This window comes from Mercenaria mercenaria, chromosome 8, assembly GCF_021730395.1.
Source record: "Mercenaria mercenaria strain notata chromosome 8, MADL_Memer_1, whole genome shotgun sequence".
In the NCBI taxonomy this organism is placed as follows: Eukaryota; Metazoa; Mollusca; class Bivalvia; order Venerida; family Veneridae; genus Mercenaria; species Mercenaria mercenaria.
Window position 1 is genome coordinate 21906643 of NC_069368.1, and position 60425 is coordinate 21967067.

Below are 60425 nucleotides of genomic sequence, written 5' to 3' on the forward strand. Positions count from 1 at the left end.
TCCTCTTACGTAGACATACGAAGACGCACTCTACAGTCAGGAAATCGGACGCACCATGCCTTTATAGGCGGTCCGTAGTATGTAGGTGGAGCGATGATATTGTGATCAAATTGTCTGCGTGGTGGCAACCAATGGCTAGAAACGAATAAGACGTTTAAATCATTAAGTGCATTGAAAGTACTCATCGATGATACTTAGATTGAAAATAATGTTGATTTAAAGGCACATACGAACCCGGGCGATAAATTAATCACCGTAATACCGTGGAGATACCTGTTTTCGGACCTCTAAGAAATATGCGAGGTTTATCTGCATTTAAATATTTTGTCAACATAATAAGGTTTAACAAACATGTAAAGTACTCATTCTCACATTTATTCCTGCTCCAGAAAAAAAAGTCTGCATAACAGCATGCAGAGTGCGAGGAGGTTTGCCTTCTCATGATAGTGCGGGGGACAACACGTGCTTTACCCCCACGACCGAAACTTTAGAGCAAAAAGAAAAAAAAAAGAAAACAAAAACACCCATATGATTTTCTCAGTAGATAAAGGTGGAAAAACCCATTTTATAGATCATTTAGATATACTGCTAAGGATTTAATGAAAATAAGCGGAAGAAGATTGTTTTTGTTTTTCTGTTGTTTCTTTTTATTATTTTTAGCTCACCAGAGCACAAAGTGCTCAAGGTGAGCTATTGTGACCGGTCATTGTCCGACGTCCGTCGACGTGCGTCGTCCGTCGTGCGTCGTCCGTCAACATTTGCCTTGTGAACACTCTAGAGACCACATTTGTGACCCAATCTTTATGAAACTTAATCAGAATGTTTGTCTTGATGATCTCTAGGTCAAGTTTGAATCTGTGTTATGTTGGGTCAAAAATTAGGTCAATAGGTCAGATCAGTGGAAAAGCTTGTTAACACTCTAGAGGCCACAGTTGTGACCAAATATTTATAAAACTTAGTCAGAAAGTGTGACTTAATGATTTCTAGGTCAAGTTTTAATCTGGACCATGTGGGGTCAAAAACTATGTCACCTGGTCAAATCAAAGGAAAAGCTTGTGAACACTTTAGAGGCCACATTTTGACTCAATCTTTAGGAAACTGGGTCAGAATGTTTGTCTTAATCATTGCTAGGTCAAGTATGAATCTGGGTCATGTGGGATTAAAAACTAGGTCACTAGGCCAGATCAAAGGAAATTCTTTTCAACACACGAGAGACCACAATTTAAGTTTGAAACTCATGAGAATTAGTCAGAATGTTTGTTTTGATAATCTATAGGTCAAGTTCGAATCTGGGTCATGTGGGGTCAAAAACTAGGTCACCGTTCAAATCAAAGAAAAATTTTGAACACTCTAGAGGCCACAGTTGTAAATTAATCTTTATGAAATTTAGTCAGAATGTTTGTCTTGATGGTCTTTAGGTCAAGTTCAACTCTTGGTCGTGTAGGGTCAAAAACTAGGTCAGTAGACCAGATCAACTCTGGTGAGCAATGTATAGGGCCATCATGGCCCTCTTGTTTTCATATTGCTCTTTATTTGAGGGGGAGGGTGTCAACAAAAGTGATGGACACATTTAATTGAATAAGCCTGCTCTAAAGGTGGTTCTGAAAAGCGTCTTTAATTTCCATTTCTTACCCTGAGGTGCGTCCTCAACTTCCATAAGATATGCTTAATGTGTCACCTTTCTCCGATGTGCGTACTCAATTTCTATAGTATATGTAAATAATGAAAGTTGAGGACGCTCCTCAGGGTCAGGTTGAACATTAAGTCAAGAAAATATAGTATAGAAATCGAGGAAACACCCCAGAGTCTGCCTGTATTAGACCCTACTACTGGAAAAGCTGTGGACGCTCTTCAGAGTTAGGTAATACATTAAACTTCTATTGAAAGGCTTGGAAAAGAATTTATATAACCTACTAGCTTGTTTTCAAATCGATGTATTTAAACTGTAAATTTTGTTGTTCATGTTATTTGTATGTTTCAAAATAAATGTCGTTTAAACTAAACGGACTATATATTATAAACGTTGAGGAAGCATCTCAGAGTAAGGCTTATCATAAAGTTTTTCTTACGAGGAACATACAATATAAAAGTTGTGGACGCACGTCAGAGTAATGTTACAATTGTAGCCCGAACTAAAGATAAATATAATATTACAGTCATGTACTACAGAAATTGAGAACGTACCTTGGAGAAAGGTTATACATTATGTCACTACTAAAGAGGACCATATGCTCTGAAACTTAAGGACGCTCTTCAGAGTCAGGCTATATATGAAGACTCTATTAAAGAGGACTATATACTTTAAAAATTAAGGACGCATCTTAGAGTAAGATTATTATATGTAAAATCACTTTCAAAGAGAATTTAGACTACAACAGTTGTGTATGCACCTCAGGGTAAGGTTATACATTACGCCTAAGTTAAAGAGGAATTTTTAATATACACCATACAACCTCAAAAAATGATTATACATTATGTCAAAATTAAGTTCCTCAGAGTAATGTAGAAAATTAATCTTGTATTAGAAATTGAGGATGCGCTTGAACAGAGTAAGGTTATATGAGGGTTAACACTATGAAAATTGAAGAAATCGTAGTAAGATTATACATAACGCCCCTATAAAATATAACGTAAAACGTATACCATGCAAATTGAAGATGCATGTCCGAGTAAACTATACATAAAGTCATTTTTCAAGAGGACTTTATACGTTAAAGCTTTGGGCGACCGTCAGATTGTTTTTATATTACTTTTGATATGAGTTTCTGGTAAAATTTTGCAGACAGTTTCTACACTTCCTTAGTTGGGAGATTTTTGATGAGCATCATGTATGTACACTTCAATATTAAAGGGTGTTTGTCTAGTATCATGCTTGTAAATCGTTTATATTATTCATTATAGATATTAAATGAACTGACAACACACTGGTGGTGTAATGTTTCCTATAAGATACAGAAAAAATTAATTAAATCACATCTATACAGCATACTCATACTTTCTGACAGACTTTAATAAAAAAAATTTCAGTTCAACTTTTATCCAATGTATTCCTCTTTAATAATGACTTAAAATGTATCACCTTACTCTGAGGTGTATTCTCGATTTATATAATGTACGTTTCTCATTAATACCGCCTTTTAAACTATTTAACCTTACTCTGAAAGGCGCCCACAGCTGTTATAGCATAATGCCCTCTTAAATAATGCCTCAGTTTATTACCTGCCTCAAGCACCATTAGCACTCTGCAGTCTTCTTAGATAGAGGCTAAATATGTAAACTGACTCTGAGGTGCGTCCTCAACTTTAACAGTATGCACTTCTCTCAAATAAATCTAGTGACTCTGAGATGCGTCCACGATTTCTATTCTATATAGGCTGACTACAAGATGCGTATATATGCAACTTTTATAATATGTATAGTGTGTTCTTAAATAGAGGCGAAATGCATAAACCGACTCTAAGACATGTCTTCGATTTCTTACTATACTTAATATTCCTCTTAATACAGGCTTAATGTATGATCTGACTCTAAGGTGCGTCCGCAGCTTTTATAGTATAAAGTCTTTTTTAACAAGAGGCAAAATGTATAAACAGACTCAGAGATGAATCCATAGATTTTATAGTATGAATTCATTTTAAAAAAGACGTCAAATGTATCAACTGTGCCTCTTTTTTTAAAAGAGGCCTAATTTATATACTAACACTGATTCTATACTGTATGTTCCTCTTATAATTAATATATGCTTAATATATAAGCTGTCTCTAACATGCATCCGAAGATTTTACATTAGTAGTATGTAAAGTCTTCTTCAATAGAGGCAAAAAATATAAACTGACTCTGATCTGCACTTATAGATTTTATAGAATGTAGCCCTTTAAAAAGTGGCAAAATGTATCACCTGACACTGAGGTGTGTTCTCAATTACCATAGTATGCAATCCTGTCTTATAGATGCCTAATATATATACCGGTATATATATTAGCTCCGAGATATCTAGTCGATTTCTACACGGAATATTCCTCTTAAAACAAGCTTAATGTGCCAACTGACTCTCAAATATGTCCGCAGCTTTTATTAAAATACAAGATTATAAACTGCCTCTGACGTGCGTCCGCAGCTTTCATAATATGCACTCTTCGATAAGGTCTAACTATCAAATCGCTCTGAGGTGCGTCCTCAACTTTCATAGTATGCACACCTCGTCGATGAAGCTAAATATATATACTGGATCTGAGATGCGTCCTCGATCTCTATACAGTATATTTCTTTTTAATATATGTATAATGTATAAACTGACTTTGAGGTACGTCCGCTGCTTTTTTAGTATGCAGTAGGTGCTCCTATAGCTTTTATAGTATGTACTTTCTTTAATAATGGTCAAAAATATATAAGCTGACTCTGTGATGCGTCATGAACTTCAGGACAAAGTATTCCTCTTCAGTGGATGCCTAATGTATAAACTAAGTCAGAGATGCGTCTTCAATTTCTATACTGTATAGTCTTCTTCAATAAAGGCTTAATATATAAACTGATTGTGAGGTGCGTCCGCAGCTGTTACAGTGTGCAGTCCTCTTCAATGGAGGCTTAATGTATCAAATGACTCTGAGATGCGTCCTAAATTTCTAAACTAAATACTTTTCTTTTATACTAGAGATTTTCAGCTTACTTTGACGCGTACTGCGGACCATGGACTTCGAACTTACTATAGGGTTTTTCTCAAACTGTGTATACGTTTTTTATGCAAAACTGAACAGCGGCATATTAAGCATGTAATACTATCCGAGAAAAGACTGTAATAAGATTTATTAATATCCTTTGTATTGTATATATGAATTACCGATATACATGTATTTTGTCTTACAAGCATTCTTAACAGCGTGGGCGCATTTAAAAAATATCCTTTTATCTTTTATATCTTTTTTATTAATTTATCTACTCAATTCTTTCGACTACCGTATTTAAAAACAAAACATCGCAAACTTATTCTTTTTATGCCCCCTTCGAAGAAGGAGGGGTATATTGTTTTGCAGATGTCGGTCGGTCGGTCTTAATGTAGACCCATCCGTTTCCGAGTGATAACTTAAGAACGCTTTGGCCAAGGATCATGAAAGTTTATAGAAAGGTTGGTCATCACCAGCAGGTGACCCCTATTAATTAATTTTGAGATTTGTATGTCAAAGGCCATGGTCACAGTGACCCTGAACAATTAAACGGTTTTCGGATGATGACTCAAGAACGCTTGGCCCTAGGATCATGAACGTTGATAGGGAGATTGGTCATAACCAGGATATGACCCCTATTAATTTTGCGGTCAGTATGTCAAAGACAGTGACCTGGAACAGTTAAACGGTTTCCGGATGATAACTCAAGATTGCTTGGCCCTAGGATCTTTAAAGTTGATATGGAGGTTGTTCATCACGAGCAAATGACCCCTATTGAATTTGAGATCAGTAGGTCAAAGGTCAAGGTCACAGTGACCATAAACAGTAAAACGAATTCCGGGTAATAACTCAAGAATGCTTGGGCCTAGGATCAGGAAAATTGAAAAGGAGATTGGTCATGACCAGCAGATGACCCTATTGATTTTGAGGTCATTAGATCAAAGATCAAGGTCACATTGGCCAGGAAAAGTTAAAGGGTTTCTTGATGATAACTTGAGAACGCTTGGGCCAAGGGTCATGAAAGATGATACAGAGGTTTATCTTGACCAGCAGATGACCCCTATTGATTTTGAGGTCAGTAGGTCAAAGGTCAAGGTTACAGAGACTCGGAACATTTAAACCATTTCCAGACAATTACTTGAGAACCCTTTGGCCTATGATTTTGAAACTTGATGGGGAGGTTGGTCATGACTAGTAGATGACTCATATAGATTTTGAATTCAGTAGGCCAAAGGTCAAGGTCTCATTGACCGAAACAGTTAAACTCTTTCTTGATGATACCTTGAGAAGTATTAGGCCTAGGATCACGAAATTTCATAGGGAGGTTGATTATGACCAGCTGATGATCCTTGCTGATATTGAGATCAATAGGTCAAAGGTCAAGGTCACATTGAACCACAACAGTAGAACTTTTGTTAACAGTTAGCAAATAATTGCTGTTCCTTATGCAATTACTGAATGCATTAAGGGGACATTAAGTGTTCGACGAGCTCTTGTTTATCTGAAGTGTAGCAACGTATTTATATGTTTGTAGTCAATTTCGTGAGGTTCTAGCCAGTATTCGCTAGCAGTAAAAACGGCTGTTAATTCAACGATCAACATACATTTTAATCAAAGATTTGAACCAATGACCACCTGGTAAGGAGACAGACACTTTTCCCCTGTGCCGCAAAAGGTTCGCAGTTTTTTAAATCAGGGAATCAAAAGAACATATGTTACAAGTTAGTTGAATATTTGGTATCAAAGAATGTATATAGTGCTTTTGGAAACATAGTTTCATACTATTGCACTCGGGTCGCTGAAATGCTATTGTACGACGCACAATTTTGAATATGCACGATACGATGAGCGACAGTTTAATGCACCGCGGTAAAAACTGTCTTACTTGGTATTATACATGTATTTTCTGAGCGATTTCAAACCCTACAAATTCATTTTAATACGCTACTGAATTCAGTTTTCCCGGCCACGTTATCAGGATATAAAAGATGGCTACATTATAAATTTTTAAACCAATATATTCCGTGAGTTTTCATGAGTTTAAATCTTTGTCCAAATTCCCCAAAGCCGAGTATCTACACATACAATATGTATGCATGTGTTCGAAAAGGTACCCGACTAAAAAGGCTTTGTCAATTATGATAAAGGCTAGTCTCGACTACTAAGCTGGTTGTATCAAATGACAACACAGAATTGCTCAAATGGTAATTTCATTGACAATTCTATGCATGCACTGGCCATAAAACATTTTTAAATATGATCTGAATTTGACCTTGGACACGTCCCATGCCTAATATTCACAAAACAATTTTCGGTCTCCGCTAGGTTTTAGATCGACATTTTGACAGCCAGTTTTAATAGTACTTAAAGATTAAATTCCTGTTGAAACTGATAATCCATACTGAGTAGTCACTTTAAGATAGTAAATTTAAAACAACTTTTAACTTGCAACTCTGATATCAGATTATAAAAATACAAAGTGGCTATTTCCTTTGTTTATTTCCAAATATGCTGAGACACGACTAATTCAGCATGTTTTCGCTAAAATATGGTAAATTATTGGATCTCGTTTCGACGGGGTTGAAAGATACATGTATGAGAACTTCCTGTATGTTTAGACAAAGTGTTGAACTAAATCATTCAAGATATTTCAGTAAAACTTCTATTTTATCGAACATTAGATACAATCATCAAAATTAATGAAAAACAATAACCTTTTTCGTACAGAAATCTACGGGAACAAGGTATTTATACTGTGCAACAAAAATTAGACGGACTTTCATTTCATTCAGAATGCTTTATTATTATTTGTTTTTCACAATAATATTTTGTACCGCATTTTTTCTTATTTTGTTGCTAGGAAAAACTAGTCTAGGAATTGTATGGACGGACACATATTAAAACCAGGAATCGCCGTTATCTTCAAATTCATGTTTCAAGTAATATCATTGATGCATGAACATATTAAGCTAAGGTATTATAGTACAGTGGGTTCGAACTTCACATGTCATGTCGCTCGATTCGCGCGGAGGTTAAGTAACGGCAGAAATGTTTCAAAATATAAAAACAAAATGTGAAAGCATACGGATAATTGAAGACCCTGCTTAACGCAAGTAAAATGCGACGTAGTATTTAGATGACATCTGAATATTGCAGTTAGATGTTTTAAATGTAGCCTGTTCACTATCCATATATTGTCAAACGTAGGTATTGCATAATAGCAGATAATCATATCACAATACACTAATTTGTACAGTGAAGGCAAAAGTTACTACACATATAGGTAAAAGAAACATATATACCCTAAGTATGTTTTCTTTCTTGCGAACCTTTAAATATTTTGAGAAAACCCCTACTATAAGTACGCAGTCCGCTGTCCGCAGTCCGCGTCAAAGTAAGTTGAAAATCTCTAATATGTACTTCCTTTATTGGAGGCCAAAAATGTCAAGCTGACCCGGGAATGCGTCATTTAACATCAAGACTATATATTCCTCTTCAGTGGAGACCTAATGTATCAAGATTCTAAGAGGCCTCTTCGATTTCTATTCTGTATATTCCTTTTCAATATAGGCTTAATATATAAACTGACTGTGAGGTGTGGCCGCAGGTGTTATGGTATGCAGTCTAATTAAATGGAGGCCTTGTGTATAAATTGACTCCAGGATGCGTCCAACATTTCCAAATATTCCTCTTTAATATATGCTTAATGTATATGCTGTCAAAGGGGTACGTCAGCAGCTGTTATAGTATGTAGCCTTCTTAAATGAATGCTTTATGTATTAACTAACTCAGGGATGCGTCTTTCGTTTCTTAAAGCAAAATTCCTCTTTACTACATGTTTAATGTGAAAGCTGATTCTTCGGTGCGTCCGCAGCTTTTATAGTATGCAGTCTTTTACAATGGAGGCTTTATGTATTAACTGAGATGCATCATCAATTTCTACACTGAATATTCGTCTTTAATATAGACTTAAGGTATTAGCTGACTTTGAGGTGCGTCCGTCGCTTTTAAAGTAGTATGAGGCATAATGCCTCACGACCTTGTTTCATGCAATTGTTTTGTATTGCTTTTATGGCCTATCAGTAGTTTTTCATATTTTTTTATTTCAAAATTGTTAGGCTACTTTTTAATCACAGTTCATTGTTCTCTAACATTTCCAGGCATTGATTGATAACCATTCGCATTGTTAAATTGTTGTTTACTAAATTACATTTCAAAATGTTAGAACTATACTTATGTCATGCGGTTGTGTCAGTTTAATACTAACTGAGTTAGTGAAACTGTAATTCTAGCTTTCGCAGGGATTCTTTATAAAAGTACGCAATGTCAGCCTGAGTTATTCAACAGTTCAGTCAACAATTACCCACTGTATTAAATTAAATCGATGTTTTCATGTAATGTCATGTATAAGATGGTTGCGGCCTATGTGGATTACGTGACTTTTTCGTAAACCAGCTTTCGATTGGTCACTTTTTGTAAGCCTGTTTTCGATTGGACACTTCTCGTAAAGGAAACGCTATTTTGTTTTCTTGGTTGCTGGCTTGCATTTATAGGCATACAGACACTAAATATAAAAATGGCGCGAAAAAAAAATGGTAGTCGCATAATGGCGGACACAAATAGTCCTCAGTTTTTTTTGCTCTGTAGAACTATTTTCCTTATTTTCTTTGCAATTTTTTGCTAAAATCACATGACCACTCTATGCTTGACAGCTTGTAGGTAGCATTTTCATAATGAAATAACAACATGACAAAATTTTTCATGGAAACTTAGATCATACACCACCAGTATAATTTGAGGTCTCATTTTTTAGCTGATTTTGCTGTTTGTGTGTTTGACTGAAATTATTTTTCTTGCATCAAACATGACCCCCCACTTTTCTTTTGATTTTTAGTTAGCACTGACAATATTCTTCAAGAAAATGTAAGTTACAGAAATTTAAAATGGGTCCTGATGTGTGCTGCGGTCATTGGAAATAGGTCAATTTTATATAGAATAAAGAACAACAACTATTTAGTGTGTTATAACCTGTAATGAAAGTAAAAAGCTGAGAGCCAGGTTTAGGAGATGTTCTGCCTTTTAGGTAGATTTAATAGTAAAATCCTATCGTCATACTGGCTCGTCGAGACGAGCCAGCATTAGATCCTCATTTGCATACCATGCATACCAAAATGGTTAATTATCTTGGCTCCCAAAATTCGCTTGCAGCTCTTGACAAGCTCATGCTATTGCTTCTCACATGAGTTGCCGCCTCCTCTAACAGAGTCAGATCATATTGCAAATGTTTAAAATGAGCCAACCTGAATGAAAGCAAGTTGAACTCGTTTTACAAAGTAGTAGATCTACATGTTTGTTTATTTATTTATTTATTTATTTATTTATTTATTTATTCATTCATTCATTCATCTAGCTGTAGTTATTTGCTTCATATATAGCATAACTCTATACTTTAATTTGGATAAACTTTTCCTCATATATTGATTGTTTGGAATTAGCCACATATTAATTGACACGTGTGTCTAATTCCGAACGGCCTTTTTTTTTAATCTTTCAATGTTTTCCATTATGAGAAATGCAGTTAACTCCCTTCCCACGGGACACTCGTGACGTTAGATTTCCATCTAAACATTGTCAGCGAAAAAAAAACAATACTTTTAGATCTTTACGTATTACTTACATGGAAATACCAAAAACGACGTACATGCAAGCTGTCGTATAAACTCTAGTCTGTGTTTTAGTTATTTTTTTTTTTACCATTCAATATGAATGAATACTTTACAATGCTACGTATCCATTGCCTTTTTTAGATTCATTCAAATATTTTTTTCTCTTCATTTTTAGAATTCTTCTTTTTTTTTACATTTTCTGCAATCATGATGTATTAATAGCTTGACGGCAATATAAAAATCTTCCGTGTCTTGTTCCTTATGTCTGAGTGTAGGGAAGGGCCGTCCGCTAATGCTGGTATAACTTGTGGTCCAACCTGTTTGCTTTTGATATCCATTTTATTACTACATGTGTTTATTCTTCCTTTTGTTTGTTGATTTATTTGCATGTATAGTATAGCATTGTATTGCCGTATTTCTTAAGCAATAAAATATTATTAAACTGTTATTTTGAAAACATGCGCCACAAAACTTCGCATTCATAGCACTCCCTCGTGTTCTATAAATAGAACACACAGTTGTTATACCATAATGCAATGCGCGAATTGCGGACAAGGACAATCTCAGTATAGGTCAGACACTGCTATTAATTTTTCCATAGGCTTACATTGTAAGAAATGACTCTGTAGGACCACCTCAAGACTTTTATTGACACATGAGGTGCCATTTACCCTGTCATATAGCCTTCCAGACACAAAAAAAATAACATTTTTACATGGGCAGACAATATCCTTTTTTTTCTATTTCCATTCAAAGACAACCACCCTAACCTGTGCATGGAATTTAGTGGTGAATTCCAACAAGTACTTACTTCACTAACTTGCTAATTTCAAAGTTAAATATATAGCCAGGCAGCTATAAAATACTTCAACATGCACAGAAAACATTATATTTCCAGATTTTAAGGATATTTTCATGATTCAAAGCAACACATTTTTAACCAATCAGCTGAAGTCTCATTGAATGCTACGGGTTTCCCTACACATTTTTCAAACAATCCGAAGCCGGCAAATAATAACAACATTAGACCTAAAGAGAATATAAAATTTCTGTATACATGCATTTCAGCTATTATTATTTTAAAGTAAACACTTACCAAAGTAACAAATGTGTTATTTTTACTCTCATCCAAAATCCATGCCTCTTGTCCCCTTTTATCTATAGTGTGTCACAGTGCCTTAAATCAGCTATATTGAAAATATGGAGTAAAACTGCATTTTCTTATTTAAATGATCACCATGGAGTCAATACTGAGGCAATATACATGAAACTCCTCCTGTATTGAATGAATATAGTCCACTTCAACCAAATACTACTTACATATACTTTCAAGCATAAATGCTACTACAAAGAGTTGTTTTCATACCCCACCTATACAAAAACGGTGTTTTTCTGCATTATCAACACATTTCTCATCCTAGGGGATTACTGAAAGTGACTTAAGCATTCAAAATACAATAAATAAACACTAGCTGATTACACACTATTGGCACTGTCATTAGAGCATTTTGCACCTTACATGTCTTTCAAACAGACCTCTGCTGCATATTCTTTTCATCAGTTTTTGGCCACTATGCCATAGATATAAGCATTTTTCCCATTGAAAGACAACAAATTATATAAAAATGATGCAAATGTAAGCAAAAGGAGGCATAATCTTGCCAGGTATGTCAATTTTGCTGTTGAAAATTGCTGTACTCTCAAATAAATGACAGTCAGCCACCTCTGAAGTGCCATTTTAAGGTTATTTTCACCTGCAATTGAGAATGCCTGACAAACTACTCTTGCATGAAAATAATTATTGTAAAGCCCAAAATACTTCACTGAAACAGTTAAAAGCAGAAATATAAGAATTACAAACAATTAAAGGGAGATAATTCACTTAAAATATGTATTACTTTTTCATTTCTGATAACTCCTTGGCTCAATTTGGCATTTTTCTGACAACCTGACTAACAACAAGACTAAAAATGAGTTATAAAAGCTGTACATCATGCTGGAAAGCAAATAAAGTATGTATCAACTTACCACCAAAGAAATATGTTCAAAATATGACAAATACCTCTCCTGCTCTATCCAACAAGACAGCACACAACAGACTACTGTTTGATCCTTAGAATGCCTATATAATGTAACTGAAGACTGGCCACTTAAACAATACAAGTAAAATAACTAATTTTTGTAATATAACTTCCAGCTGAACCCCACAAACAACACATTTTACTGAATAAGTGATTCTAGAGCAATGTCTATCTAGCTGAGTCTTTAATTGCTTCAAGGAAAAGAGATAAAAATTATATATACAATTTTGAAGGTTGTAGGGGCAAAACTTAAATTAAGTATGCCTATAACTATGTATTTTTAGTGTCATACCTCTACATTTATTTATCAGTAAGCATTCTGGCACTGTCAGTACATGGTTTTCCTACAATCTTGTTCAAAAATCTTCATGGAACCACAGCCAGTTCAGTATGTGCTGAGACCTAAATAAAAGATTTACAAGAAAATAACAATGCATTCGTCCAACACTCTACCCCTCCTTAATATCCTGCTCAATGAGAAAACTCTGAATACATGCAGACACCAAAAACTTGAAATATCACTTGGATCACATGAAAACACATATTTGAAATACTGATAATAGAAAGTTTGGTCTTGATATTGGCTAAAAGTATCTACCTACTTGTTTAAATTCCTGCAATTATAGTACTGAACAACCTTGAAAGCTTTGATTCTGCTAAAAACACCAGCAGAAGCATGTTAAAAAGCAAAATCTATTTTCTGTACCTGTTACTACAGTTAAGTCACAGTTGAAATGAAACCTTCTTTATGTCAGACACTGCTATTAATTTTTCCATAGGCTTACATTGTAAGAAATGACTCTGTGGGACCACCTCAAAACATTTGTTGACACATGATGTGCCATTTACCCTGTCAAATAGCCTTCCAGACACAAAAAAATAACATTTTTACATGGGCATGCAGGATCCATTTTTTTCTATTTCCATTCAAAGACAACCACCCTCAACTGTGCATGGAATTTAGTGGTGAATTCCAACAAGTACTTACTTCACTAAATTGCTAATTTCAAAGTTAAATATATAGTCAGGCAGCTATAAAATACTTCAACATGCACAGAAAACATTATATTTCCAGATTTTAAGGATATTTTCATGATTCAAAGCAACACATTTTTAACCAATCAGCTGAAGTCTCATTGAATGCTACGGGTTTCCCTACACATTTTTCAAACAATCCGAAGCCGGCAAATAATAACAACATTTTACCTATAGTAAACTTCGAAGGGTATTAAAATGTAACATGCCACCTGTATTGTCTCACCTGTTAACAGAATGGATAAAAGAAACAATAACTAATTAAGGAAACATATTGGAACGAATGAAGGAAATATACAAAATGACGTACCTTTTTAACGAGACGGTTCAAAACAGGGTAAGCAAATAAAGAGCACTGTTAAAAAGTATGTTGCATGCACATTACCCAATATTCTGCAATAAATACTATTAAAATCTTGCATCAGAAGAACAGTTTAAACTCTTAATAACAAATTACAATATTTTTGAGTTTCGAAACGCCGAAAGAAACATTTATGGTTAAAAAACTGATTCACAAAACACAAGACGTAAACTTGATGATGATCCCCAATGAGGTGGTTAAGATGTCAGCTGTGGTCGGTGTCCGTCAAACATTTCCTTAGTGAAAATACATATTTATGCATGATTTGATAGGGAAAAAATGGTGCTGCATTAGATTAGCAACATGTTTTATCAGATAACATCTAAATATTACCTCCGAAAGTCAAATATCTATATATCATACCAAGGGGTCATTTGTAATGAAACAGAACATATGTATATCACAGAGGTGTTAACGAAGAACTGAATATGTGGCCGAATATGAAATGTGTATGACAGTTTACTTTAGAATATATATGTTGTTCATCACATTTTGAAATTTTAGTAAACTCAATTATGCGATAAGAAGATTGTTTTTTACATTCTCATGTATTAAAATTATAAACACTAACGGATGAAACAAATTACAACAAGAGCTGTCACTAATGGTGACAATTGCCCCCGCAGCACCTTGACCTTTGACCTGGTGACCCCAAAGTCAGTAGGGGTGGTGTACTCAATAAGTACTATCAGCATGTGAAGTTTGAAGGTACTGGGTAATGTGGTTCGCATGTAAAGTGCCTTCATGCAAAAAGTTAACGTTGGCCCCTGTGACCTTTGACCTGGTGACCCCAAAGTCAGTAGGGTTGGTGTACTCATAAAGTACTATCAGCATATAAAGTTTGAAGGTCCTGGGTGAAGTGGTTCGCGAGTAAAGTGCCTTCATGCAAAAAGTTAATGTTGACCCCTGTGACCTTGACCTTTGACCTGGTGACCCCAAAGTCAGTAGGAGTGGTGTATAAGTACTATCAGTATGTGAAGTTTGAAGGTCCTGGGTGAAGTGGTTCGCGAGTAAAGTTCCTTCATGCAAAAAGTTTACGTTGGCCCGTGTGACCTTGACCTTTGACCTGGTGATCCCAAAGTCTGTAGGGGTGGTGTACTCAGTAAGTATTATCAGCATGTGAAATTTGAAGGTCCTGGGTGGAGTGCTTCGCGAGTAAAATGACTTCATGCAAAAAGTTTACGTTGGCCCCTGTGACTTTGACCTGGTGACCCTAAAGTCAGTAGGGGTGGTGTACTCAATAAGTACTATCAGCATGTGAAGGTTGAAGTTCCTGGGTGCAGTGGTTCGCGAGTAAAGTGCCTTCGTGCAAAAATTAACGTTGGCCCCTGTGACCTTGACCTTTAACCTGGTGACCCCAAAGTCAGTACGGGTGGTATACTCAATAAGTACTATCAGCATGTGAAGATTGAAGGTCCTGGGTGCAGTGGTTCGCAAGTAAAGTGCCTTCATGCAAAAAGTTAACGTTGTGACGAACGAACGAACGAACGGACGGACAGTTGAAAACTAATATGCCTCCCTTCGGGGGCATAAAAATATGGTGTTGATATATGACGGTAACTAGGAAGAACAATTGGGATTTTTTTCTGTTCTCTCTAAACATTTTTGTTAATATTTTTTGCGAGTGGGCATCTTTTTGTTTTCCTAAATATATCTGAAAACTGGATGTGTCACAAAATGAACAGAATAATATAATAACATTATCCATTCATATATTGATGAAAAATCGGTATGTTAAAAAAATAAAGACACTTTGTTTCTCGGTCTAGTTTATTGAAATTAAAAAGTGAAGAACAAAAACATTTGTTTGCGATGTGCAGGCTAGAAATTTGAACAAAAATAACGAATTAAATGCCAAATTTAAGGTTTACTTATGCTATTGCACAGTGAATGCAATGAATACTTTTAGATAGCAGACGTTATCGGTGACGTCACAGATCCTTAAATACGAGAGAGTGCTATTGCAATATGGTACAAAATATGTGTTGATATCACTTATGTGACTCCGTGGATTAGACTTGTGCCTTTCAAGAATATAAAAATGTCGTTGGAAAATTGTGTTCGTAATTATCCCTCTGTTCGGGATTACCCACATCCGCTCTAGAAAATACTTATAGCTCGTTGCTTATACAAAAAAAAGTATAATAAAATTATAGCTCTTTGCTTATACTAGGTAATTTACAAACTCGACTAAAATATAAATGATATTTATGTAATGGAATGTTTGAAGGGTTCTATCCAGGTATATTTATGGAGAATGGGTCATAGTGTTTTATTTGTATACTTCTAATGTTATATTATATCTATGCTATATTCAGATGTTGGTCTAAACTAAAATATAAAATTTGATTAATTGTCTTTAATTTCAAAAAGAAGGAAATGTAACGATTGGTAAATTTCTATTTCAAAATTTAACCTGTGAACCTTGACCTTAAGTTATCAGAATATTTCCATGAATGCATCACTGACCAGCTCTGCAATATATACATATAATTCCCGCCATAAAAGCAGTTCTTAGATAAAACTTGAATAGCTCACATCAGTGTCTTTCTTGTTTATTATCTCACGTTAGTGAAATCCCGGAATTAAAATAATACAAAAAACATTACAGTGCTACCTATGGAACCTATGTCGTAAACTTCCATCTTCAAAAAGGATCTGTTTCAGTGCCGTATTTATACTGAGAAAGCTCCGGTCCTATTCTGGTCGTTCAATATGTGACAAATGTGATTCGTTGGTTGAAAATGTAATCATTCACAAGATTCAATATTGTACATCAAATGAAACTCTGCGGAGACAACTTTTGGTGAAGTTGCTTATGTCGACGAATGTTGATTATTATAAAAGGTTCATGTCACATAGTCATATAGATCAAATATTTGAATTACTGGCTGGTTGTGTTTCATTTGAAAATAATACTCTGGACAAAGATGATATAGTCCTGTACTGTGCAAAAGTGTTTCGCTGCATGATCAAGGCTTGACATGTGAAATGTTAGGAAGGTACTTTTAAAATGCATGTACTATGTATTTCCGTTTTACTAGTAAGTTAGAAATAGTCTGTTCAAGTAAAAGTATCTGTTGTTTACTTGTTTACATTGAACACTATACTTATTTTATGTGCTGCTGAAATATTAACCGTAGAAGATCTCTCTTATGTTTCCATGTTTACAATTTCACATGTGCATATTATAACTAGTCTTCATGCCTTATTTAAATCTTGAATTTCGTTTCGTCAAGGTTTAGTGTTGGCCGCACAAGCGGCATGTTGTATATAAATGTGAAATTTTGTCTATGATTCATAGAGATTTCTTCATTACAGTGAAATTTCCATATACGCCTCGAATGTTTAAATGTTTCGTATTGCAAATACTGCTAATATTGCAAATACTGTTTTATTGTTAAACTGTTGTGTATTGTTCATTTCCAATTTGTGCTTTGTCTGCAATGTTCATGTTTTATATGTTTGTGTGCTCATCATTATATGGTGGTAATAAAGATATCTATCTATCTTGCTCTGTGTCTTCTTTAATCCTTGGTTAGAGTTTGAAACATTTTATTAATTAAACATGGGCAGTTTATACACAGGGCCGAAAGCAAAATCAATGCATGCAATTATTCTACAGTCTAGACGCAGGTTTATACGATAGACTCTTCCACGTGTTTAATTGTTCTTTCTGTTGAGAAGGAATATCTTAATTCGGTAAGTCACACTTGACTGAGCTACTGATATCGGAAGCTGTTGTAATTACAAGCTGGCCAATTAAAGTCCGTGACCTTAGAAATAACCTCTGACGTTAAGCTATTCTTTCTCAATTGAGGCGACTCTCTGACTGAACGCGTTCCATGGACTACATGATACTAAACCCGAGGATGATTGATTGATTCTTTTATTTTCCCCATTCGTGAAGAACATAACATATGTACATTCAGTCGACCAGATAGACATATATCAGCAAATTTAAATGTAAACAACCAAATATTATCGTTACCTTCAAATGCATGGTTAATATGTGAAAACAAACCCAATTGCGACCCTCTAATTATGCGCAACAAATTCACACATCGAATCATAATGGATTGACCGGGTCAGTGTCTTAATTTTTGCCGTATTTACTCTACTAAAAGTGGTAACAGATTTAATTTGTTGTTGGATTTAACAATTTATGTCAAATAACTAGCGTAAATACTTACCCGACATTTTTTGCAGTATAAAACAGACATTGCAACCAAAATTTTACAGATGATCATTTTATATTTATATAGGTGTGCCCTAGAAGGAACTTTTGCTATTGTACAACATATTAATTCGCTAAGACAGATCTGTGTAAAACAAATTGTACGGTATGATACGGGGAAACGTGGCTAGCGTTGGATAGAGGGCGCGTTACCGGAAGTAAATATTTATCAAGACCAAAGGGAAAAAAAACCTGAAACATGCATGGTTTTGATAGAAATGAAGCTGGGTATGCCAATATGGCAGCCGCCATTATTTTCATATACTCGTTAATTTTACTTCAGTATGAAAATCTTAAACATATCCTGCAGAGTAAAACTAGCTCATGAATTTTGAGCGTTGCGGGTAGTGGGTGGGGTAAGCGAAAATTGGGCTAGACTGCACAGGTACCTTGCAGCTGGAAATACAGCTGTTTTGACTAGCCGATTTGATGTTATTTCTCATGTTTGAAATTCTACACAGTCACCAAATAACCAACAACATTTGATTTATATGGTTAAGCAGGCTGGTAACATTGCCCGATCGGGCTTTCGACATAAAAACTAGGTAGTGGCTACGATTACGGTACTGTAATCCTAGCCTCCGGTTCTAGGATTACGGAAGTTTTGTATTCCTAGACAACCCTATTAGAATAGGCTAAGATTATGGAAGTATTTAAGAGGCATCAAATTTATGTTAGGACATGCATAAATGACATTGTAAACTTACTCATTTCACTAATATTCGTATATATCTGCATTTTTTTTTCATCATGTCTACACAGTGATTTTTTTCCCCTTTTGGGAAAAGGTCCGGTACCGGATAAATTGGGAAAATTAGCAGGATTCAGCATGCCCATTCACGCACTGCAGTACGTGAATCACGCACAAAATAACAAATGCACGCATAAAAATCACTTGTTGGGGGTACATGCACGCAGAGATTCGGAACTCCTGTTCAGCTGGCAAATCGCTGTTTATTTCATCATGCACTTGCCAATTGTTTGGTACAGTCTTAAACGCAGATCCGGTCCAGGGACGTGATAATTTCGTTTCCATCACCGAATTCTCGGCGTAATTGTCAGCCGCATAGAGGGGTTTCGTAAGTGTTTTAGTCAGACGTCACATGGGTCGTGTGCAAAAAAAGTATGGATACAAAATGCAAAAAGGCATTTTAGCTTTTATAAACTCAACAAAAGGTTAACAGTATTTTATTTTTGGATATTTAACTGCAATTTTGATACACATTGCATATCTGTAATAGTTTGGGCATTTATTATTGATTGGCGATTTTTATCAGTCTTCAGTTGACTGTACGTTATTTCGGACAAATCATGTTCCGTCCACGAAATCGGGAATACATGAACCGTGCTGAAAACTTATTTATATTTAGTATAATATTGGGAGGGGTCCTATGATTCAAAATTTCCTATCTTAACTTTGGAAAAAACATTTTAAATTTTCTAAAATCTCATCTGTTATACCCCACCCACGAGAGTTCTGCATGAAAAAAAAGCATGTATATACAAATTTCAGTAGTTAAATAGAAAAATTTCAGATCTACCATGTAGTGTACCCCCAGATTTTGAAGTGTACCCCTATTTTGCAAAAGCAGGGGGTACATGTACCCTTAACTTTAAAAATGAGTGGGCATGCTGAGGATTTTTACTCAGATTGGGAATTTTTATAGTTAATTAAAAACATCATTTAGAATACTTCTTCATTTAATTCCATGTAAATATCATCAAAGAAACTGTTTGAAAGGTTAAATCATGGTGAACGTCAATGTAACTAAGTTTTCCTTCTGCAATCATCAAAATGCAAACTTAATTTAATCATTTGGGGAATTTTTGGATGATAATTGGGAAAAAAGGTTGCATTTTTCAATTGGGAAAAGGTCCTTTTAGGGGTACCTTATATAGACAGTCAGGGGTGTAACTGTTTTAAGTTATGTAACCTATTTCAGTCACTTTTTCAAGCATTTTATAACCTGTATTAGTTATAAAATATAGTTAACTCAGGTAAGTTATTTAAAACAAAGAGCTATAAAATAAACAGATCGGCAACTTGAAAGGCATACAGAACAAATCTCGCCAACATCCCGTGACAACTGAATGAGATCTCGTTGTAAGCGTCTGTTGATCATGATTGATCAAGTCAGCAAACGCTTTGAAATAAGGTTACTTTCGGATCATTTGTTTATCATGATAATGGTGCATTTTTAATGTTATTAGTATTTTCTACACAGGGAAGGAATGAATTTATGATTGAAAGTCTGAGAAATCAACAGCTTTCGTTTGAAAAAGGACTCAAATTGGTTTATTACGTGCCGGACGTACCACCAGTTTTATACTTCAGTAAGCGTCTGTTGATCTGATCATGATTGATCAAGTCGGCAAACGCTTTGAAATAAGATAACACGCTAACACGAGATGACGCGGGATTATCCCAAGTTGCCATTCTGTGTATTTTATAGTTCTTTGTTTAAAAGAAGTCTTTTTGCTGTTCTCACAAAGTGACCTTTAAAGTGAAATTAGTAGCAAACTGAGGTTAATCAAATTCTCTTTTAGTCTGAGCATGACCTGATGAGCATAATGGGATAATAATGAGATATTAAGAGTTTTATAGCTTTAAAGCTTTTGCGTAAAACTTAATCAGCCTTGCGTAAAAAATTTTACTGCATAGCTGGAAAGATAAAAGGTCAAGGATTCAGGAAATAATTGCATTAGTCTCTTTCAAAATGAGGAATTGGCACAGGAGGGCTTTGAAATATTTTATGATAACTGAAACAAGTTATAGAAGTTTAACCAATAACTCAGATGGGTTATAAATTGCGATAACTTGAAACAGTTACACCCCTGACTGATAGAAGAAAAAAAATCCCTGCAACACAAATGGTTTTTAATAACATACATTATGGTTATAAATCATAAAATTCAAAGTATAGAATTTTTTTTTTTTTTAAATCTAACTGTGACACTCATATTTCTAATATATTTCCACGCGCCGCCATTAAGATTATACTAACCCAAAACGGCCGGTATGACTGAATAGCGAAATCAAGTAGATTTTGTGAAATCTAATCAAATTAGCGAAATCTAGACATGAAATATAAACTAATTAATCTTTTTTAAAAATCCTTTTAAGCTGTAATTAAAAATATAAATCTACGTGTGCATGTCAATTTTCAAGAAAAAATATTTATATTTAGGGTGGTTTTGAAGGGAAAAACCTATACTGGTCTAGATTTCGCCCAATTCTACATGCGCGGAAATCTCAAACTTGTGAAAGGTAAAATCAAGACATATAAGGAATGGCCATAGCGGACACATCAGGTCTTTGGGGTAAGGTAATACATAATCTACTATTGGGATAGCAACCAGATCATGATGAATCTTACAGAAGAGTGATAACCTAGAATCTATACGCCTTAAATCCAATATTAGCAATAACACACAATTTCTTTTCTTTTAAATAAATGGCACACATATACTGTTAGAAAGGTCTATTTTTATGCCCCTGAAGGGAGGCATATTAGTTTTCAACTGTCCGTCCGTTAGTTCGTTCGTTAGTCACAACGTTAACTTTTTGCATGAAGGCACTTTACTCGCGAACCACTGCACCCAGGACCTTCAATCTTCACATGCTGATAGTACTTATTGAGTACACCACCCCTACTGACTTTGGGGTCACCAGGTCAAAGGTCAAGGTCACAGGGGCCAACGTTAACTTTTTCCATGAAGGCACTTTACTCGCGAACTACTGCACCCAGGACCTTCAAACTTCACATGCTGATAGTACTTATTGAGTACACCAGCCCTACTGACTTTAGGGTCAGCAGGTCAAGGTCACAGGGGCCAACGTTAACTTTTTGCATGAAGGCACTTTACTCGCGAACCACTGCACCCAGGACCTTCAAACTTCACATGCTGATAGTACTTATTGAGTACACCACTCCTACTGACTTTGGGGTCACCAGGTCAAAGGTCAAGGTCACAGGGGCCAACGTTAACTTTTTGCATGAAGGCACTTTACTCGCGAACCACTGCACCCAGGACCTTCAAACTTCACATGCTGATAGTACTTATTGAGAACACCACCCCTACTGACTTTGGGGTCACCAGGTCAAAGGTCAAGGTGCTGCGGGGGCATTTGGCACCATTAGGGACAGCTCTTGTTAAGAGAAACAATGGTGAAAACCATTTTTTAATAGCTTTATCTGTTAAAAAGTTATATCGAGTTAAACCTGGTGACTGTCAGAAATTCATATATGAAAACTAGGGCAAATCCATAATGGAAAATTGAAGGGTATTTGTCAAGGGAAGTAATTTGTTTATAAGTTTATAACTAGAGCGCACCTGCTGAGGTGGGTATTTGGAAACGATGGCACAAAAAAGAGCAAGGTTAAACATATATTTTTATGTTATCAACTTTTTCTTTAATGATTAAATTCGATAAAAAGAATGGGTCCTGTGAGGTCCGGTCAATAGACAATGCCACAATTTGTCACCAAAAAAGACCTATTTTCAGTAAAAAAAAATTTTAATATTGCTTTAAATTTTCGAAAATAAAAAAATTCACCCCCTTCGGAGGCCGCTTATGAATAGAAATTAGCCTTGTTTGATAATTTTATATATAGTATGATGCTTGTACATCTATTTTTGTTTCCCATATGACACTATTCGAAACAAAAATGGCAGCCGAATTCCTTGTAAACTAGAAATTTACTGCTGAAACAAGATAAAACTACATAATCTCAGATTAAACAATAGATATTTTTACATATTTGAAAAGATAAATCTTTCCTTTATTTAATGAAACTAAACAATTGTAATTTGATTAATGAATAATGAAACTACAGCCGATTGAAGCAGGTAAGGTTTATAATGGTGATAGATAGAGCAGCGCTCAAGCGGCCGATACGTTGTTATTCCTAATGATATTCAAGAAATGACATGTAAGCTCTCAGGCCATCTTTTCAACCAACGGAAGTAAATGAGTCTTGAAAGTGAAAACACATGTCTGAGCACCCCATCTCGCTCTTCCTCATGGATTTAGCTGTTCTCATTGCTAAGCCGGTTCAATCCACTTCCGTTGGTTGAAAAAATTGCATCAAGACTATAATAATATTTTAAAGAAGCACTTAATTCGAAAGCTGTGGGTTATTTGGTGACTATTAATGTAAAGAATTTCAAATGGGAGAAATAATGGTCAAGTCACTGTGGGTAGTCAACACAACAGGGCTCTTTATTTCCAGCTGCAGAGTACCTGTGCTAGACTGTAGTACTAATACATTTATAAGATTTTTACATTTAGAGGTTGACAAGCTATTTCATTTCTTATTACTAACAAGTTGTTAGACCATTCTTCAGATCGACATGATGGGATATATCCCATTGTCTGGTCTAAGCCACCAGTAAATACCCATTTCTGGTTTTACGGTGAGGGGGGTATCGGCCATTATGCTATATAGCGGTAGTGTTTAGTATTTATTGCAAATACTTAGGTAAACATAAGCCCCTATATGCAGTGCTCCTGCTTTATCATATTCAAGCTGTTATTAGTTTTATGAATCTGAGAAAGTAGATCCAGAAGTGGCAGCTGGTACCTGGTTTGTTGTATTTAAATTAGTGGATTTCATTGAGATGGTCATTAATAATAAATTAGTTACTGTCAAAATAATAACTTTTTTGTATCTTTTGGCAGAAAACTGTTTGTTGGAGGCCTTAGCTGGGATACAACTAAAGGTATGTATAAACTTACAGATTATCTGATAGAGGAGAGTTTGGTTGGGGACAGAGACTTTAATATAAAAACCAGTTTTTTTCATATGTATGAAATGCTTTTTTTCTATCATATAGTCACAGTTTCACTTTCAAATTTTGCTTTTTCTCTGGCAAGTGCAGGAAAATAAAATTTGGAAAACTGGTGCAAGATACTTAATGTAAAATCCATAGTTCCATATTGATAAATGAGACAAAAATCGTAATCACTGATCCGAAATCAGACAATTCTGGATATATAATATTATTATACAAATGTATTTATTCATTGCCAAACAAAATGTCAACAAATCTGTGCTTTCACCCAGGCCCTACCCCAAGAAATTAAAAATGGGCAAGGGTTACTGTCATTTACCACTTAACCCATTTTGTATATTTAGGAAGAGCAAGTGCTAGTCAGATTGCCACTTTGTCTTGATATGAACTGATGATGATACATGTGATGTATGCCATAACTTGATAAGCGACATACTGCGCAAACTTTTGTGAATTTTGATTTTGATCAAATGCAATTTGAAAGAATTTCTTAGATGCTTTTATTTACATGTATAAACAAATGCTTGTCAACAAGCTCAGCTTTAAAGCAGGTGATATTTCCATTTTCAGACAGTTTGCTGGAGTATTTCACTCAATATGGAGAAGTGATTGACTGTGTTGTCATGAAGAATCCTGAGACAGGAAAATCTCGTGGATTTGGTTTTGTCACATACAGGGACACTTCCTGCGTAGATACTGTGCTATCAGTGCCAGCACATATTGTTGATGGGAGACAGGTGCGTAAAAATTAATGTATTACGAATAAGTTTCAAATGTTACTGTGTTAGAAATAAGGATATATGCACTTACCTCGGAATGTCAAGTGAGTGCTCAGTAGGTTGCCCTTTCATGTGTCAACCTGTTGATTGAAGCTGCTAATCAATGGTACAATACACAGAACATTGTCAAGGTAAATACACAAGGCTGATAAAAGGGCACATGGCTTAAACAGGCAGTTTGAAGGCCAAGTATGGCGGCCGTTCAAAATGGGCATGGCGCTGCACCACATTAAAGCGTCCTACAGGAAACTAGCTTGCTACTGTCAAATTCTGACATTTAGTTTCTCTGATTAAGGGTAAAATTTTACAAAGATTGCATAAGTTTATAATTTTTGAACATTTTTTGTTACATATATCTATTTTCTGTGTCAAGACTTTCAGTGATTAAGTTTTACATAATAAAAGGGTGCCACAGAGAAGTTTGTGAAATGGTAAAGTCACAAAACTTGATGCAAGTCTGTTTAATTATTAATTCCAGACAAATATAACTTATTGATAAAGGTGAGTACAAGTCCAAATATATTGCTTTCTCAATAGACCGCTACATTTACTCAAACAAATTTTTCCAAATTGCTGTGTAATTATAATGTTTTATTTCAGGTTGACCCGAAAGCTTGTAACCCAAAGGGTTCCAATCGTGGAGGAGGTGGTCCAATGGGTGGTGATCACAACAGAATGAATAGGGTATGATAAATGGATATCTTGTTTTATCTTTAAATGAAATAGAACTAATGTATGAAACTTGAGGATGGAGAACATTAACAAATTCCTTACGGCGATATATTGATACGTTCTCAATTAGGCTACATGCTGAAGCTCTGTTGGACACAAAACATGGTTGAAATATAGTTCTGACTAGTCCTGGCTTCCAAAACTCTAAATGCCGCTTTATCATATTTTGTTTTTAGCTCACCTGTCACAAAGTGACAAGGTGAGCTTTTGTGATCGCGCGGTGTCCGTCGTCCGTCCGTGCGTCCGTCCGTCCGTAAACTTTTGCTTGTGACCACTCTAGAGGTCACATTTTTTATGGGATCTTTATGAAAGTTGGTCAGAATGTTCATCTTGATGATATCTAGGTCAAGTTCGAAACTGGGTCACGTGCCGTCAAAAACTAGGTCAGTAGGTCTAAAAATAGAAAAACCTTGTGACCTCTGTAGAGGCCATAATTTTCAATGGATCTTCATGAAAATTGGTCAGAATGTTCATCTTGATGATATCTAGGTCAAGTTCGAAACTGGGTCACGTGCGGTCAAAAACTAGGTCAGTAGGTCTAAAAATAGAAAAACCTTGTGACCTCTCTAGAGGCCATATATTTCACAAGATCTTCATGAAAGTTGGTCAGAACGTTTACCTTGATGATATCTAGGTCAAGTTCGAAACTGGGTCACGTGCCTTCAAAAACTAGGTCTGTAGGTCAAATAATAGAAAAACCTTGTGACCTCTCTAAAGGCTATATTTTTCATGGGATCTGTATGAAAGTTGGTCTGAATGTTCATCTTGATGATTTCTAGGTCAAGTTCGAAACTGGGTCACGTGCCATCAAAAACTAGGTCAGTAGGTCTAAAAATAGAAAAACCTTGTGACCTTTCTAGAGGCCATATATTTCACAAGATCTTCATGAAAATTGGTCAGAACGTTCACCTTGATGATATCTAGGTCTAGTTTGAAACTGGGTTACGTGCCATCAAAAACTAGGTCAGTAGGTCAAATAATAGAAAAACCTTGTGACCTTTCTAAAGGCCATATTTTTCATGGGATCTGTGTGAAAGTTGGTCTGAATGGTCATCTTGATGATATCTAGGTCAAGTTTGAAACTGGGTCAGGTGCGGTCAAAAACTAGGTCAGTAGGTCTAAAAATAGAAAAAACCTTGTGACCTCTCTAGAGGCCATATATTTCATGAAATCTTCATGAAAATTTGTCAGAATGTTCACCTTGATGATATCTAAGTCAAGTTCGAAAGTGGGTCACGTGCCATCAAAAACTAGGTCAGTAGGTCAAATAATAGAGAAACCTTGTGACCTAACTAGAGGCCATATTTTCCATGGGATCTGTATGAAAGTTGGTCTGAATGTTCATCTTGATGATATCTAGGTCAAATTTGAAAGTGGGTCACGTGCCGTCAAAAACTAGGTCAGTAGGTCAAATAATAGAAAAACCTTGTGACCTCTCTAAAGGCCATATTTTTCAATGGATCTTCATGAAAGTTGGTCTGAGTGTTCATCTTGATGATATCTAGGTCAAATTCGAAACAGGGTCATGTGCGGTCAAAAACTAGGTCAGTAGGTCTAAAAATAGAAAAACCTTGTGACCTCTCTAGAGGCCATACTTGTGAATGGATATTCATAAAAATTGGTCAGAATGTTCACCTTGATGATATCTAAGTCAAGTTCGAAAGTGGGTCACGTGCCTTCAAAAAGTAGGTCAGTAGGTCAAATAATGAAAAAACGTTGTGACCTCTCTAAAGGCCATATTTTTCATGGGATCTGTATGAAAGTTGGTCTGAATGTTTATCTTGATGATATCTAGGTCAAGTTTGAAACTGGGTCAACTGCGATCAAAAACTAGGTCAGTAGGTCTTGAAATAGAAAAACCTTGTGACCTCTCTAGAGGCCATACCCTTGAATGGATCTTCATGAAAATTGGTCAGAATGTTCACCTTGATGATATCTAGGTCAAGTTTGAAACTGGGTCACGTGCCTTAAAAAACTAGGTCAATAGGTGAAATAATAGAAAAACCTTGTGACCTCTCTAGAGACCACATTTTTCAATGGATCTTCATGAAAATTGGTCAGAATTTTTATCTTTATAATATCTAGGTCAAGTTCAAAACTGGGTCACATGAGCTCAAAAACTAGGTCACTATGTCAAATAATAGAAAAAACGACGTCATACTCAAAACTGGATCATGTGGGAAGAGGTGAGCGATTCAGGACCATCATGGTCCTCTTGTTTCATAGATGCGGCTTTATTGATCTCAATTGCTAATTAAAATCTTATATAGAATTACAGTAAAACACCAACCATGTGAACTTGAAGTGTGTGTCTGTCTGTCTGTCTGTCTGTCTGTCACAAAGCTTGTCCGCACTCTTAAGTCGAACATTTCTCATCCAATTTTCACCAAACTTAAAATGTGTATGACAATAAGACCTCGGCCAAGTTTGATAACTAGCCAAATCGGTCAAGGCATTTTGAAGTTACAGCCCTTGAATTACCAGAATTGGCGTTTTTACTCTTGTCCGCACTCTTAAGTCGAACATTTCTCATCTGATCTTCACCAAACTTGAACAAAATGTGTTTACCATGAGACCTCGGCCAAATTGGATAACTTGCCAAATTGGTCCAGGCATTTTGGAGTTACGGCCCTTGAATTAAAGAAAAATCAGTCTTTTTACTCTTGTCCGCTATCTAAGTCAAACATTTCTCATCCGATCTTCACTAAACTTGAACAAAATGTGTTTGACGATAAGAACTCAGCCAAGTTCGATAACGAGCCAAATCCGCCCAGGCACTTCTGAATTATGGCCCTTGAATTACTGATTGGATCCACTTGTCCAGACCATCTAATTGGATCCACTCGTCTAAACCATCTAAAGAAACAAGACATTTTTCATAGGGACAGTTATGGGAGACATGCGCTTTTCACAAAAGCATCTCCAGTTTCCACTCACAAAATAGTTGGAAATGGCAATTCACTAACTTTTTGGCCCACAAATGTATCCGCTTATATAAGGAAAACAGCATAGGGACAACATGAATCACTCAACACAGCAATGGCATTTTCATTGTTTGATTTTAGGGGCCAAGAGGAGGTGGAGGACCACAAGGAGACAGGAAGATATTTCTTGGTGGTTTACCAAATGGAGTTGATGAAGAGGCCATCAGAAACTTCTTTGGTCAGTATGGAAAGGTGAGTGAAAATATGCCGAAAAATTAATAGAATGTGGTTGGATAGCCATAAACCTGAGAATGTTTGGTTTGCTTCTTCAACAATTATTTACTTATTTAGGTACTGACTTTTAATTCCGAAAATGATTTGATGTTAGTTATATGAAGAAATTTTAAGTGTGGTAGTTTTTTAGCAGAAATGAAAACAAAGGTTGTATGGTCAGATCTTGACAGAAATACAAATATCACTTTGCAGTCCAGTCAGCAGTCTTTAAGTACAGTAATGATAGACGATAATGACATTGAAATTTCTGGGTGATTACATAATCTTGGAATTCTCCTTTGGTATTCTTTGGCCATTATTGTAGCCCAAACAAATTCACTGCTTCCCATAACAGCAAGGAAATGCAGAAGTATCATATGGACAATATGTTGTAAGATGTTAATTAGTGATTACGATTTTGGGTTGACTACCTTGAATTAAAATATAGGAAGTATTTTTGCATTTTATCTATAATGAATATATATCTGAATTGAAGTAGAGAGATAAACATTTCTGTTTGGTTTTGTTGACAGGTTTTAGATGTGACAGTAATGTACGATGCCCAGAAACAGAGATCTAGAGGTAGGCTTTTGGCATTGCTGTTGTCTCATCATAAATTATTTCCATTTTATATGTAATACTGAAAACTTTGTCTGACAGATGAGTATATTGCAGATAGAAAGTTGAATCATCTAAATATTTCGCTAATATGGCATGATTGACATCGTTTATATCTGTGAGGGACTAATTTTTGTTGATTTCATAGTTTGGTTTTTTCATGATATTAAATCCCTACAAATGATTAAAATTGATTTCATTCTTGTCATCTTCAGAAGTTGAAATCTACAAATTTATATCACCACTAAATAACTAATAAGATATTTAAGGTATTTGAATGCTGTTTCTCATTTCTTTCGCTTGTCCTCTGTAACATGATATATAGTACTTTTTCATGGCAAGCCCGCCTACTTAGCTCAATAGGTAGAGTGCAGATCTACAGATCACGGGGCCGCGAGTTCAATACCTGGGTAGGGCAAATATTCTTTAAGGCGATTTGATAAAAGACATTGCGACTGACATTCATGACGGCAAGTTGGCAGTTACTTGTGAAGAATAGGTTTGTACTGGTACAGAATCCAGGAACACTGTGACTTTTTAGTCAGGTTAACAGCTGGCTGTTATATAACTGAAATATTGTTGAAAAAATGGTGCTAAACCCAAAACAAACAAAATTTTATTGCAAATCTTATTTATATAGATATCATAAATTTGCACATATGAGCCGCGCCATGAGAAAACCAACATAGTGGCTTTGCGACCAGCATGGATCCAGACCAGCCTGCCCATCAGCACAGTCTGGTCATGCTGTTCGCTTTCAAAGCCTATTGCAATTAGAGAAACTGTAAGCGAACAGTATGGATCCTGACCAGACTGCGCGTATGCGCAGGCTGGTCTGGATCCATGCTGGTCGCAAAGCCATTATGTTGGTTTTCCCATGGTGTGGCTCAATTATAATTTCTATGTCTGGACTAGATGTCTTCTTTCACTTCTGGAGAAGCTTCTCTATCAAACAAAAGTTTTCGTCAAGTGATAATTTAGTGAATTGAATATTTGAAATATTTAAGACAATGGAGCAGTTTAGCTACCCTTTTCTATGGGCATGGGTCCATACATCTTCCATTTTTCACTAGTTTTACAGTTCTTCCTAAAAAGTCTAGCATACTGTCACACTGTTTGAATGTTTACATTGATAGGGACTACATATTGGGATATCAGAATAGAACGAAAAAAAAGGTGTCATTGATTGAATAATGTTTAGTCTACATCAAGGACTGAGTGCAAAACTATTACATTTTGTTCCATATCTATATACAGTTACAATAGATTCAGGGTCAGCTCTTGACATGTAAATTTTTAAAGAAGATGGTATTTGTATTCTCTGTGGGCAAGGAAAATTTGTATTTAACGTGTGAACAATAGGCCAAAAAAAAAATTGGATAAAATCAGCGTCTTAAAATGAAAAAAAAAAAACAACCAAAACAAGTTTGACAGATATTGTACCACATCCATAGTAACTGTTGTCCCTATATGACTAAATTTAGCTTAGAAAAGATTATATGCTAAAAAACTATCACAAAAATGTCCCAAAGTATGGCTATTTTGGCAAAACCTTGCATAAAACAGTTCTAAAAGAATTTTTTGTCACTTTTACAAAAAAAAAAACTTTTGAAGGAGAGTTTTACATTGTTAGCTCATCTGATTTTTTGAAAAAAAATGATGAGTTATTGTCATCACTTGAGCGGTTGTCGGCGTCGGCGTCTGCGTCGGCGTTGCCTGGTTAAGTTTTATGTTTAGGTCAGCTTTTCTCCTAAACTATCAAAGCTATTGCTTTGAAACTTGGAATACTTGTTCACCATCATAAGCTGACCCTGTATAGCAAGAAACATAACTCCATCTTGCTTTTTGCAAGATTTATGGCCCCTTTTGTACTTAGAAAATATCAGATTTCTTGGTTAAGTTTTATGTTTAGGTCAACTTTTCTCCTAAACTATCAAAGCTATTGCTTTGAAACTTGGAATACTTGTTCACCATCATAAGCTGACCCTGTACATCAAGAAACATAACTCCATCTTGCTTTTTGCAAGATTTATTGCCCCTTTTGGACTTAGAAAATCAGTTTTCTTGGTTAAGTTTTATGTTTAGGTCAGCTTTAATCATAAACTATCAAAGCTATTGCTTTAAAACTTGCAACACTTGTTCACCATCATAAGTTGACCCTCTACAGCAAGAAACATAACTCCGTCCTGCTTTTTGCAAGATTTATGGCCCCTTTTGGACTTAGAAAATATCAGATTTCTTGGTTAAGTTTTATGTTTAGGTCAACTTTTTCTCTTAAACTATCAAAGCTATTGCTTTGAAACTTGCAACACTTGTTCCCCATCATAAGCTGACCCTGTTCAGCAAGCAACATAACTCCATCCTGCTTTTTGCAATAATTATTGCCCCTTTTGGACTTAGAAAATCATTTTCTTGGTTGAGTATTATGTTTAAGTCAACTTTTCTCATAAACTATCAAAGCTATTGCTTTAAAACTTGCAACAGTTTTTCACCATCATAAGTGGACACTGTACATCAAGAAACATAACTCTATCCTGCTTTTTGCAAGAATGATGGCCCTTTTTAGACTTAGAAAATCATGGGTAGGACAATATTTCTATTACACTAAAAAAAATCAGATGAGCGTCAGCACCCGCAAGGCGGTGCTCTTGTTTTATATTTCATAGCCGTTCTTTTTTGTCAAAAAAATTAAACATTGGGTATTTCTCAGATATTTTTTGTCAGATGAAGAGGTATACATATAAAACAAGGAGGGTTTTTGCTATGTTTTAACTGTTGAAGAATTTAATGAACTTCCTCTAACCATTTTTCCCTTTTCTAGGATTTACCTTTTGAGGATCATTTTGGTCAAAGTCACATATTCGTCAGTATTCCGTTTGTTTCCATTTGTTTGTAAATATATTTTATCAGCATTGTTACAATAACTCTATGTTTTGTATCATTATTAAGAAACCAGATTGGCAATCATTGGCAGTTTACTAAGATTGGGATTGTTGACGTTCGTCCTTTTGGAAAATTATAAATCGAACGACTCAGATCAGGGTTGCGGATGGCAAATTGCATAAAAAGGAATTCTTGAAAAATGAAATTAATGGAATTTTAAGGGGCCGTTAAGATAAATTATTAAGTTGCATACAGAATTTGAAAAAAAAAAAATCATTTACAAAATCTGTCATATCATTTTGTGTTAGGTAAAATTTGTTTTATTTATTAACGGAATATATTGTCGTGTGTACATCAGAAAAACAAATCTGTTGTCACATTCTAGTTTGTCTGCAGTGAGCTGTTAAACAGAATGTCAGTGTTATTAAGCAGACTTTTAATTTAAAAAAAGCAACAAGAATACTAAAATGTTTTGGGATTTTTTGTAAGATTACTTTGTCCATATCTGAATGTAAGGTCACATGATGAGCTTATATTGTTTAAAAAATATCTCAGAATCATTTATCTCAAAATACCGACTATCTTAAGATGAAATTTTGTCTTAAAAGCTTATCAGTAATATTATAAAAAGTGTAATTTTTTCTGCGTTGACAAAACATGATTGGTCACGAAGTATGTTAAATTGAAGGGTGTACATGGTCAAGTGTTTAACCTTATCATGCTGGACTCAATTGATTCTGCCTTTGCAACCAGTGTAGAACATGATCAACCTGCACATCCATGCAGTCTGGTCATGATCTGCATTGTTTGCCATTCAGTAAGTGTCTTTTTAGTAGGCGTCCCTTTAAACAGTTAATGGTACTGCCCAAGTTGAATGTTGATTATAGAAATTTAGCAGTGTAAGAGTTAAGAATTCTGGCTTCAAATGGTGTAGGTTTGAAACTTCACTTGGGATGTAGAGTATTTTCTTATTGCCTTTATGAAGGTCCATTGTTGTACCCAGGTGCCCACCACATGCCTAAAATATTATCTGGAGGGGCACCTGGGGTTCCTTTCCATCATGAAAGTTTGGAATGTGGCCGTATGACCTGTCATTGTGTAAGTGTGATGTTAAACACAACAGAATATATATGAGCCGTGCCATGGGAAAACCAACATAGTGGGTGTGCGACCAGCATGGATCCAGACCAGCCTGCGCATCCGCGCAGTCTGGTCAGGCTCCATGCTGTTCGCTTTTAAAGCCTATTGGAATTGGAGAAACTTTTAGCGAACAGCATGGATTCTGACCAGACTGCGCGGATGCGCAGGCTGGTCTGGATCCATGCTGGTCGCACACCCACTATGTTGGTTTTCCCATGGCACGGCTCATATATTACATAATATTAATAATGATAATAATAATAATAGTGGTGCAGTAATTGTAAAAAGAATTTAGAATGTGAATTTTTCTTAAGACCTTAGGTATCTATAGCTTATTTATGAATATTTGTCTTACAGGTTAATCTTTTATCTGTTTCAAGTATTTTACATAGATGTGAAAGAACTTTATATCATTTCTATATTATTTTTTGTATCTGAGCTGAAGTTACATATTTGCTTTTGAATTATTTATTAAATAAAAGATAAACTTACTGAAAAAGAAGTATTTCTGTGAAATATGGGTGAATTATGAAAGACTGTGTATCTTACATAGAAGTAGTTGAGAGGTTGATGTTTGAAATATGGTGTATTTACATTAATTAGTTACAGTGTGGTGACTATATGAGTTGATTCTTACATATTTTTATAAAAAAATTATGTGTTGAATAAATAGTTAAAACAAAACTGCTGGTTATAGTTCTTTAAGTACAATAAGTTTGGTTGACAGATTATTTTATAATAAACATACAGACTGATATAAAAATGACTGTGACAGGTGGCGCTGACATCTTTACCACAGGTTTAGTAGGCTTTCATGGTAGAATGGTTAAAGTCAATTACTTTGAATCATTTTCCTTTCAACACTAGATTCAAAACCTCCTATTAATTGTATAATTCTTTCATGCAAAAAAGCCTTCCAACTGGCTTATGGGTGGTTGATGGTTCCACTTCAGTGCTCGCTAATATGCCTAATGGATTTAATACTTTGATTTTAGTTTAAAGTTTGAGGAAGTTACCTAGGGAATCTATGATAAAGTACGAGTACAATGTTACCATTACCCGAGTGAAATTAGTATTATTTTGCAATGTTTCGGACATGTTAAAATTATGTATTGGTGTGAAGTTAAACAAAACAGTATCACCTGAAAATATAATTTTGTTTATTGTGTTTAAACACAACATGTGCATGTAGAATTTAAGGGAAGATTTTGAAATAACCTGAAACAATTTTCTGATTATTTATTTATTATGTGTGTAATGTCTGTGAAAATTGTTAGCAGACTGATTCCTTTATACTTAAAATTATAGTCCCATTTGTTGCAAGCTTTTAAATTACCCCTTCTTTGGTTGAGGGAATTTCTTTTTGTTTATTTCTTTTTGTTTTGATTATCAGTGTTAGATATATTTTGGTTATCTTTGCTTTGCTTTAAAAATTCTGCTCACAAACTAATATGCTAATGAATTCTTAGTGTAAAAAAATTCCTATTTTTCTCATGTTAAATTATGTTATAACAAGACTCCATATATAACTCGCCAGTCCATTGTTGTTACAATTGACTGGTCTGCAATTTAACATTAAATTTGGCAAGGGTAAAGTCTAAAGTTGACAAAGAAAGTTTATTTCTGATGTTATGTAATTTAGTAAAAGTCATCCAGTAAGTGTAGAATACAGTTTTACTAACCCTTATCATGCTAGACACGATTGATTCTGCTTTTGCGACCAGTGTAGATCATGATCAACCTGCACATCCATGCAGTCTGATCATGATTACACTGTTCGCTATTCAGTCTGTATCTTTTAGGTAAGCACCCCTTTAAACAGCTAATGGTACTGTCCAAATTGAAAGGTGGACAAGTCCATTAAAGAAATGTAGCTGAATAAGGGTTAAACTAGCCGAAGTTTACATGAGAGGAAGCTACATGCATAAAAAATATCAAACACATCGTAATTTTTAGTTTTCACTCAGTGTGATTTTCATCAGATTTTTATGGTTCCCATTTTTAACATTGGTTGTATTTTTCAATTTTGAACACAGTTTATTTCAGCTCTGATAGTTTGTTTCAGCTTTTATAGTTTGTTTTGGCTCTGATGAGCATGTTGTGCTCATCATGAACCTTTAGGATCATTGGATGTCTGTCATTGACAATTTCTTCAAGGAACATCCAAGCAAGTTACAACAAAATGCACATTAAATGTTCTTAGTGTGATCCCCTGCCAGATTCCTTCAGATCTAGATCAGTCATGCAAAATTCTGGTTGACATGGCAGCCAAAGGAAAAACTTAGGAAATCTTCTTGAAAATATCTGACCTAGTTTGAAAATCATTTCACAGAAATATTCCTATGATGACCGTACCTCAGATTCCTTTAAGTTATCTTGATTCATGTATAAAATGGCTGCTTGGGTGTGGGGCTTGTTTTGTCCCTATTTGACTAGATGAAAAAGACAGAAAATCTTTGTGAAACCTTCGGCGATATATGACCATTTTGTGTTGATCCGCCATAAAACCCAGCTCACTCACTCACTCCGGCTTGACTTGCAGATTATTGCTCTGAATTTTCCAGTTGATGGCTGTACAAGAATTCTACAAGAAATGTTGATTTGTTTAAGCAGACATCATGGCCGTCACGGGAAAGGGCTAATTTTCTGTATAAATTATTGCTAAATAGAACATTATTATGCGCACCTTCACACCTTGCCATAAAGTTTTCACCATATGTATAATGTAAACTTTTAGTCTTCATTTATATTACAGTTACATTACAGACTTCAGATATTCCTTATGAGGACCCTCTACCGAGATACCAAGTGTCTGTAAATTATTTAATATGTACGTAATTTTTAGCCCGACTATTCGAAGAATAGAGGAGCTATCCTACTCGCTCCGGCGTCGGCGTGTGTATACCACCCCAAATATTTTCAAAGTCCATTGAGATATTGCTTTGATATTTTGCATACATATTAACCATCATGACTCCAGTCTGTAAAAAGGAGGAGGCAACTGTATCAAGCATTTTGACTGAATTATGGCCCCTTTTCGACTTAGAATATGCTTATTGTAATGTTAAAGTTTGTGTACCACCCCAAATATTTTCAAAGTCCATTGAAATACTGCTTTGATAATTTGCATACTTGTTTACTATCATGACCCCAGTCTGTAAAAAGGAGGAGGCAACTCTATCAAGCATTATGACTGAATTAATGCCCCTTTTTGACTTAGAATATGCTTAATGTAATGTTAAAGTTTTACTCATAGCTTATATTATACTATCAAGCACTGAGAATAGTTGAGCACACTGTCCACTGACAGCTCTTGTTATTATTATATTGGCTGCTGTTTGTATATCGGTGGAATATTTAGAAATCTTAAGGTCAGAAACCGCTGCCCAAATTTCAGAATAATTCAATACATATTTTCACTGTGTGAATCTCTATCACTTAGTATCAGAATTGTTTTAGAAACTCAGGTGAACGATCTAGTGCCATCATAGCCCTTTTGTTTTAGGTAAGTATGTGGCATACAAGATATTTGTTTGGAAATTCCATTCAATTTTAAATGGACATAAAACTTTGTTGCCAAAAGGTCTGCATGTTCTATTTACCCCCAGATATTTATATAGATGCTGGTAGTGTTAGATATATTTTATGTGGCTGTTTTGAAACCCTCGTATACCTTCTATGGCTAGTTCTTGAATATAGAATAAACTTTACTATAGAAAGTCAGGCATTTACACACAATGTCACTTAGTTTTTCCAGCTGTTATTATCACCCTCATTTCATGTAGTTATGCATGTTTGGTAAACCAGAAGTCTTGAGGTGATATCATTTATTTGGATAGAATAATACTTGATCCAACCTGTGTAAACGTTAGTCATTCCACAAATAAATTGCAATCAGTTTGTTGATTTATAAAACAGGCAACATTATTTTCTGGCTTCAGAAATTACGTCACTAGGCCTACTTGATTAATACTCTGGTAGCAACTTTTTCAAATAATTTAGCAAAAATTCACTATAACTAGACAACGTGACACATCTCTACCTCAAATGCTGTGAAAAGCAGTCACTGTGGTTCTTTGATGTGAGATTTAGGGATGTCGTGGCCCTCTTGTTTCTTTCTTTATTACTTTTTTCAATGTACAGTAAGCTACAATATTGTATCTATATTTCAGTGCCTCTGGTGAAAGTATATACTGTGAAGTCATTAAAGCCCTGCTTCACGGCTATTCAAATTCTTTTGTGTGTATGCAACCCATGATTACAATAGGTAACAGTTAACGACCACGTGCAACACTTTAGCACGCAAAACCACAGGTATTTCATATGGAATTTTATATGAAAGAGACTCTATTTTGACAGGCGTCACTGTTCATAGTCAGGATTTCCATGCTTTTTCAGTGACAATTCAAGGTTAAAAGGTAGGACGAGAGCAGGGCTTTAATATTCGTGGGGGACTAATTTTCGTGGATTTCATGGTTGAGTCAACCCACGAAATTTAATCCCAACGAACAAGTAAAATTCTCATTCAGTTCATGTTCAAAAGTTGGAATCCACGAATTCATATCCCCACGAAGTTGCCGTTTTGACCCAAACCACGAAATTTCATGCCCACAAAATTAAATGATTCTACAGTATTAAGATTGTGATTTACAATCAGAAATGTAGCTACCTATTAGGCCCACAGGCCTAGGCCTGCACAATGTCATGATTTTAGCATAATATATGATGTTAATGATTGCAGTTATTAACATAATATCCATCAAAATGCTCAAAAATTTTCTAAGATTGAAATTTTTTAGAGGGCGCATGACTAGATCTTTCCCTCCCCCTTCTGGCCCCTACACCAGGCTGTGTGTCTTTCCACATCCTAGCTATGCCACTAAGGTGACCTAAAATTTGAATGAGTAGAAATAACATATTCTGTACAATAATTGGATTACTAACTTTAAAATATATATAAATGCTTGCAAGTGTATCAAAAGCTTTGCTATATAATGATTAGTTCAATTAGTTTTTGTCTCTGTAAGCTATATTAGAACAAAATTATAATGGTGTTAAACATTTTAATAATCGTGTTCTCACTGGGTAGAATAATAACATCTTAGCATATTTACACAGTGTTCATTCTTGAGTATTTATTTGCATGTGGTTATATAATATTTAGTGTTAGTTAAAACTACTATATGTGTGGACCTGCAAGGGTAAAAAATAATATCTATAGAGTTTCTTTGACATCCATGCTTTCGTGTCCCCTAACCTTAAAACATTTTGCGAGAGCAAACTGCCTGGGATAAATTATTACAAAATGAAGGTTGTACCCCATTTTCGCAGAAATACCAGTATACAAAGTTACTATGTAATTTACTTGAAACAGATTGTTTATACCTAATATGATGGTTTTAACCTAGTTTTAGGTTAAGCTCATATAAGCTTAAAAAAGTACTACAGTATGATATTTTTCGTTGTTTTGTTTAGATGTTGAATAAATCATAGTACTTTTGAACTCTTACTTGTTGGTGTAATTGTCTTTTAAATATATATAATGATGTTCACATTCTTTTTTAGCAGGAAATAAAGAACTGGAGACAGCCTTAATGAAGAAGTGGTCTGAAAACTTCCCAACATGTTTAACAGCAAAAAAACAAAACAACATGAAAGTTACTCAAAATGATTTTTCTCTATGTATTTTGTCTAATGGAAAAGAAAACGCGTAGAGATTTTTTTCTTTTCAGAGGACTTAAGAGTTGCAAATCGCTTCATAGCTTTTTTTTCTCCTTTTGTTTAATGGAGGGAATCCCATGAGCAGCTATTTTCTGGTTATTTTTAGCTACTACTTGCTATTTTTAGCTACTGTTCATGTTGGAAAGTGTTCAGACCATTGGAGCATGATTTGTGTGTCACAGTTAGATATCGTATAACAATGCTATATAGTCTATACATTGTACCTTACTATAGGCTTTGGATTCCTCACTTTCGAATCAGACGACGCTGTCAATCAAGTTTGCCGAGAACATTTTGTAAACTTCAACGGCAAAAAGGTTATATATATTACCCAACATACTTTTACAGCCAGCCTGTTCACCTAAAACATCATGTTTATGTGTATATTTGGTATAAAATTTAGATGTTAGTTGTTAAATATTTATGTGTTTTAAGAAATCATGTGATATCTCAGGGCCCACACTGGGCTGAAAAAAGTTGGAGCCACCTTTTTTCTCGGGAACGGTAGGGAGGGTGCTGGAGAGGTTTCCCTTCCTGCGGCGCGTTGAAAATTTTTGTTACTTCCCATAAGCAAATGGTGATATTCTAGCTATATAGGGGGACTTTTGAATGAAAGTGGGTATACCTCTAAAGCAAGTTTTGTATTTTAAGATGTTGTTGGATGTTTGAAGCAACCTGTCTGAAATATTTTTCCATTACAGCTTCTTTAACCATAAAATATTTAACTTATCCTAGATAATCTAGGATAAGTTAAATATTTTATGGTTAAATATTGACTTTGTATGTAAGAGGGTCTGGTAATATAATAGAAAATGGGATGTAATACCGATCTGGAGTGTTTTTTGTAACAAAATTAAATTCATATGATTTCTGAAAACTCATTTCAAAGTTAGTTTTTGAAAGCTATTTAGACTTCACATAGCCAAATTTACCAGAACCCAACAACCGGGATTGGATAAAAGGTAAGTGTAGAACTTTAAATTCAAGTCATGCCAGTAAAGACGAGACAAGTTGTCTGTCATTGAGAAGACAGACTTGGGGCACTCAGGTAAGGTATATAGTGTTGGAATTCCCTTTTATCTTGTACTTCACACAACTCACACTCTGGTTTAAATTTTATTGGTGCTCAAATTTTCTTCATTAGCCACAAACATACAGTGAACATGGTACATGAAGCCACTTGTTTTAAACGATTTTTCTATTGATTGAACAGTTAAAATCCTGCTTGGACATTTTAACTATAATACATTACATTTAGTGACTTTTTCAAAACACGACCAGCAACCAGATGAAACGGGCCTTAGCAGGTAATATTATCTGCAAAAGCATCTATTAAACTACCATGTACAAAACTTCTGTAAAAAATAGGTTTGCATGTATACAGGTATATTATAAAATTTGCCTTTCTGATAGTCAAACGAATAAACAATTTCATTGGTCAGTGGACTGGTAGAAGCATTCACATTATTATAGCAATAATATAGTTTTACTTGCATGGTATATCAGCAGTTCAGCATATAACCACCAATTAAGAGACCATTTTATTAAGAGATCACTTTTTGGAGGGATTATAATGTGTTATCTGAATGACTTCTGTTATTGGCTTTGAAGACCAGTTATAATTTACACAGTATTTTTTTTATTGAAAATTCAGAATATTATATTTTGAATTTATAGAGCTGTATGATTTTGAAAAGGATTGTTTAGCATTATAAACTATGTTGAGAGAAGCTAGAATAAAATAGATAATTTATTTATTGCTTTCGCATTTTGGTCAGTTCTTAACCAAATCTCTTTCAGCATTTATAAGTGGTTAATTACAAGAGACTTTGTAGTCAAGCAGTTAGTATTTGTTAACAGAGATATCAGTTTAGATATACCAGTATGTGATAGTATTTCATACTTTTTTCTTATAAGAGGTAATCACTACACATGCACATTAAAGCAGGGGTAGAGCGTCACACACCTAACCTGGAAGTCATGTGGTCTAGTCCTGTAGAGGGCAGAATTCGACTGCCATTTCCATTGTCTGTTACCAAGGTGTGAATATTGGTCAGAAATCCAGAAAGTAGTCATCCAGTTTAGTTACTGTGTTCGCCTGTACGGCATATCTAGGAGGCGTCTCTTATAGGCAGGTGCACCGTTTAGGTGAAAACGTGCGTACATGCATACATTTGAGAGCCTTCCTTTCAATTGATGGTTTAAAGTAAATTTTATAGAATTTAATTCTACCAAAAAGCTGAAACTATGTTATTTTTATGCCCCCGAAGGGAGGCATATAGTTTTTGAACCGTCTGTCTGTCTGTCGGTCTGTCAGTCTGTCGGTCTGTCCGCAATTTTCGTGTCCAGTCCATATCTTTGTCATCGATGGATGGATTTTCAAATAACTTGGCATGAATGTGTACCACAGTAAGACAACGTGCAGTGCGCAAGACCCAGGTCCGTAGCTCAGAGGTCAAGGTCACACTTAGACGTTAAAGGATAGTGCATTGATGGGCGTGTCCGGTCCATATCTTTGTCATCGATGGATGGATTTTCAAATAACTTGGCATGAATGTGTACCACAGTAAGACGACGTGCAGTGCGCAAGACCCAGGTCCGTAGCTCAAAGGTCAAGGTCACACTTAGACGTTAAAGGATAGTGTATTGATGGGCGTGTCCGGTCCATATCTTTGTCATCGATGGATGGATTTTCAAATAACTTGGCATGAATGTGTACCACAGTAAGACGACGTGCAGTGCGCAAGACCCAGGTCCGTAGCTCAAAGGTCAAGGTCACACTTAGACGTTAAAGGAAAGTGCATTGATGGGCGTGTCCGGTCCATATCTTTGTCATCGATGGATGGATTTTCAAATAACTTGGCATTAATGTGTACCACAGTAAGACGACGTGTCCTGTGCAAGACCCAGGTTCGTAGCTCAAAGATCAAGGTCACACTTAGATGTTAAAGGATAGTGCATTGATGGGCATGTCCGGTCCATATCTTTGTCATCGATGGATGGATTTTCAAATAACTTGGCATGAATGTGTACCACAATGAGACGACGTGTCACACGCAAGACCCGGGTCCGTAGCTCAAAGGTCAAGGTCACACTTAGACGTTACAGATCATTTTTCATGATAGTGCATTGATGGGCATGTCCGGTCCATATCTTTGTCATTCATGCATGGATTTTAAAATAACTATGCATGAATGTGTGACACAGTAAGACGATGTGTCGCGCGCAAGACCCAGCTCCGTAGGTCAAAGGTCCTAAACTCTTATCGGCCATAACTATTCATTTAAAGTGCCATCGGGGCATGTGTCATCCTACGGAGACAGCTCTTGTTTATTTATTTTTTTTTTTGTGTGTGTGTCTTGTCCTCGAGTGTTACATTTACATGTGATATTTTGTTGGTTTTTTTTTTTTTGTTGTTTTTTCACAAAAGATATTTTTACTTAGCTTATCTATTTATAACTAGATTTACTTACTAAAGAGTTTATGATGTAAATGGTAAATTTATGTCATTTTATGGTTTAATTGTAATTATACCATAAAAGATGGGCAATGTTTTATGGTTAAATTAATGTAGAACCAGATTTTGAACTGACCTTCACTTTATGTTTTGGTCAATTTTTCCAAACAGAGCATGCACTTTGAATAGAAATTCACCAAATTTTTTCTACTTTTTAGCTCACCTGTTTTTGATCACTCGATGTCCGGCGTCTGTTGTCTGTTTGTCTGTCGTCTGTCAACATTTAGCTTGTGTATGCGATAGAGGCTGTATTTTTCAACTGATCTTCATGAAATTTGGTCAGAATGATAACCTTGATGAAATCTAGGCCAAGTTCGAAAATGGGTCATCTGGGGTCAAAAACTAGGTCACTAGGTCAAATTAAAGAAAAACCTTGTGTATGCGATAGAGGCTGTATTTTTCAATTGATCTTCGTGAATTTTGGTCAGAATGATTATCTTGATGAAATCTAGGCCGAGTTTGAAAATGGGTTATCTGGGGTCAAAAAGATGGTCACTATGTCAAATCAAAGAAAAACCTTGTGTATGCGATAGAGACTGTATTTTTTCAATTAATCTTCATGAATTTTGGTCAGAATGATTATCTTGATGAAATCTAGGCCAAGTTCGAAAATGGGTCATCTGGGGTCAAAAACTAGGTCACAAGGTCAAATCAAAGAAAAACCTTGTGTATGCGATAGAGGCTGTATTTTTCAATTAATCTTCATGAATTTTGGTCAGAATAATTGCCTTGATCAAATATAGGCCAAGTTCGAATGTGGATCATCTGGGGTCAAAAAGTAGGTCACTAGGTCAAATCAAAGGAAAAGCTTGTATATGCGATAGAGGCTGTATTTTTCAATTGATCTTCCTGAAATTAAGTCAAAATGATAACCTTAATGAAATCTAGGCCGAGTTTGAAAATGGGTCATCTGGGGTCAAAAATTAGGTCGCTAGGTCAAATCAAAGAAAAACATTGTGTATGCAATAGAGGCTATATTTTCCAATTGATCTTCCTGAAATTGAGTCAGAATGATTGCCTTGATGAAATCTAGGTGAAATTTTAATATGGGTCATCTAGGTTCAAAAAGTAGGTCACTAGGTCAAATCAAAGAAAAACCTTGTGTATGTGATAAAGGCTGTATTTTTCAATTGATCTTCATGAAATTTGGTCAGTATGATTGCCTTGATAAAATCTATGTTAAGGTTGATTATGGGTCATCTTGGATCAAAAAGTCACTAGGTCAAATCAAAGAATTCTTTAACCCTACTGTATGCAATGGGACTGTATTTTTCAATTGATCTTTATGAAATTTAGTCAGAATGATTGCCTTGATGAAATCTAGGTCAGGTTTCGAATATGGGTCATCTGGGTCAAAAAGTAGGTCACCTTGATTGCCTTGATGAAATCTAGGTGAAATTTTAATATGGGTCATCTAGGTTCAAAAAGTAGGTCACTAGGTCAAATCAAAGAAAAACCTTGTCTATGCGATAGAGGCTAAATTTTTTCAACTGATCTTCATGAAATTTGTCAGAATGGTTGCCTTGATGAAATCTAGGTCAAGTTCGAATATTGGTAGTCTGGGGTCAAAAACTAGGTCACTAGGTCAAATCAAAGAAAAACCTTGTGTATGCGATAGAGGCTGTATTTTTCAATTGATATTCATGAAATTTGGTCAGAATAATAGTCTTGATGAAATCTAGGTCAAGTTCGAATATGGGTCATCTGGGGTCAAAAACTAGGTCACTAGATCAAATCAAAGAAAATACTTATTTATACTCTAAGATTTTTGCTCCAATTTTAATGATAATTGGTCAGAATATTTTTTTCCATGAAATCACTAGGTCAAACATGTTTGCACTGTTATGGTGTGTTTCTCAGGTGAGCGGCCTTGGGCCATCTTGGCCCTCTTGATTTCATATTTCAAGATGTACTTGAGTTTTGACTGTTAGATTTTGCTTAAACAAGTTTAGTAAATATTATAGAAGTACTGAAATCTGGAGGGGAGCTATGGTATATGATGTGATATGCACCAGAAGCTATGAAATATGACGTGATATTCATCAGAAGAAAGCAGACCTGACCATTATGATAACAGAAGTCAGTGTGTGTTTCATCTGGTGAATATTATACCATATCCAGTGGTTGTATGTCACTTAATGCTTTATTATATAAAAGAAATATTTTCAGATGAAATTGAACTTTATCAGACCTTAAAAATGTTAAATGTAGCATTTTAGTGTTTGGTGTAAAAGGTAGCAGTTTTGACCAATGGAAAGTGGTTTATTTATAGATCATATAATAAAGGTAAAAAAACTATCCTAATCCAATTTATGACTTGTATGTGTGTTCAAAAGTGTTCAAAAGTAACAGAGTTCATGAGCTTGTAGTGTTTACAAAATTGATACAACATTTTTATCTATAAGCTAACATACGTTATATATAGTTTGCTTTTAAGTCTCCAACTAGTAATAGTAGATATTTATTTACTGGCTTGAATATTTTATGTCTAGAAAAAGATATGTTCAAGTGACAGACATTGCAGAAAACCAAAAAAATAAAGATAGATTTAAGAAATTTATGTGTATGAAAAAGCTATTTTCATAGCCTGAGGTCCATTTTTCTTTAACTATTGCTGCGTACTTGATAAATTGTAATTTTCACTTATACAGTATTTTTGTTAAGATTTTATAAAAGTGTATTTTTGAATGAAAGTAGTTAAAAGATCAGTTTCAAAATAGAAGATGAATTTCCTGTAAACAAAAGATTGTTTGGTATACTTTTTGTGAATATAAATACAGGCATGTCCTATGAAATTTATTTCAGAAGTGCATCATACTTAAAAGAACTTTCTAACAGTTCAATAGGTTATCTTCTCGCAATTGTGTATGCATGTTCAAATATTGCCCTTGATAATAAAAAGCCAACCTTTATTAGTAAAGAGTGTGATAATTGATTTAATATCATGGAGTAACCTCCCTTGAAAGGCCATTGCCATTTGCAGATGCTAAGGGGAGGTCACTCTGTAATAAAATTTGTTTACTGAAAGATTCAGTTTGATCTTAAATGAAGTAAATTGCTCTTGACCAAACTTACATTTCTATCTTATAAGATGGTTCTAGTAAATAGTTACTCTCAAGGAACTACTGTAACATATAGTTTTGAAATATTTTAGATGATGACAACGTTTTATATCGATAAAGAGACTTAAAAATCCTAATTATCTCTTTAATGGCATGCAAAGGAAATTCATTTTTTCACAACATGATAACATATTTTTAGAAGGAAAAGAAACACTTATTAGAAATAATCTGTATAATCTTCATAGTAGGGGGAATGACAGAAATGTTTGGAAAAAGCAGTTTTGGTTTCTCATAGCCCTATACAGAAACTCTTAGTCATTGTGTTAGTAAAATATAGCAGGTTAATATATTTATGTTGGTACTAGATCAGTTCACAGATTTATCAGGTTTTGTATATTTTTTTCTTTAGTATTGAACATGTTAATTGTGTGACAGGTTTTATCATATACATGTAAATTAGAATATGGTAAGATTTTCGTACTAACCAAAGCCCTATGTTTAGAAGGCTGTTGTCTATCTCAATACTTAGTTAAAATCAAGATACTAGTTTATATAGGTTTTATATTTAAATAAATATTTTATACATATGTTAAGTGTACCATTAGTTCTTAAGATAAATAGTGAGCATTTAGCTTTTTAGCTTTCATTATTTTAAGACTTAATGTCTTAGATTTAACAACTTATTTAAGTATATGCCAATAGTGAGATAATATGTAGGGCAGATTTTGTACAAATAAAATGTTAAATGCATACATTATTTTAAATTGTATTAGGTTGAATGTAAAAGGGCCACACCTCGTAACCAAGGCAACCAGGGAAATGAGGAGCCGCCGCCCCACCAGATACACGTGTCCCATCCCGGGGGTATGCCTCACTTGGAGTTAGGCATGCAACCTCCACAACATGCACCAGGGCCAATGCCCGGTCCTGAACCCCAGTGGACATCTCCTGAAGGTTGGAACCCTCATGTGCAGCAGTCACCACCGCCCCCTCCCCAAGTAGGTGTGCCACCTCAGTTCCAACAAGCCACTGTACAGTTCCAGCCTGGGTACCAGGGTGAGGTTCCTGCTGGGGCTCCACCAGGCTGGCCACAGCAACCACCCCCACAAGGTGCAGGTTAGTGTATACTTTCTTAGTATTTTACATAAAGGATTTCAGTGAAGACCTCATTAGGTATTGCATGACCTTGTGTCACCAGTTTTGTATATTTAAGTTTATTTATAGTCACTCTTTATAACATATAAGGGCTACTTCTCAAGAAGACTGTTGATAATTTCAGTAAGAGGATAGTGCAAGATACAGAATATACTCCAATTGCAGTAGCTTCCCTAGTTCTTTAGTGTGGCAGATATGAAGCACTTTAATTACTAATTTTACAAGGCAGCTGAAATAAATACATCATTTGTTGTTTCAGGAGGTTGGCCCCCAGGAGCTCCGCCCCCACAGCCTGGAGTTGCACCTGGATCAGCACAATTCATACCCCAACAACCTTCAGCCACTCAGAGCTTTGCGAGTGCTCAAGGTACTCCAGGAGCCCCAGTGTACCAGTATGCGGCAGCACCATCAGCGCAGCAGCCACCGCAGGCCAATGGTCAAGGGTTACCCCAGGTGGCTGCAGTAGGTCAGCCTGCCCCGGCACCAAGCAGTTATGGTTACACAACAACCACATACGCTGCTCCAAATGTAGCTCTTCCACAGAGTGCAGCGTCTATAACTGCCAGACAGTATCAGGATTTTGGAGGTAAGTTTTACTTCCTTTACTTGAACATATCACAAACAAAATACATGAAAACAAAGGAAATGATCAGTTTAAAATTCAAATAAGGTCATATCAATACTTTGCAACTATCAAAACTAAAATTATCTGTTGTATGAACCACCAAATTTGTAACTGGGTTTTTCATGAATTTCAGCTGTATATTGCAAGAGACAGTTAAAATATACATTATTTTAGAACAATCCACCACAGATAAAGCCAAATGCTTTCAGTTTCAATGAAAATTATCTTGCCAAGGTTCTTTTGTCATGTTTGTCGGGATAAATTGATGGATATTTTGAAAAGTTTAAAAAAAAATTCTGTTACCACTTTTGAAGTTCTTGAACAATGATGTATGATATGAATTGTGTTGTCATTTATTAGCTCACTTGTCACGTAGTGACATGGTGAGCTTTTGTGATCGCCCTTCGTCTGTCTGTCATCCGTCCACAATTTCCTTGTGAACACGATAGAGACCACATTTTGTATTTGATTTTTATCAATCTTGCACAACTTGTATGGGCATAATATCTCGGTTCCTTTCGAAAACTGGCCAGATCACATCATAGGTTCCAGAGTTATGGCCCCTTTTAGGGCCAAAATTTGCCATTTTTTGCTTGTGAACACGATAGAGACCACATTTTGTGATCAGCTTTAATAACTCTTGCACACAACTTGTATTGGCATAATATCTCGGTTCCTTTCGAAAACTGTCCATATCCCATTATTGGTTCCAGAGTTATGGCCCTTTAAAGGGCCAAAATTTGCTATTTTTTGCTTGTGAACACGATAGAGACCACATTTTGTGATCAACTTTAATATAACTTGCACACAACTTGTATTGGCATAATATCCCAGTTCCTTTCGAAAACTGGCCAGATGTATTCATGGGTTCCAGAGTTGTGGCCCCTTAAAAGGCAAAAATTTGCTATTTTGGCTTTTGCAGCCATATAGAGACTTTATTTACAGTTTGATTTGATACAAACTTGCTAAATATCTTCAACAACAATAAATCTTGGATTCCATGTTGAATCTGTCAGATCCAATCATAGGTTCTGAAGTTACAGCCCCTGATTGACCCCTGAAAGAGCCAAAATTTGGTAATTTTTACCTTGTGAACACCATAGAAGTGACATTTTATACTTGATTTTAACCACACTTACACGCAACTTAAGTCACAATAAGATCTTGGTTCCTTTCGAAAACTGGCTAGATTCCTTTGTAGGTTCTATAGTTACTGCCCCTGAAAGCGACAAAATTTTCTATTTTGGCCCTTTCGGCTATATAGAGGTTTCATTTATGCTTTGATTTGATACAAACTTGCACAGAATGATTATCTTGATGATCTCTAGGCCTGGATCGAAACTGGGTCATGTTGGGTCAAAAACTAGGTCATCAGGTCAAATCAAAGGAAAAGCTTGTTAACAACATAGAGGCCACATTTATGATCCAATCTTCATGAAACTTGGTCAGAATGTTTATCTTGATGATTTCTAGGCCATGTTTGAAACTGGGTCATATGGGTTCAAAACTAGGTCACCAGGTCAAATCAAAGGAAAAGCTTGTTAACACTCTAGAGGCCACATTTATGACTGTATCTACATGAAACTTGGTCGGAATGTTTGTCTTCATGAAATATCGGATAAATTTTTATCTGGGTTATGTGGGGTCAAAAACTAGGTCACCGGGTCATATCAAAGAATAAACTTGTTTACACTGTAGGAGGCATATTTTTTTGGTCCAATCTTAATGAAAATTGGTCAGAATATTTGTCTCCTTGAATTTACTAGGTAAAGCATGTTTACACTGTTATAGTGTGTTACACAGGTGAGCGACCTAGGGCCATCTTGGCCCTCTTGTTTAAAGAGAAATCAGGGAAAATCTTAATATAGTAAAGGCAGATCAGTCAGGAATAATGAACTTCAATTTTTTGACAACAACAGAGGAAGTATCAGAACATGTGCTAGTAGCATACTCTTCAGTTATGATAGAATTTGTTTTTCATTTGCTAAAATTAAAAGTTCCTGAAATTAGAAGTACTCTCATTTTATCTGTCTCTCATCCAGGCACACAACAGGTTCAGATAGCAACAACAATGGCTCCATTACAAGGTACACCTGCCCCTACTTCCACAGCAGTCTCTTATTCTGCCTACCCTAGTCCCTATGGTGCTCCATTACCCGCTGGGGCAGCCCCTACAGTTGCAGCATCAGACCCCTATGCTCAGACCGCCCTGGCACACCAACAGGGAGCAGTTCAGGTGGCAGCCCCAGCAGTAGCACCTCCCGCCGGACAGCCAGCTGGAGTCCCAGGTAAGAGGTTTGAAATTGAACCAGAAATCGAACTTGAGAATCTCAAGTAAGCAAGAAGTACCCGCTTATGACCTAGATGTAACCTTACGCTTGTACAAGTTAGTCCAGCTTTAAATTATTTATCGTATGTGAAGAAAGTTTCAAGCTGATTTTTAATCACTCTTGAATTTGCCTCATTGAAAAACAACTACTTGACCTGCATTCATCATTGTTTAATGTCTAAAATTTAGGCTTGGGTTATAAATTGCTTAACCCTTACCTTGCTAAATTTCTGTAATGATATTGTCCATCGTCCAATTTAGACCGTACCATTAATTGTTAAAGGGGTGCTAACCAAAAAGATACTGACTGAACGGCGAACAGTGCAGATCATGATCAGAAATTGAGACTGCACGGATGTTCAGGCTGATCATGATCTACACTGGTCGCAAGGGCAGAATCAACCATGTCCAGCATGGTAGGGGTTAAATTTCTGCTAAATGTTTGTTCTGCCGTGTCATTAAATAAGCTCAAATTGTAAGGAAACTTTGTATGAATATTTCTTCCAGTAGTAACTAACAGCTCTAAATTTTACCAGGATATATAGATTACAGTAAAAAGTAGCCACAAATTAACCCTAAACCTGCTAAATTTCTATAATGAACTTGTCCATCTTTCAGTTTAGACAGTACCATTAACTGTTAAAAGGGGTGCTTATCAAAAAGATACTGACTGAATGCAAACAGTGCAGATCATGACCAGACTGCACGGATGTGCAGGCTGATCATGATCTACACTGGTCGCAAAGGCTGAATCAATCCTGACCTGCATGATAAGGGTTAAGTATGTTGTATGCTGTAGTCTCTAAGTTTCAGACATTAAACTTTGATGAAAATACAGGCCATGGTTTCATTGAGAAATTGCAACCTCAAAATTAGCAGGCCTTCAATGGCTTGACCACTACCTTAGCAAATTTATTTTTAGTTTGTCATCCTTGTATTCTTTCTTTACATTGGTCAGGATTGATATTATTTAAGAAATAATTTATAGCATAAGAGTACTTTAACACTATTTATGCACGATATATGGTTATACGTCGGGCGCAATAATTTCACGAGGGCACAGCCCGAGTGAAATTATTTGAACAACGTATTACCACCCGAGTATATAAATAGTTAAAGCACGCTTGTGCTATAAATTATTTCGATTTTAATATGCCCTTAATTTGAAACACTAGATAAAATATAGAAGAACTCTTTCTTGGTCACAACAAAACATTTGACGTAAACGTGACGTCATTCTAGCATGAGTGTTTTAACAGAGACAAGCATATTAGAATTTATTTTAAAGTTTAAAATATTAAAGCGGCATGCCTCTAGATCGTTCAACAACAACAAAAAATTTAAAAATTGAATATCTTGAAATAAATGCTACATTTCTTAAGAAGGCTTTAAAACTTAATTACTGACAAACTTTATGTTACGGAAACACATGAGAATTTGCTGTTTTTAGCTCACCTGTCACAAAGTGACAAGGTGAGCTTTTGTGATCGTGCGATGTCCGTCGTCCGTCGTCCGTCCGTGCGTCCGTCCGTCCGTAAACTTTTGCTTGTGACCACTCTAGAGGTCACATTTTTCATGGGATCTTTATGAAAGTTGGTCTGAATGTTCATCTTGATGATATCTAGGTCAAGTTCGAAACTGGGTCACGTGCCGTCAAAAACTAGGTCAGTAGGTCTAAAAATAGAAAAACCTTGTGACCTCTCTAGAGGCCATATATTTCACAAGATCTTTATGAAAATTGGTCAGAATGTTCACCTTGATGATATCTAGGTCAAGTTCGAAACTGGGTCACATTCCATCAAAAACTAGGTCAGTAGGTCTAAAAATAGAAAAACCTTGTGACCTCTCTAGAGGCCATATATTTCACAAGATCTTCATGAAAATTGGTCAGAATGTTCACCTTGATAATATCTAGGTCAAGTTCGAAACTGGGTCACGTGCCATCAAAAACTAGGTCAGTAGGTCAAATAATAGAAAAGCCTTGTGACCTCTCTAAAGGCCATATTTTTCATGGGATCTGTATGAAAGTTGGTCTGAATGTTCATCTTGATGATATCTAGGTCAAGTTCGAAACTGGGTCACGTGCGGTCAAAAACTAGGTCAGTAGGGCTAAAAATAGAAAAACCTTGTGACCTCTCTAGAGGCCATATATTTCATGAGATCTTCATGAAAATTGGTCAGAATGTTCATCTTGATGATATCTAGGTCAAGTTCGAAAGTGGGTCACGTGCCATCAAAAACTAGGTCAGTAGGTCAAATAATAGAAAAACCTTGTGATCTCTCTAAAGGCCATATTTTTCATGGGATCTGTATGAAAGTTGGTCAGAATGTTCATCTTGATGATATCTAGGTCAAGTTTGAAAGTGGGTCACGTGCCATCAAAAACTAGGTCAGTAGGTCAAATAATAGAAAAACCTTGTGACCTCTCTAAAGGCCATATTTTTCATGGGATCTGTATGAAAATTGGTCTGAATGTTCATCTTGATGATATCTAGGTCAAGTTCGAAACAGGGTCATGTGCGGTCAAAAACTAGGTCAGTAGGTCTAAAAATAGAAAAACCTTGTGACCTCTCTAGAGGCCATACTTGTGAATGGATCTCCATAAAAATTGGTCAGAATGTTCACCTTGATGATATCTAGGTCAAGTTTGAAACTGGGTCATGTGCCTTAAAAAACTAGGTCAGTAGGTCAAATAATAAAAAAAACCTTGTGACCTCTCTAGAGGCCATACTTTTCATGGGATTTGTATGAAAGTTGGTCTGAATGTTCATCTTGATGATATCTAGGTCAAGTTTGAAACTGGGTCAACTGCTATCAAAAACTAGGTCAGTAGGTCTAAAATTATTAAAATCTTTTGACCTCTCTAGAGGCCATATTTTTCAATGGATCTTCATGAAAATTGATCTGAATATTCACCTTGATGATATCTAGGTCAGTTTCGAAACTGGGTCACGTGCGGTCAAAAACTAGGCCAGTAGGTATAAAAGTAGAAAAACCTTGTGACCTCTCTAGAGGCCATATTTTTCATGAGATCTTCATGAAAATTAGTGAGAATGTTCACCTTGATGATATCTATGTAGAGTTCAAAACAGGGTCACGTACCTTCGAAAACTAGGTCAATAGGTCAAATAATAGAAAAACCTTGTGACCTCTCTAGAGACCATATTTTTCAATGGATCTTCATGAAAATTGGTCAGAATTTTTATCTTGATAATATCTAGGTCAAGTTCAAAACTGGGTCACATGAGCTCAAAAACTAGGTCACTATGTCAAATAATAGAAAAAACGACGTCATACTCAAAACTGGGTCATGTGGGAAGAGGTGAGCGATTCAGGACCATCATGGTCCTCTTGTTACTACTTTTTATGAGGAAAATCGAAAAGCGTTTGTCACGCTTTTACTTCAGGTAAACTGTCTCGATTATAAATATCTATATTTTGAAGTCATTATTCACTACTTCAGCTATAGTGCTATTGGTTACGACGATGGGAAAATGTCTTTATTGCCGCGACATTCCGAGGTTCGATTCCAGACGCGGTCATCTTTTTTTCTTGATTTGGAATTTTTAAAATATTTTAGAAACAAAAATTCATATCCTAATGTTCATAATAAGACCAAACTTCAGTTTGAAAGAAAGATTATTTTTTAGCCAAATCTGGAGGCATGCTGCTTTAAGATAAAACTTTGATAAAGACTGAGTCCTGAAAAAAAAAAAAAGAGTGTTTGTTGCTAGATTATTGTTGAAACTTGAGCTTGAAAATTAAGTTTTATATGAATTGTGAAATTGGTAGGTACAATAAAAAGCTTCTATCTTTTAAGTGTATCAAATATTTAAAACTGGTTTGAGGATCTTAAATCTTTTGGAATACATACAATTTGTTTTCTACATTTTTTGTTGATGTATAGGCAAGCCTAGTTAGTTTTTAATCCCCCGCCGTGGCGGAGGGATTATAGGAATGGTCTGCGTCCGTCCGTCCGTAACAAAATTGTGTCCGGTCCATATCTCCTAAACCCCTTGAAGGATTTTCTTGAAACTTGGGTCAAATGATCACCTCATCAAGACGATATGCAGAAGCCATGAGTCAGCCTTGTCGTTTCAAGGTCAAGGTCACAACTCAAGGTCAAAGGTTTGAGCCTGCCATTTTGTGTCTGCTCTATATCTCATAAACCCCTTGAAGGAATTTTATAAAACTTGGGTCAAATGATCACCTCATCAAGACGATGTGCAGAACCCATGAGTCAGCCATGCCGGCTCAAGGTAAAGGTCACAACTTAGGGTCAAAGGTTTTGAGCCTTCCATTTTGTGTCCGCTCTATATCTTCTAAACTCCTTGAAGGATTTTCATTAAACTTGGGTCAAATGATCACCTCATCAAGACGATGTGCAGAACCCATGGGTCAGCCTTGTCGGCTCAAGGTCAAGGTTACAACTCAAGGTCAAAGGTTTGAGCCTTCCATTTTGTGTCCGCTCTATATCTCCTAAACCCCTTGAAGGAATTTTATCAAACTTGGGTCAAATGATCACCTCATCAAGACGATGTGCAGAACCCATGAGTCAGTCATGCCGGCTCAAGGTCAAGGTCACAACTTAGGGTCAAAGGTTTGAGCCTTCCATTTTGTGTCCGCTCTATATCTCCTAAACTCCTTGAAGGATTTTCATCAAACTTGGGTCAAACAATCACCTCATCAAGGCGATGTGCAGAACTTATGAGTCAGCCATGCCGGCTCAAGGTCAAGGTCACAACTGAAGGTCAAAGGTTTGAGCCTTCCATTTCGTGTTCGCTCTATATCTCCTAAACCCCTTGAAGGAATTTTATAAAACTTGGGTAAAATGATTACCTCATCAAAACGATGTGCAGAAATTATGAGTCAACCATGCCAGCTCAAGGTCAAGGTCACAACTAAGGGTCGAAGGTTTGAGCCTTCCATTTTGTGTCCACTCTGTATCTCCTAAACCCCTTGAAGGATTTTCATCAAACTTGGGTCAAATGATCACCTCATCAAGAACTCATGAGTCAGCCATGTCAAGTCAAGGTCACAACTGAAGGTCAAAGGTTTCAGCTCTGTATCTCCTTAACCCCTTGAAGGATTTTCATGAAACTTTGGTCAAATGATTACCTCATCAAGACGTTGTGCAGAATTCATGAGTCGGCCATGTCAGTTCAAGGTCAAGGTCACAGCTGAAATCAAAGGTTTACCCTTTCACTATCCATAGCAGTGGCGGGGGATTTAGCTGTCTTTCAGACTGCCTTGTATATTTAATAACAGAAGGTGGAAAAACTAGAAATTCCCAGGTTTTTAGGATGCTCATGTTTTAGGATACTTATTTGAAATATACATGGAATAGTCAGAAAACACAGCTATGTTATAAATAGAAGTGTAAACATCGGGGGAAAAAAGAGTTTAGTTCACCTGTTTATTTTGTCTTGGAACAGCAGGATATGGGAGCCCTCTTGCACAGTCACCAGTGGCAGCTGGGTCAGGGGATCCTGCAGCACCAAAGGCAGTGGATTACTCAAGCTACTACAGCGCTTATGGTAAGATGTTTTATCATTTATTTATTTATTTATTTATTTTTGTAATGAGGGCTGAGTGCAAAACTATTGTATTTTGTTCTTTATCTATATACAGTTACAGTAGTTTCGCGCTTAGGCCACATAATAATACTAATTTAGTAAAATATTTCCCAGAGATTGTAGTATTCTTAAGTGTGTCATGCGAAATTTTGAAAGAAAGTAGTTTTCTGTAGTTAAGATTGTTTATCTCCCTTTGTCGCTTTATGTTTCTTGAGTAAATTCTTGTAATTGTATACACTACCTCCAGATAAAAGGTATTTTCTGGGTTACATTGAAAATGGTCAGTTTGTCTTTAATTCTCTCAAAAACTGTTAAAAGTTTATTTAGTTAATACATGCTAATGTGCATCATTATAGTACCTGTGGCCTAAGTCACTATGTCTCCAAGTACGCGCTTAGAGGTCAAATAGCTTAACTTATGTCCATTCCATATCTTGTAAACACCAGTAAGGATTTTCATAACACTGGCTCTAACTACTAACCTAATGATGACAGCATACAGAGCGCATAACTTTGGTCACTTTGTCTGAGGTTAGTGTCACCTTTGGATGTCAAATAGCGGATTTCAAACCATTCAGTGGACTTTAAAATATTTACTCATAAGTGTTCACTTTTATTATGCATTGAGAGTGTTCTGAGAGCACAAGGTTAATGTCACTCTTGCAAGTTAAAGGTCAACGTTGGATGTCAGATGTCATCTAGACTAACCTAACTTCTTGTTTGCTGTGTGCCTTTCAAAGAACTAAGGATTCTTATAAAAACTAACTGAGTGTTTTATTTCATCACATCTGTGCAATTTGATTATGATCTGCACTGTTCGTCATTCAGTCAGTATTTTTAGCTCGACTATTCATAGAATAGTAGAGCTATTGGACTCGCCCATGCGTCGGCATCCGCATCGGCGTCCGCGTCCCGATTTGGTTAAGGTTTTGTATGTAAGCTGGTATCTCAGTAACCACTTGTGGGAATGGATTGAAACTTCACACACTTATTCACAGTGATAAACTGACTTGCATTGCACAGGTTCCATAACTCTATTTTGCTTTTTTACAAAATTATGCCCCTTTTTCGACTTAGAAATTTTTGGTTAAGGTTTTGTATGTAAGCTGGTATCTCAGTAACCACTTGTGGGAATGGATTGAAACTTCACACACTTATTCACAGTGATAAACTGACTTGCACTGCACAGGTTCCATAACTCTATTTTGCTTTTTTACAAAAGTATGCCCCTTTTTCGACTTAGAAATTTTTGGTTAAGGTTTTGTATGTAAGCTGGTAACTCAGTAACCACTTGTGGGAATGGATTGAAACTTTACACACTTCTTCACTGTGATAAACGGACCTACATTGCACAGGTTCCATAACTCTATTTTGCTTTTTTACAAAATTATGCCCCTTTTTCGACTTAGAAATTCTAGGTTAAGGTTTTGTATGTAAGCTGGTATCTCAGTACTTACCAATGGGAATGGATTGAAACTTCACATACTTGTTCACTGTCATGATCTGACATGCACTAAGCAAGTCCCATAACTCTACTCTTTTTTTCAAAATTATGCCCCTTTTTCGACTTGGCAGTTTTTGGTTAAATTTTTGTATGTAATCTGATATCTCAGTATCCACTAATTGGAATGGATTGAAACTTCACACACTTGTTCACTGTCATGATCTAACATGCACTGTGAAGGTCCCATAACTGTACTTTGCATTTTTACAAAATTATGCCCCTTTTTCGACTTAGCAGTTTTTGGTTAAGTTTTTGTATGTAAGCTGGTATCTCAGTATCCACAAAGTGGAAAGGATTGAAACTTCACACACTTGTCCACTGTCATGATATGACATGCAGTACAGAGGTTCAATACCTCTATTTTTCATTTTACAAAATTATGCCCCTTTTTCAACTTCTGTATTCATTCAGTTGACAAGGCTGTTGAATAGTCGAGCGTTGCTGTCCTCCGACAGCTCTTGTTTTGGTAAGCACCCCTTTTAACAGTTAATGATTACTGTCGAAATTGAAAGATGGACGAGTTCATGATAAAAATTCAGCAGGGTAAGGGTTAAAATTATAAATGACATTAACAACATTATCCTAAATAGTTCTATAACATTTTTAGGTTATGCTGTAGAGACAAGTCCTAGTGCAGCAGTGACAGCAGCATATGGAGCGCAGCCTGCCCCCGCACAAGCCCCGGCACCAGCCCAAGCCCCTTATGCTTCACAGGATGTGCCCCAGGCAGTCGCATATGGTGGAGCCCCAGCTCCGTCCCCTACTTTTCAGAGACAGAGCTCAGGACAGCAGTTCCATCCTTATGCACGGAGGTAGTGCACGAGTGACAAAAAATACTTGTAAATAGACTCTGATACCATAATATGATATGGTTGTTGGATTTAATGCCATATACTGTGTGGTAAAAGGATTTTAATACCATATACCACATAGTCAGTGGATTTTAATGCCATGTGCTGCATGGTTAATGGATTTTAATGCCGTATACTTAATGGTATTTTGACTTAATGCCATTTAGTTGCTGGATTTTAATGCTGTATTCCCAGAATGGTTGATAGATCTAATGCCATATACTGTATGGTTAGTGAACTTAATGCCATATACTGTACAATTAATGGATACAAATGCCATTTACTACATGGTTATTGGATTTTATAATGAGGCAAAAGAAGGAAGAGGGATTTTTTTGCATGAACTGACTATTTAGCTAGTCAGAAAGGTTGAAATCAATTGTACAAATAATGACCAATGTGTTTTATGTGGTTATACATGCAGATGTTACGGTATATATGGTTATATCCGGTATATGGTTATATCCTAAGTGGGATCAAGTTGAAGAGGTAGTACTGCTGTAAAGAGTCAGCAGGCCAGGTTGGTACATAAGCAATATCATGATGCTCTCATGTTCAACCCGAGTTGAGGCATGGATACAGCATGGGACGGCAGAATGATGAAACCTTATATTTGCATTCTACAGAAAGTAGTTCTGTCTGCAGTAGGTTTCATTCATTGAAAGTCTGCATCAAAATGTTCTCATTGGATTTTACTTTACAGTGCTTTACAACTTTATCATCAGTTTTCATATTTCACAGTCATCATTGTTCATTTACATTGTGTTAATATTTTCACAAATTTTATTACATGTTTTCCATTGAATTATTGAAATAAGTGAGTGAAAAATATCTGATAATTTCACAGTGTAAATAAATGTCAGATATATTATTCACTGATACATAATGAAAATGGAAGAAATGGTGTAAACCATTGTAAAAAACATGATATGAAAAAATGCAAATATGGTTAAGATTTAGGCACATTTCCTTACACTGTTTCCAAAGGTTGAGATTTAACTTCATTTATGTTGACTGATAGATATATTTTTTAATTTTCATTTTGTTGTCTAACCTTAAGTTTGTGCTGTTGTTAGAACATATTTTTGTCAAACACTTCACTTGGGCCAATTATGTTTGGTTTAACTAGTCTCACCTTATTAACGGGAAGAATTCATTGTATTATAAATTCCAGTTTGTATTTGTTCTGTGTACTATCACTGAATGTAAGTAAATAAAAACAGTAGAACAGTGGAATTTTATTTGTTTTTAGCTTACCTGTCACAAAGTGACAAGGTGAGCTTTTGTGATCGCGCGGTGTCTGTCGTCCGTGCGTTCATGCGTCAGTTTGTAAACTTTTGCTTGTGACCACTCTAGAGGTCACATTTTTCATGGGATCTTTATGAAAGTTAGTCAGAATGTTCACCTTGATGATATCTAGGTCAAGTTCGAAACTGGGTCACATGCCATCAAAAACTAGGTCAGTAGGTCTAAAAATAGAAAAACCTTGTGACCTCTCTAGAGGCCATATATTACACAAGATCTTCATGAAAATTTGTCAGAATGTTCAGCTTGATGATATCTAGGTCAAGTTCGAAAGTGGGTCACGTGCGTTCAAAAACTAGGTCAGTAGGTCAAATAATAGAAAAACCTTGTGACCTCTCTAAAGGCCATATTTTTCACGGGATCTGTATGAAAATTTGTCAGAATGTTCATCTTGATGATATCTAGGGCAAGTTCGAAATTGGGTCACGTGCCTTCAAAAACTAGGTCAGTAGGTCAAATAATAGAAAAAGCTTGTGACCTCTCTAGAGGCCATATATTTTATGGGATCTGTATGAAATTTGGTCTGAATGTTCATCTTGATGATACCTAGGTCAAGTTCGAAACTGGGTCACGTGCCTTCAAAAACTAGGTCAGTAGGTCAAATAATAGAAAAACCTTGTGACCTCTCTAAAGGCCATATTTTTCATGGGATCTGTATGAAAGTTGGTCTGAATGTTCATCTTGATGATATCTAGGTCTAGTTTGAAACAGGGTCATGTGCGGTCAAAAACTAGGTCAGTAGGTCAAATAATAAAAAAAACCTTGTGACATCTCTAGAGGCCATATGTGAATGGATCTCCATAAAAATTGGTCAGAATGTTCATCTTGATGATATCTAGGTCAAGTTCGAAAGTGGGTCACGTGCATTTAAAAAGTAGGTCAATAGGTCAAATAATGAAAAAACGTTGTGACCTCTCTAGAGGCCATATTTTTCATGGGATCTGTATGAAAGTTGGTCTGAATGTTTATGTTGATGATATATAGGTCAAGTTTGAAACTGGGTCAACTGCGATCAAAAACTAGGTCAGTAGGTCTTGAAATAGAAAAAGCTTGTGACCTCTCTAGAAGCCATATTTTTCATGAGATCTTCATGAAAATTAGTGAGAATGTTCACCTTAATGATATCTAGGTAAAGTTCAAAACAGGGTCACGTACCTTTGAAAACTAGGTCAATAGGTCAAATAATAGAAAAAGCCTTATGACCTCTCTAGAGACCATATTTTTCAATGGATCTTCATGAAAATTGGTCAGAATTTTTATCTTGATAATATCTAGGTCAAGTTCAAAACTGGGTCACATGAGCTCAAAAACTAGGTCACTATGTCAAATAATAGAAAAAACGACGTCATACTCAAAACTGGGTCATGTGGGAAGAGGTGAGCGATTCAGGACCATCATGGTCCTCTTGTTTATTGATAAATGTACTGAAAATAAAAGCTTTTCCTTACACTGAAAGAAGAGTTACTGATGTTTAAAAGTAGGGTGAAATCATTAATTTTCTTGGGGGACTAATTTTCATGGTTGAGTCAATTCAAGAAGTTAAACCCCAATGAACAAAGTTTTCATTTATTTTGTCTCTATGCATTCACATCCCC

At 35.7% G+C, this 60425-nt stretch overlaps 1 protein-coding gene across 4 annotated transcripts; it reads left to right on the forward strand.

Moving 5' to 3' along the window:
- The first annotated feature begins 18157 nt into the window (after window positions 1–18157).
- On the forward strand, window positions 18158–58756 carry LOC123522885 (DAZ-associated protein 1-like). 4 transcript variants are annotated; one of them, XM_053549513.1, is made up of 12 exons: window positions 18158–18269; window positions 23725–23765; window positions 24408–24574; window positions 25217–25300; window positions 28414–28524; window positions 29079–29127; window positions 39142–39224; window positions 46260–46602; window positions 46901–47227; window positions 49309–49554; window positions 55031–55132; window positions 57282–58756. In XM_053549513.1, exons 1-12 carry the CDS (start codon window positions 18241–18243, stop codon window positions 57488–57490), a joined length of 1791 nt encoding a protein of 596 aa, XP_053405488.1. In that variant the 5' UTR covers window positions 18158–18240; the 3' UTR covers window positions 57491–58756. The 4 variants fall into 4 exon arrangements, with proteins under 4 accessions (XP_053405488.1, XP_053405489.1, XP_053405490.1 ...); XM_053549514.1 differs by having other exon boundaries at window positions 55034–55132; XM_053549515.1 differs by having other exon boundaries at window positions 49309–49353.
- Window positions 58757–60425: the final 1669 nt, after the last annotated feature.

Excerpts from the sequence above, each read along its gene's own strand:
- LOC123522885 (XM_053549513.1), top strand. The coding sequence starts at position 18,241 with ATGCATGGTTTTGATAGAAATGAAGCTGG. Across the intron at positions 46,603-46,900 it reads ACCACCCCCACAAGGTGCAG|GAGGTTGGCCCCCAGGAGCT; the intron begins GTTAGTGTATAC and ends TTGTTGTTTCAG. Across the intron at positions 47,228-49,308 it reads ACAGTATCAGGATTTTGGAG|GCACACAACAGGTTCAGATA; the intron begins GTAAGTTTTACT and ends TCTCTCATCCAG.